The following is a 72,089-nucleotide window of genomic DNA, read 5'->3' as shown; positions in this document are numbered from 1 at the left end:
CTTAATGTTTTATTTCTTGTTTTAGCATCTTTAGACTTTAGTTTATTTATCTCCTATTCCGAACTAGCTAAATTGTCGATAACATTTGGTGGTGTTTACCGTTCTCTGTGGTTCAACCCCTATGCTTGCCTTATACTCGTATTAGGTTTGTTTAGGTTGTATAAATTGTATTTGATCTAGGGATAGATAATTGACGACGCGTTTATTCCCCTGTCACTCCCCAACTAGCAGCAATGGGGAGCCTACGAGGTGAGGGCCTTTCTGGTGAAAGAGATAGGAAGTACACGTAGAACCAGACCTATAAATGATAGTGAAGCATCAGTAAGTGCTAACACATGTCTAAAGTAAACTTTAGTAAGGAGAATCAAGGTATATCTCTACGATCCTCCAAAACTAGAAAGAGTGGCCTCCTCCTCAAAATTGCAATGGCGACAAGCCACAAGCAAGTCACAATCCAAGCAGAAGTCTGCATAGGCCAAGCTAGCCCAATCATATGTCTCGACCATGCGAAGGTCGCAAAGAGCAGGCAGGTAGTAGAGTAGCTCTCGGCTACCCTTGTCAGGAGAGAAAGTCCCTGACAAAAAATTCAAATCAAAGATGCGCATCCGCTGCTCCAGGGTGGTCGTACCATCTCGGAAAGCTTCCACAAGCATAGACCGACGAATACATCGGCTGCTAATCTGCATCGGCCGAGCCTCACCGCGGGCTCGAATAGCGATAAGAGCGAGTAGCTCCTCTACCTCGGGAGAGAAAACAGTAATATGATAAGTGGTTTATTTGACCACTTATTGTGTTAATTTAAACCCGGTTTTGCATTCATTTCCCCTCTTTCTAACCCGTTTTTGAATGAAAATGTTTTATCTCGGCCTTGCCCCCTCTTGGTTTGTGTTTGTCGATGTTTTAAATGTTTTATGATTCAATTTGGCAAGCATTCAATGCATGGATTATTTTTAAGGTAATACAATTAGATAAAGGAGAGCCCGCTCTAGTTGGAGCGAGCATGCACCTCTCAGGAGCGGGCGCTCCAAACTTCCTGTAAACTTTCTGCAAAGTGCACCCTGTGAGGAGCGGGCATGCACCTGTGAGGAGTGAGCGCTCCTCCCCAACCTTTCAAAACTACCTATAGGTGGAGAGGGCGTGCAGCAAGCTGGAGCGGGCGCTCCTGGCTGTGGAGCAAGCGCTCCTCATGTGGAGCGGGCACTCCTTTGCTGGGAATCCATTTTATTTTGACAGAATTCCCTATGCGTTTCGGGGAGTATAAATACTTCCCCTTTAGTTCATTTGTAACTTAGACAGAATTAGCCTAGTTTTTAGAAACTTCTCTTAGTTTAAAACATTAATTTAGCTTAGTTTTCATCAAATTAGTCATTTGTAATAGTTGGTTCCAAGATTCATCCCTAAGATTTGGCATTTTGTATTCAACATTTTTAAGCTTCAATTAATAACTTCCTTCAACTTCTCTCCATTCAATTTTTAATTTTATTTGTTCTTGCATGATATTTAAATCTTCTTAGTTCTTGATAATTTGTTATTGGATGATAGTTATTTCAATTGTTAATCACTTTTCCCCAACTATTGAAAAAGTTAGAACCCTAATACTTGTTTGTATGTTTATAAACATGAGTTCTGAGTAGTATTCTTGCTAGGGGTTGGGTGAAGCTCAACTTTTTGGGTTAATTATGCAAATGTGGGAGAAGCATTGATGTTTGTATTGCAATTAAATTGATTATATGAGATTGCTTGTTAGTTCTTCATGATAAGATTAGCTACCCTTGACTTAGGAGCTTGATAGCATGATATGCTTACTTTGACATGGGAATGTAAATTGAATATGTCATTACTTATTGTAATTTGATTATGTATCATCTATGGCTAGACTATTGAGGAATCTAAGTTTAGTAGTGTGAGTTGTTTCCTAATTGCATGAGGTCGATTTTACATATTGTCCTTGCTATACCTTGTCTATTTTACTCCCCGTTTGCCTAATTGCCTTGGTTGAGTGCATCCCATTCCCTAGTGTATTTAATCCATCGATTTAGAATCATAGTTTGTTTGTCTACTTGACAAACCCTATTGACCATAGACTTCGAATTATCTTAAGTGTTAAGATCTTTAGCAACCATATCCCGTTCCTTTTGGACCGAACTATTACTTATCATTATGCTTGGTTTGTAGGGTGTTTGTTAATAAATGTGTTTGATTGAGCGTGGAATGTGGGACCGTTCTAACGCCCATCAAAATGGCGCCGTTGCCGGGGAACGGTGTTGTTGATTTCTAATTGATTACTTGAGTCTAGTTCACCATAAAACAACAAAAATTCAAAAAGGGTGTGTTTCTTTTTAGCTACACTTGTAGCCTTGTTACTAATTGCAATTGTTGAGAGTGTATGTGCAAAACTCATAACAGGATTTTGGTGCCTTATGATCCCGAGATTGAGCAAACCTATAGGAGGAGAAGGAGAGCCGGTTCTAGGCCATTAACTACTTCCCCAACTAGGGAGGTCAATTTCGAGAAAACATAAGAGCAAATGGCTGACGGGGAACAACCGATCCAAACACCTTTGAAGGAGTTGGGAACTCCGGGAGCTTACAGAGCTTCAAGTGGCATTGCTTCGCCCATTACTCAAGCCAATGATTTTGAAATACGCCCCGCAATGATAAATTTGATCTAAAGGAGGCAATTTAGTGAAGCAAAACATGAGAGCCCTCTTGCACATTTGAACAAATTTGAAAAATATTGCAATACGATCAAGGTAAATGGGGTAACTTAAGAATTTGTGAGACTAAAGCTATTTCCTTTCTCCTTGATAGGAAGGGCTCTTATATTGCTTGAGAAAGAAGTAAGGCCAAACTCCATGAGAACTTAGGACGAGGTCACCACGGCTTTCTTAGGGAGATTCTACTCTCAAAAGAAGACGGCCGAGGCAAGGGCTTTGATACAAGGTTTCCGTCAACGGGCTAGTGAAACAATTTATGAGGCTTGGGAGAGGTATAAAGAAATATCAAAGGGAGTTTCCCCATCACGGAATTCTGACATACCAAGTGCTTCAAATTTTCTATGGAGGCTTGAGTCCACAAGGAAAGACTAGCCTAGATGCGGGAGTGGGTGGCCCGATTATGAACGAGACGGAGGAGCAAGTCATAGAGGTAATTGAGGATGTGGTGAGGCACCACATGGATTTGCAATAAGTAGAGAGATAGTATCTAAACAAAGGAGGAAATGTGGTTTACTCCGTCGATCACCTTAACGTCATCAACTATTTGACGTCCCAAATCGCCAACCTTGGCAAGGAGATGACATCCATCAAGGAAAAACTAGAGACCTCTAGTTCAATACAAGAGCATCCCTTTCAAGCTAAGGGGAGAGGTATGAATTCTAACACTTCTCCTTCTACTTCTAATAACATGCCACATGGGTGTTTGTTTTGTGAAAAATGTGGGTCATATGACCATGATACCTCTTCTTGTAATTATGATTCCCAAACTCAACCCCAATATGAATATGGTAATGATAATGAAAATGAACAAGTCAATTCCTTATCTTATGATAACAGACCTAGGAATGACAATCAAACATACTTACCACCTAATCGAAGAGAACAAGGGGGGAATTCCTATAACCAAAGAGGAAATGATTATGATTACCATAACCAAAACCAATGGGGAAATAGGAACCAAATGGACTAAAATCCCCAAGGTAACTATAACCAACAAGGTGGTTATGGTAACCATAACCATAATAATCCAGGGAACTATGGGAATCAAGGACAATATCACCAAGGGGGAAACTCTAATAATAGTAATAATTGGAACAACAATGATAATAGAGGTTATTCTAATCAAAATGCTTCTAATTCAAATGTGAGAGGTAATAGAGCTCCCCAAGATAACTACTATGCACAAGCACCACCTAGTAGGTCTAGCTTAGAGGAAATGATGGAAAGTCAAACCAAAATGTTCAATACTTTAATGGCCTCCAATGATAAGAAATTTAGTGAAGTCATGACCCATAATAAAATGCTTGAAACACAAATTTCTGAATTGGCTAATGCTTTGAAGGAAGGGACTGCACTTCCAAACTTCCACCCTAAGGACTAGATCCCAAGAGGCTCGTAAATTCTATATCAACTATAAGTGGTAAAATGTTAGAAGAGAGTGTTCCTAAGAGAAGCAATGAGAGAATGAACATGAGTGAGCCTCCTCTTAAGAGTGATTTTGAACAAGAGAGAGAGAGCAAAACCATGAGAATGAAAAAAAGAAAGGATGTGAGAAATAAAAAGAATTTGAGAAAGAAAAAGAATGTGAAAAAGAGAGATATTTTGAAAAAGAGAGTGAAGAGAAAAGAGAAAAAGAGAGAGAGAAAAAACAATTGCAAAAGCTACCATATCCCAACAAATTTGTTAGAAACAAATTAGATGTGCAATTTGGAAAGTTTCTTGAAACATTGAACAAATTCACCTTTCAATTCCTTTTACCGATGCTATCAAGCAAATTCCTCACTATGCTAGGTTTTTGAAATATATTTTCAATGGAAGGAGAAATTGTGAATTGGTGGAAACGGTGAATCTCACCGAGAATTGTAGTGCAATTATCATGAATAAAATGCCACCGAAATTGAAGGACCCCGGTAACTTTTCTATCCCTTGTTCTATATATAATATGCAAATTGATAATGCTTTATGTGATCTTGGGGCTAGTGTTAGCCTTATGCCATATTCAGTATATCAAAGACTTGAGATAGGGGAACTTCTACCCGCCAACATTACCTTACAATTGGCCGATCGTTCTATCAAATTTCCAAAAGGTAAGGTAGAGGATGTTCCTCTAAGTGTGGGAAAGTTTGTAATCTTCGTGGATTTTGTTGTGTTAGAGATGGATGAAGATGTGAACATTCCAATAATTCTAGGAAGACCTTTTTTTGCTACTTAGGGTGCATTAATAGATGTTAAAAGTGCTAAAATTTCACTAAAAGTAGGAGATGAGGTGATAGAATTTGATTTGAATGAGAGCATAAAATATCCAAGCTCTAGTCTAGATAATTGTATGATGATTGATACTATTGATTCTATTATAACTTCTATGCATATGCACTAGCTCATTACTAACGATGCCCTTGAGAATGTCCTTTTTAAAAAGGAAAAGATAGGTGAGCAAGGCAAGGAGATGGCATTGTACGAAGGAAGTACGGAAGAAAGCATTGAGCAAGTATGCATGGGAATCACAAGTGATGATGCTTTGGAAATAGCTACCTCAAGATAAGGTAAGGGTATTCTAATGGTAGAGTTGAAACCTCTACCATCACACCTAAGGTATGATTTTTTGGGTCCTAATTCAACTTTTCCAGTAATTGTGAATTCTTCTTTGAACGAGTGCCAAACTCAAATGTTATGTGGTGTTTTAAGAAACCACCAAGGTGCTTTAGGCTATACCATTGATAACCTCAAAGGTATTAGTCCCGCTTTATGTATGCACCACATAACACTTGAGGAGGGTGCTAAGCCTTCCATTGAGAGGTGGTGAAGAAAGAAATCACCAAACTCCTTGATTTCGGCATCATCTTCCCCATTTCGAGTTATAGATGGGTTTCCCCCATTCATGTGGTCCCTAAAAAGGGAGGAATGACCGTAGTTGAAAATGAGAATGGTGATCTCATTTTAACTAGAACGGTGACCGTTTAGAGGATGTGCGTAGACTATAGACGTCTAAATGCATCCACTAACAAGGATCATTTTCCTCTTCCTTTTATAGTCCAAATGCTTGAAAAACTAACCAAGCACAAGTATTATTGCTTTCTTGATGGTTATTCGGGTTTCTTTCAAATCCCCATAAACCTGGATGATCAAGAGAAGACAACTTTTACTTTTCCATATGGTACTTTTGCATATAGGAGGATGCCATTTGGACTTTGCAATGCACTGGCAACCTTTCAAAGGTGCATGATGAGTATCTTTGGGGACATGCTTGAGTCCGAATTGGAAGTGTTCATGGATGATTTCTCGATAGGGGGCCTTTCATTTGAAGATTGTTTGTTCAATTTGGGCAAATGTCTAGCAAGATGTGAGAATGTCAACTTGGTCCTAAATTGGGAAAAATGCTACTTCATAGTTGAAGAGGGAATCGTCCTTGGTCACAAGATATCAAGAAAGGGGATTGAGGTCGACAAGGCCAAAGTTGAAGTGATTGAAAAATTGCCACCTCCAATTAATGTGAGAGGAGTAAGATCCTTTTTGGGGCATGCCGGGTTCTATAAGAGATTTATCAATGATTTCTCACAAACTGCTAGACTCCGAAATGATCTTCTTTAAAAAGATGCCATCTTTATTTTTGATGAAAATTGTCTTCAAGATTTCAACAAATTAATTAAAGGAGGCTTTGATCTCTACTCCAATCGAGCAAGGGCCAAGATGGGATTTGCCGTTTGAACTTATGTGCGATGCTAGTGATGTTGCAATTGGAGGGGTGTTGGGACAAAGAATTGAGAATAAGCTTCACGTCGTTTACTACATGTCCAAGACCTTGAATGAAGCTCAACAGAACTACACCACAACGGAGAAAGAGTTTCTTGCCGTGGTACATGCTTTTGTGAAGTTTGGGAACTACCTCATTAGTTCTAAAACTTTTGTTTACACCAATCATGCGGCTATTAGGTACCTTATGTCAAAGAAAGATTCCAAACCTCGTATTCTTCGATGGGTCATATCTCTCCAACAATTTCATGTTGAAATCCATGACAAGAAAGGGGTCGAGAATGTGGTTGCGGACCATCTTTCCCAATTAGAGAATGTGAAAGCTAGTGATGATGAAATCCCCATGTGTGATGAATTGAGAGATGATGTGCTCTATATCTTGAATGAAAAGGAGCTTCCTTGGTTCGCCGACTTGGTGAACTATTTGGCTTGTGGAGAATAACCTCCCGATTTTTCCAAGAACAAAAGAAAGAATCTAAAGAGGGAAGCAAGACACTATGTATGGGATGACCCTATTCTCTACAAAAGAGGAGTAGATGGTTTGCTCCGTAGGTATGTTTTGGATGAACAATTGCAAAGTGTGCTCAAGATGTGCCCTTCCGATCCATGTGGAGGGCATATGGGAGACAACAAAACAGCGTTGAAGGTCTTTCATAGCGGTTTGTGGTGGCCTCACATCTTTAAAGATGCTTAGGGGTTTTTAAAGACTTGTGATCGGTGTCAATGAACCAGCAACATATCCAAGCGTAATGAGATGCCTCAACAACTAATTCTTGAGCTAGAGGTATTTGATGTATGGGGTATTGATTTCATGGGGCCATTCCCTACTTCTTATGGAAATCAATACATCCTTGTGGTGGTCGATTACGTATCAAAATGGGTTGAAGCCATTGCCTCCCCAACTAATGACCACAAGGTAGTCATGAAGATGTTCAAGAAAGTCATATTTCCAATATTCGGAATTCCTATAGCGGTGGTAAGTGACAACGGTTCACATTTTATTCATAGTGCTTTTCAAAAGATCCTAAGAAAGCACAGGGTTCACCAAAGATTCGGCCTTACCTATCACCCACAAACTAGTGGGCAAGCGAAAGTGTCTAACCGTCAAATTAAATTAATCCGTGAGAAGACGGTTACAAGGAATATGAAGGATTGGTCGGAAAATCTTGATGATTCTCTATGGGCATATAAAACAACATACAAAACCCCAATAGGCACAACTCCATATCGTCTAGTGTATGGAAAATCTTGTCATCTACTGGTGGAGCTTGAACACCGAACTCAATGGGCAATCAAGAAGATTAACTTCGACTTGGCTAGCGCTGGAGAGCAAATATGGCTTGATTTATATGAGCTTGAAGAGCTAATATTGGAGGCATATGAGTGTGCTAGCAACTACATGAATTGCACCAAGGATTGCCACGACCGCAATATTGAAAAGAAAGCATTTCTTAAAGGCGATAAGGTACTCTTATACAACTCTAGGATGAAATTGTTTCCCGAGAAACTTTTATCAAGGTGGAGTGGTCCTTTTGTTGTAAAGGAAGTGTTTCCTCATGGAGCCATGGAAGTTTGGGATTTGGACGAAAAGAGATCCTTTAAGGTGAATGGGTATCGCCTCAAGCTTTACTACGAGGGTGCTCATGTCGGTCTGGTAGAATCAATTCAATGTAATTTTACCTCCTAAGTGTGGAGGTCGTCAAGCTATTGACATTAAAGAAGCGATTTTGGGAGGCAACCCTAGTAAAAATGAAAAAAAAAAGAGAGACAAAATAAAGAAAATGAAGAATAAAACAATGAGTAAGTGAAAAAAAAAAAAGAAGAGTGTTGGTAATATCTTATTTTGGCTAACATTTGGTTGAATTATGTCCTTATGCTTTTGATGTATGAAAAAGAAGCAAAAAGGAAGAAAAGAAGGAAATTAATCTAGCCATAAGCAGTGAGGAACGGGCGCTCCTCAACATTGCACGCTCGCTCGTCACATGGGCTCTAATCAAAGCCAAAGTTAGAAGGTTGGAAGAAGATTAGGAGCGGGCGCTCCTCAGCGTGCACGCCCGCTCCTCCATCTGGATCGGGCGCTCCAATATTTGCACGCCCACTCCTCACAGGGTGAATTTTTGAAGAAAAAAAACAGTAGGTTCTCTCACGATTAGGAGCGGGCGCTCCTCACCCTGAACGCCCGCTCCTCCATCTGGAGCGGGCGCTCCAATATTTGCACGCCCGCTCCTCACAGGGTAAGATTTTTTGTAAAAAAAAGGCAGAAGGTTGGTAGAAGATTAGGAGCGGGCACTTCTCAGCATGCACGCCCGTTCCTCTATCTGGAGCGGGTGCTCCTTGAAGTTGCACGTCCACTCCTCACAGAAATCCAAACCAAAAAAATAAAATGATTTTCCTAGGTTTGGAGCAGGCGCTCCTCCTACCGGCCTGCACGCCCGCTCCCACCTATCCGGGTAAAAAAAAAGGAATCTTACCCTTACTCTTAATCTCCTTCATCCATATTCACCCATCATTCATACTCTCTTATTCTCTCTCCTCATTCCCTATCTACTTCTCACTCTAAAACCCTACTTTTCTCCAACTTCTCTCTTCAATTTCATCATCAAATCCCAATTTTTTTCAATCAAAATTCATAAATTCTTATTTTCCAACAAATTCTCTCTCTAAAAACCATAATTTTTTACAAATTTGGGCAAAAATTTTGAAGACCCACGAAATCAAATTGAAGAACAAGCAAGGAAAAGGGTAAAGATTGATAGAGGAGGAGTAATTTTGTGTAAATTTGAAGAATTTTAGAGTATTTTCATACTCTAATTGGTAAAATCTTCTTCCCTACTTCACTTTCCCTCTTAAACCTTAGGGTTTTTCTTCAATCTTTTATAATTTGTTTATTTCATGATTGTTGTGTGATTAGTTGCATGAATAGGTGAATTAAAAAAATTTACTTTCCATTGATAATTAAATTGTAGAATTTTGTGATTAGTTATGGAGTAAGAGAATTGTCATTAGTTTCTTGCTTAAGTTTGATGAACTTGTGCATGAAAATTGGCTAAATTTTGTTGGAATTGTGAATTTGTTGTGTTGGAATTATTGTGTTGGAATTGTTGGTTGTTTGTGTTGAAATATTATTGAATTGTAAGCAGGTACTTGAATTTTATCGGGGGTTTGAAGTTTCAGAGATTGTTTGTGTTGTGTTGTGAGTGTGTTTGTGGTGTTTTAAGTTAGCTTTCCAATCCAATCTTAAATTCCAAAATGGTTCTTCGTTTATTTGGAGGTGCGGGAGGGAAGAAGAGGAAGACTAATTCCGGCATCCAAATAAACGAAAATCGTCATTTTGAAAGCCCAACCGAAACCCAAACCAAACAATAAATCAATCCAATCCTCCCCCTTCAATAAAAATACCCAAAAAAATCCAAAGTTTACCACAAAAAACTATCCACACAAAAAATGTTTCCAACCCAATTCTATGACCTAGAGTCGTGCCAATTGCTAGGAATAGACGATGGAATTCGTTAAGTGGCTGCAAATTTCGGATGGTTAGACTTCCTTCGAAAAAGGGAGGAAACATTCGAATCGCTCACTCTCGAATTCCTATCCACCCTAACCGTGATAAAAACTAGTGGGAAGGAGAGCCCATTGAGTGCGAGATTAAGTTTAACATGTTCAATCGACCGCAAACCATAAGCTTTACTCGCCTCAATCAGATATTCGGGTGGCTCGTGAACAACCAAATAACCAAACCCGATAGTTACAACCTCACCAGTTACGACGAGTGTAATTGGTGGAACACTATCGCGGGGTACCACACATTCACGTCCCGGTCTAGCCACGCTAGCCATATCATCCACCCTGTACTCCGTATATTCATGAGAATTATGGGGTATGCTTAATTCACGAAGCAAGATCTCTGGAAGCTAACAAAAGAGGAAATTAAATGCCTCTTTATAGCTTCCCAATTTGAGGGGGATCTTGAGAAGAACGTGAATATGGGGTACATATTCATTAAGCGGTGCAACGATATCAAGATGAGTAAGGAGTTGATAGGTGAGATTAAGTGTGGTGGGATGATCACTATCATCACCAAGGCATTGGGTTTCACTGGTTGTGTCAACCAATTAACCCCGATGGAAGGCTCAAATGCTCTTGACCTTTCCGGTTTTGCCACAATGAATATGATTGTGGAAATATGGGGAATGTGACCACCTACTCTTGGTTGGTCAAGGGGAAACACCGTTGTATTCTCCCTAATGCGACGGTAATGAACAGCGTGGGACCACTTGGAAAGTGCCAAATGAGCCACTCCCCGAGAATGTTCCCGACCTTGATTAACCATCTCAACCCCGCCGTCATAGCATATCTACCAATCCTAGTTTTATGGGCGGCCAATCCTCCTCCTCTTATTCCTCCTTCAACCTTGAGTCGGCCTTCCACCACCTCAACTTAACTTACCAAAGAATTATTCAAGAAAATGAATATCAAAGCTATGTCACCTAAATGTCCTACCAAAAACCTCGTTGAAAGGGGAGACTTTCTCCCCTATGTACACTATCCTTACCGGCTCGTTCAAGAAAGGTCGGTTGCGGGTTGGAACAACAACCAACCCACCTATCCATATTGGCAAGGATCCCGTAGCTCCACTTCGGAGCTACGTTCCGTCCCTCCGTACGATTATACACAACCCGGAGGTTGTGATTTTAGGGGGACCCCTCTTACTACCACGTCCCCGAGACATGTGGTAGATTGACTCCTAAGGAGATCGCTAACCACCCCCAAAGGGGATACTTTGGGTTTCCACCCGGGTATGATGGTGGTTGGGGCACTAGTAATGCACCGGATTACGGTCATTACTGTAGTAGCCCCAACTATGATCTTCCTCCTTATGTGGATCAACCTTCCTACTACGGCGATGTAGATCCTAACTACAATTTCTTGCCATCGCCGAGTAGGGAAGATGATCGGGAGTAGGCTTAGACATTATTGGTTTTTACCGTTCCCTTGTCTTCTTTCCCGTCATTTGTAACACCGAGGGCAGTGTCACGTTCTAGCTTAGGGGGAGAGTTGTCCTCATTGTGTCTATCTTTCGTGGGAACGGTATTCAAATGTATAGCTTAGAGAAGGTCTAGGGGGTCTTTGTGTGTAAGAGAAGGTTTTGGTTTTGGTAGGATATGTGCTTTCTTTTTATGCTTTTGTGCTATGTATGAAGAAGTTTGAGTTTGTATGCCGAATGTTTGGCATGAAAGGCTTAGTCTAGCCTTTCGGACTTGTGGTAGGATTTATATGGTATTATGTTCTAAATCGCATGCCTATTTTAGGTTGGTTGTTGCTCTGTTCAGGATTATATGGCATGCCTAGGCTAGAACAATTGCATATTGATGTTTTTGTCTCACTTCTCCTTACATGTGTGCTATTGGAGCATCTTATCCTTATGAATGGATTTGATATGTTCATGTTTTGGTTGGTTTGTATGAGGTTTGGTATCATGGTTTGGTAGGTATTGCTCTTGGTCTTTCTTGATGATGATTAGTGTCGATTAATGATGATGGTTTTCCTTAACATCCAAATTTCTTTTTCTTATCCTCTAACCCCTCTAACATCCAAATTCCCTAATATCCAAAACCCTAATATCAAAATTCTTTAATTAGTTCTCCTTTCCCCTACCTTTTTCAGCTTTCTTAAAAAAAAAAAAAAAAAAAAAAAAAAAAAAAAAAAAATGGAAAAATGAGCTTTGAAAAAAAAAATGAGTTAGTTTGCCTTTGATCGGTTTGCAACGATGATATTGGATTGTATGTAATGTATGCTTTTTTTTGTAATAAAATTTCGAGCATGGTTTAGATGCCCTTGGTTGAGCATAAAATTTGCTAGTTTAGGCTAGTGTGAGAATAACTTTTCCAAATGTACGAGACTTAAAGTCTAGGTTTGTGGTAAGATCGTGTCACCTATCTCAAAGGAATTTGATCCTCGAAAGGTAGTATTTGATCCCACATTGTTCCGAAAAGTGAGGTTTTAATATTTTTCAAGCCTACTACATTTTGCATGAGTGGCAAAGATCCTCTTTGATTTAGTACCTAGATCGTGAACTTGAGTCTCAACTCCCAAGACCGTGGTCTAAACTACTCTTAGTATTGATGAAGGGTGTCATGTATTATTTATTCACAAAAGGTTAAGGCATTTTATTTTTCCTTATTTTTATTATTACCAATTCCATAGTTCAATTTTTAGTTCTTTGTATTTAGTAGTTAGTGATGTAAATACCCAAGTTTGTATTCTACTCCGAAAAAGATTAAAAACAAATGTGATGTAATGTCACCACCCTATCAACTAAACAAGCTTGGGGGTGTATTTTTAAAAGTTCATTCATGGTTGTAACTTGGGTCAAGGTTAGGAATCGCTTAAGGTTTTATCTTAATTATATACATCTTACTTTGGCTCAAATTGCAATGCACTTCTAGTTCTATTTGTGCCTTAACTTTAAGTTGTAGTCGTTGAGTTTTGTAATGATTAGGAGAGTACCGGAAGCCTTTGTCGGTGGAGGAGTTGATTCACAAGCATATGGAGAGGGTATTTGTTCATTGAGATGTCGAGTGTTTTGAAACCCGCTTTATCTATGTTTTTTCGGCTCCTTCGAGGAGTCACGAGACACTACCATTAGGGGGGATTTGAACTTTTTGATAGGGACGCGGTAAGATGTGTTGAATAGGCTTGAGTTGAGTATTTTCGGAAAGGTTAGCTAGGCCTTGGCTAGTCATGAACGTCGTTGATCTTAAGCATATACCTCATGCTCGAGTTTTATTGCTTAAGGATTCTTGTATTTATGTATGTGCTTTTCTTTGAGCAAATTGATCTTTGGGTTTGTATTTGGGAAATGTAAATTACTTGAGGACAAGAATTTGGCTAGCATGGGGGGATTTGATAAGTGGTTTATTTGACCACTTATTGTGTTAATTTAAAACTGGTTTTGCATCCATTTCCCCTCTTTCTAACCTGTTTTTGAATGAAAATGTTTTATCTCGGCCTTGCCCCCTCTTGGTTTGTTTTTGTCCACGTTTTTCAGGTTTATTGATTCAATTTTGCAAGCATTCGATGCATGGAGATTGTTTAAGGCAAGAAAATTAGAGAAAGGAAAGCCCGTTCCAGCTGGAGCGAGCGTGCACCTCTCAAGAGTGGGCGCTACCAACTTCCTGTAAACTTTCTGCCAAGTGCACCCTGTTAGGAGCGGGCGTGCACCTGTAAGGAGCGGGCGCTCCTCCCCAACATTTCAAAACTTCCTATATTATGAAGTCAATTGAAGCGGGCGCTCCTGGTCGTGGAACGGGAGCTCCTCATATGGAGCGGGCGCTCCTCATGTAGAGCGGGCGCTCCTTCGCTAGGAAATCCGTTTTCTTTTGACGGATTTCCCTATGTGTTTCGGGGAGTATAAATACTTTCCCTTTAGTTCAATTGTAACTTAGACAGAAATAGCCTAGTTTTTAGAAACTCTTCTTAGTTTGAAACAATAATTTAGCTTAGTTTTCATCAAATTAATCATTTGTAATAGTTGGTTTCAAGATTCATCCTCAAGATTTGGCACTTTATATTCAACATTTTCAAGCTTCAATTAGTAACTTCCTTCTACTTTTCTCCATTCAATTTCTGATTTTATTTGTTCTTGCATGATATTTAAATCTTCTTAGTTCTTGATAATTTGTTATTGGATGATAGTTATTTCAATTGTTAATCATTTTCCCCAATCATTGAAGAAGTTAGAACCCTAATACTAGTTTGCATGTTGATAAAAATGAGTTGTGAGTAGTCTTCTTGCTAGGGGTTGGGTGAAGGTCAACCTTTTGGGTTAATTATGCAAATGTGGGAGAAGCATTGATTTTTGTATTGCAATTAAATTGATTATATGAGATTGCTTGTTAGTTTTTCATGATAAGATTAGCTACCCTTGACTTAGGAGCTTGATAGCATGATACGCTTAGTTTGACATGGGAATGTAAATTGAATATGTCATTACTTATTGTAATTTGATTATGTATCATCTATGGCTAGACTATTGAGGAATCTAAGTTTAGTAGTGTGAGTTGTTTTCTAATTGCATGAGGTCGATGTTACATATTGTCCTTGCTATACCTTGTCTATTTTACTCCCCGTTTGCCTAATTGCCTTGGTTGAGTGGATCCCATTCTCCAGTGTCTTTAATCCATCGATTTAGAATCATAGTTTGTTTGTCTACTTGACGAACCCCAATTGACCATAGACTTTGAATTAGCTTAATTGTTAAGATCTTTAGCAACCATATCCCGTTTCTTGTGGACCGAACTCGTACTTATCATTATGCTTGGTTTGTAGGGTGTTTGTTAATAAATGTGTTTTATTGAGCGTGGAATGTGCGACCGTTCTAACGCCCATCATATTATCGCTTCCAAATGGAACTGCAACAGTCCGGAACTTGAGTCCGGTGATGAGACTGAAGTCGACAGGAGTGACGGTCATCTCACCCCATGGAAAGTTGAAAGTGTTGGTGGTGTCCCAAAAGAACTCCACTAAATTTCGAATCAGGAAGCAACTCGAGGACGAAGAATAGAGAGCCTGAGTGGCCTGCAATATTGGAGTCGGATCACAAAACTCCCACAGCACATGCAACTCCTCGTTTTTGCGAAAGTAAGACTCATACAGTTGCCCGATAGTGTCGCTGCCCGAGCCATGGCAACGAACTCGCTGAAGCGTGAGCCGAAACTGCGTCGTCAAGACATGCTAATTATGCAAGCAAAAAGTAAATCAAAAGTTCTATAGTATCTAAGTTTCACCTAGCCGAATGATACTATGTTCGTAAAAAACCAGAGTACGTAGTACTAAAACAGAGCATAATATTGATTCGAGCAAAAATAGCATTTTCAAGCAATCAAACATTTTCTTGCAATACTAAGACAAATATTATGACAAATTGAGCATGAATAGCTAGCAAAAACATGAAGAACAAGTCACATTGTTCTCACAAACTCAAGGAGTTCAACAATTGCCAATCACTCAATTCTTCACCAAATTGAGTCCAACAAGTCTCAAAACATTCCTAAGGTGATATACAAACATAAACAAGAAAATTCATGGCATAAATTTGACAAATAAAGCAAATTTAGCAATACAGGTCTCGGTTTTTTCAAAAAATCGCGAGAAAACAAGCATGAAATTTGCATAAAATAAAGTGAGATTGAGAAAAACTTACATAGATCGGCAAACTACAGATCACAAGCTTCGATTTGCAAAAAAAAAAACTTGAGCGAATTTCGTTGAGAAACAAAGGAGAATGATTCAAGTGAAAATTTCGAGCGAAATGAGCAAAAGAATAAAGCACGAACAACAAAATGAAGGAGAAGGGGTTTGAATCCGGAAAACCCGACTCCAGCGCAAAACAACAGGTATGTCGCGCTACGACAAGCTTGTCACGCCGCGACAATGCGTAAGGTGCGCGCTGGTTTCTTTTCCTTAGTGACACAATTTATGGCCCCCATATTGATTTATGCGGACCTCATGCAAAAATCTTGGGTTCCTTGGTACACCAGTTAGCCCCTATAAGCAAATTGACATGATTAGTACTCGGCTCGATTACAATCAAGATAAGTGATCGACCAGATAATGATCATCTCACTTAGCTTAAGCGCCTAAGAATTGGCTCATCGCAAGCACCAAGATATTGGTTCATGAAGCAAAAGCAAACAGAAACGCAAACATCAAAGCACAGCAAAATACAAGCAACAGCACATCAAGCATTACATCAAAACACCAGCAAACTGAGGATCAACAAGCAGTGATCTTCAATAGCTTTCCAAGGAAAGTTATCATGCCAAATAGGGGATTGCTACAAGCAAAGAAATCTTCGACGATGATCCCTAAGATGAGCAAAATTGTCATAAAGGTTAGAGATGGCTCAAGTGGATCTATCTTAGACAGTTTTTCCTAAGATGTGAGAAATTGTCAAAAATCTGAGGATGACTACAAGCAGAGTTATCTTCTACTATGTTCCCTAGCTTGCTGAAGATGGTCACAAAAAGGCAGAAGAGTGCTAAAAGTAGAGCAATCTTTGATGGTGTTCTCTAAGATGTGGAGGACTGTCACAGCGGAAATTGAAGGCAGCTACAAGCAGAGCGGTGTTCAGGCAATGTCCCCTAACTTGTGGAGATCATTACTACAGCATGCAGTAATAAGATTAGTTCCCCCAAAGACGTGTGCTCTACAATGCAAGATACACGTTTTTTAACTCTTTTATCTGTTTAACTAACGTTATTTTGCTGGTATCGGCGTTACAAGAATGATTTAGGATCGCAGGAAGTTTTGAATCATTCTTCATCCCTATCGCTACTGTGACTTTTGTTTTCAAAACATGTGTTTCTCTAAACTCAGTCAAAGTGGGGGCTTCTGTAGACACCTATTTGTGTCTCCAAAAACAAACCCAATGTTGAGTACCTTTCACGTCATATGATTATCAAACGAAGTGAAAGTGTGGAAAGTCTTGTGATGCAGTTGTTTTAATATAACTCTTCTTTCTGTTTTCGAAAATGTACTTTATTTGTGGAAAATTTCTAGTCCAATTTAGTTTGGTCCATGGTAAGGGTCTAATAACAGTGTAGTTGGATTGGGCTCGAAAGAGCTTTCCAACGATATATTATAAGCCCAATTCCAATGAATAATAAAGAAGTTATGGCTAAAATACTAAGTTGGGCCTGAAATGGTTTTATGGCCCAATGATCTAGTGGAGGGACCATTAATTATTATTCTTAAATTTATTAGGTTTAATTTTAATCTTCTAGAATAATCTAGAAGATTGTTTTGAGTTTTAATGAGATTAGGAATAATAATTATATTTTTTATGAAAATAAAGAATTCTATAAGGATTAAAACAAGTGTTTGGATCTGATTTTCAAAGATGACTACGGACGCTGTTAATCGAATTTAATTAGATAAGGATTTCGTACAAGTTTAGAAAACGCGTGACTCGGCGCAGAATGACAAAGTCGGCGCTGAACGACAAGCCTGTCGCACAGCGATAGGGCTTTGTCGTCGCGCTGGACCCTATCGTTCTGCGACAGAGGCAGTTTTATTCCTAGTAAGATTCGGTCTTTTCTGATTGTTTCCGGGCTATTTTCTCTATAAATAGGGTCGTATTTCCCCTTTTTAATGATCAACAATTCATAAATCATCTTTCTATTATCCTCTCTCTCAAGCTAATAGATTTTCTTTCTCTCTTTTTCTAAGCCTTCCCTTTTCAAATAAAATATCGTGTTCACGAGTTCTAGACACACTTAGCCAAGCTCGAAGTTGCCTTCGCCCTAGACGTGAAAGATTGAAAATTTCTGAGGGTTTAGTCTCAAATCCCTTTTTCAATTATTTAAATTAATTGTTTTATTTTCCTTGAAGTTACTAATGTCTTTATTTTGTTATTAGAAAGAGATACAAGGCAACAAAGTAAGTTGTTTTAATTTCTATAAAAAGCATGTTTATGTTTTATTAATTCCTAGTATCATGTTAGGATGTTATTTATTGCTTTATAGTATCATGTTTAGGTTGCTTTCTATTCTTCTATCGTGTTAGTATCATGTTAGATATAAAGCTTTGATCTTCTAGGATTTGTTATTAATCTTGTTAGTATCATGCCTAGGATTTTGCTAATGTTATTATGCTTTGATGACATTGAGACTATTATTATAATGATGATTGTTATTATTATGTTATTGTTATAGCTTGATCACGCCATCTCTTGTAGGATAAAAGGAAATTTGTATTTGTAATCACACTTAATAAGATAATTAATAATCTTGTTTAGACTAATATTATTTTAATTCAAGTGATCCCCAATAATAGTTTTGTTTGTGCATTAATATTCAACCAACATAGATTAAACAGATTTAGGATTAATATATTGATTATATGTTAGTCAAAAAGAGCAGATGAATATGAGAAGAATAAAGTAGAGGCATATTTATAAGGGCAGGTTCAATCTCTTTTAGGTTGGATTTGTACCTTCATCCCCGAATATCCAGTCTTAGTTCCATACCACTATGGAGTTAGCGATCTCATGGATCGTGAAAGGGTGTAACCTTCACCCTGTGAACGGTTTACAAGTTATCCGAAAACTTGTTGGCGACTCTTTTACTCTAGCTTCCTTCCCTTTGGACACCACCATACTTAAGTGTATGAACATAGTGGGGCTAAAGTGTGGGATGTTTGAAATATTCCCTACACCTACAATCAATATATTACTCCTAAACATGTTTAATCTATGTTGGTTGATTATTAATGCACAAATAAATCTTTTATCGATCACTTGAATTAAAATCATATTAGCCTTAAATAAAATCATTAATTATCTTATTAAGCGTGATTTCAAGTACAAATTCCCTTTAAACCTCCAAGAAAAGGCGTGATCAAGCAATAACAGTAATATATCTAGCAACATATAATAAATTATTGATACAACAATCATCATTGTCATAACAACCTCATCAAATCATAATAATATTAGCAAAATCCTACGCATGATACTAACAAGATTAATAAAAAATCCTAGCATGTCACTAAATATTAAAATAAAAGCTTTATTCCTAACATGATACTAACATGATAGAAGAAAATAGGAAGCACCCTAAACATGATACCAAAAACATACATAATATTAGAAATATTAGTTAACACCCTAAACATGATACTAGGAATTAATATAATCTAAGCATGCTTTCTAAAGATATAGAGAAATTAAACTACTTACTTTGTTGCCTCGTATCTCTTTCTATCAAAACAACACACACGTTAGTAACCTCAATGAAAATATTAAATTAAAAAAAATTAAACAATTAATTTAAATAATTGAAATAGGGGTTTAGGACCAAACCCTCATAAATTATCAACTTTTCACGTCTAGGGCGAAGGCAACTTTGAGCTTAGCTAGGTGTGTCTAAGTCTCGTGATGGAGGAATATTGTATTTAAAAAGGCAAGGCTTAGAAAAAGGGAAAAAGAATACGTTTCTAGCTTTAAGACAGAGAGAATTAATGATTGGTTGTTGATGATTGTCGTTGACTGTTGGTGAGTACAAACGGAGGAAAAAGACCCTATTTATAGAGAAAAACATCTGGAAACGATCAGAGAAGATCGAATTTTAATCGAAGTAAACCCGCATCCATTGTGGTGCAACAAGACCATCGTGATGCGATGGCTCCATCGCGGCGCGATGATACTGTTGGATAATTTTTAGCCGTACAAAATCCATTATCGAATATAATTTGGTAATTAGAATCCGTACTTTATCTCCAAAATCAGATTAAATCCTTTAAAAAACTTATTTTATTCCAACTAAAATTCTTTATCTTTTTTAAAGATATATTTATTAATCCTAATCTCCTTATAACTTAATATAACCTTCTAGATTATTCTAGAAAATTAAAGTAATTCCTAATGACTTTAGGAATGATAATTAAATGGACCCTCCACTTGATCATTAGCTCACCCATAAAACTCATTTAATATCCAATTTAATTTTTGAGCCATAACTTACTCACTATTCATCGGAATTGGGCTTATAATATATCGTCAGAAAGCTCTTTTCAAACCCTAACCAACTACAATATTATTGGACCCATATCATAGACCAACCTAAATTGGATTGAACATTTTCATAAATAAGGTACGAAAAGGAATATTTTCGATAACAGAAAGAAGTATTTTTTTTTATTAAAAACAGAGTAATCACGAGACTCTTTCACATTTCACCTTGTTCGATAATCAATGACGTGAAAAGTACTCATCACTGGGTTTGGTTTATTGGGGAGACACAATTTGGTGTCTACGGTGCGCTAAGAAAATCAAATCTAACGTGGCTCTCTAAAACCTTGTGAAAAAAAACTCCCCTTTATATATACATATTATATTCTCATCACTGTCCACGTAGCCATGCAGGATTTGGTGGTAGTGTTTATTTTATTATTTTGGTTAGTGAAGAACTGCTAACGCTAATAGCGGTTTCATATAATAAAACTGGTATCATTGTTAGCGGTTCTTCTAATTAAAGTATATCACACTTATAATCTTCTTTCCGCTTCCTTAATTAGAAAACCGCTAACGTTGATAGTGGATCTATACAATAAAACCGCTATCACCATTAGCGATTCTTCTAATTAAAATATATCTCACTTATAATCTTCTTTATACTTCCTAAATAAGAAGAATCGCTAACGGTGATAGTAGTTTTATTGCATATACAGTTTTATACAATAAAACTGCTATCACCGTTAGTGGTTTTTCACTGAAAACAGAATAAAAAAAAATAATGAAGCTACCACCAATCATACGTTGACAATATGGTAGGAATTAGTTTTTAAACCGACGCAAATAGAGAATTATTCTATCTTTAAGCAATTTTGAGGGAATTCGTTCGTAAAACGTTTTAATTTTTTTGGTATTTAATTAATCTTACTAATATTAGTGATTAATGTATAATAAAATAATTTTTAAAAAAAAACATTCATGTGAATAATTGTTGAAATATTTTTAATGAATAAAATACTAATATTCAATAATTACAATTTTTTCATTGGCATACCACATATAAAGATATTGTTGATCAAAGTTTTTCATTGGAATACAGACACATAAGAAATGTTTTACTATTAAGGGAGTAAGTTAAGGGGACGGTTTCCTGTTGTATCCATCTAATAAGACTTTAATAGCCCTCCTCATTTATAAGTAATTTCAAAAAAAAAATCAATCGGGATAAAAAAGAAGGAAATTTTGTAAAAAAAACCACCTTTCAAATCTTAATTTATGTGGAAAAAAAAACTACTTTTTAAAAAATGTTGTAAAAGCACTCGATTTATAATTTTTATTGTAATTTAGCACTTACGGTAGGAAAAAAGATCTTTGACTACTAACGATTTAAAGTATGGCAAAAAATTATAATTTGGTGTTTTTTAGGACATTTTTTTAAAAGGTGGAATTAACAAAAATAAGATTTAATATGAAGTTTCTAACAAAATTTTCAAAAAATGAAAGAACGATTGATTAGCACACAAAAAATTCACATCAAAAAATATGGCAAGTATAGATCGAGATACAAGAATATTAATACACTATTAGAGGTGATCATTGGACGAGCCGGACCGAAACTAAAAAAGTATGTCTCGGGCCGGGCCAGGTCGGGCAAGTATCGTACCGGAATTTTTGTGCCTAAACCCGCCCAAAATGGTCGGATCGTGTGGGCTTTTTTGGCCATTTTCGGGCCGGGCCTAAAAATCAACTAACTATGCGTAAAAACGTATTCCTAAACCCGCTAAAAAAATAAATTTTGGGCCAAACCGGAAAATTCTGCCCAAATCCAGGCTAGGCTAACCTTGATCACCTCTAACCATCAACTAATTAATCAATCAAATAAATTAGTTAATACACAAATATAAATTTTCATACCACCAATTTATTTGAAATTGTTTATATTAAATCAAGCATAATTTAAGTCATAATTACCAACTAGAAACAAAATAGATAGTTTCAATCATTTTAATTAGTTTTGTAATAATAATTAATAATTAATCAAGCTAAATTTAAGGATAATATTTATAAACCTACCTCCTCAATCACCTCCCCATAAGTAAAAAATAAGTGGAGTAATAATCTATACGTACTACACCCTACTTTTCATAATGTTAGTTTCATATAAAATCAATTACATAAAATAAGAAAAGAAGAATATTTGGAATATAACATTAAAGTACAAAATAATTTATAATTAGTTTACCTTATTTAAGTTATTTGATTTATTTTATGGGAAAGCATAATTAATAATGCATAATTCAACTTGGAGATTTTCTTACTTAGAGCTATGCCATTAATCCACAATCAATTAATTCCAAAAAAATCAAGTTAAAAATGAAACATATTTAATAAGGGTAGTTTTTTTGAAACGCCAAAAATAGTATTTGGGACTAAAATTATGAAACGGAGGGGTAATATATTAAAAGGCGTTCCTAAGAACGTCGATGTGCACCTCTTATAACACATATGACTATTTAACCATTTAAACCAAATATAAACTATGTTATTTGTATGGAAAAAAATTCGTATAAGTGCAAACCACAAGGTTCAATTAAAAAATAAAAAATAATATGTTTAAAAAATAAATAAAATCTTATTTGACAATGAGAATTGCAGTTTTGAAAAGCCTTTTAAAAAAATTATCGATTTTATGTGTATAATAGTATCAACCCGAGACAACGCCCGGGGTCACTCACTGGTTTCTACCATATAAATGCAACATCCTTCCCATTTTAATCACTCAAAATATCATCTCCATTTTTTCTATTTTTCTAATGCTTGATGATGTTACACGTTTACTTTATCGAATATTGAGATTTGGTTTTCTTTTACAATTAAGATTTTATAGAACATTCATTATTGTGTATGTTTTTTTTATTGATTAATCAAGTTCTTTGAATTTTAACTTTGATAGCAACGAAAAAGTCAACAGAAGGTTTTGCGTAGAACGGACTCACGTGAGTCCGATTTACCCAATGCCACTATCTATCACCCTGTCGGCGGCCGGCGATCCTCCCTCACCTATCCCCCGACGCCGGTGACCCTCCCCCACACATCTTTCTGTCAACATTTAAAGAGCGTTGCCGATCAACTTGCTAATGTCGATCATCTGATTACCGATCAAAATTTGGTTCTCAAACTTGTTGCGGGACTTTGCAAGACAGAATTTGACACCTTAGCATCCATGCTCGCTCAAACAGAGCCTCTACCATCGTTTCAGATGGCTCGGTATTGACTCCTTGAAGAAACTCGCCTCAATAATGACTCTAGCAAAAGCATCTCTTCGTTTGTTGCTCAACAAGAATGTCCTGATTCCACAACACAGCCTCGACAATCATCCGGTGGCAGGGGTAAAGTGTAGGGAAACAATGAAATATATATCAGTCAGGAATTATTCTTTCAATCTGGAATTAGAATATTTCAGTCAGGATTAAGATTAATTTAGTCAGAAATTAAATTATATTTGGTTAGGAAGTAGAATATTTAAGTCAGGAAATACATTATTTTTGCGAGGAATTATAACATTTTACTCAAGAATAAGATTATTTCAGTTAGAAGTTAAATTTTTTTTTGTTCGGAATAAGCATATTTCTGTCAGGAATTATAATTTTTCAATCAAGAATTTTATTATTTTTGTCAGGAATTACAAAATAAAATTCCTAATAAAAATAGTCTAATTCTTGATAAAAAAATTGTCTTATTCATGATAAAAATAGTCTTGTTCCTGATGAAAATAGTCTAATCCCTGACTATAATATAGTAATTCTTGACTATAATATATTAATTCCTGACTATAATATCTTAATTTCTGACAATTGAACGGACTCACGTGAGTCCGTTCTACGCAATATTTTTCCAAAAGTCAAACTTGATGTTCATATGTTCTTTGCTATGGCGATCTATATAACAATTTCGCACTAAAATTAACATTACTAAAACAATTTTTTGATATTCTATGTATCATAAGTTGTTATTTAATCAATCATTGATGTAATAAAATTCTATCATTCTCATATATATATATATATATATATATATATATATATATATATATATATATATATATATATATATATATATATATATATATATATAAAATATATATTACAATACATGAAAATATTTAAATGCAATTTGAAATTACGTAGTTACAATTCATAATGTAAAATTATTTACAAATTATTACTAAAATAAATATCATGTTAAAAAAAATTTAACAATCTAGCATTTGTGTTATAATAACAAAACATATAACCATTATAAAATAAGATTTTTCATAAATTATTTTCATTGCTTATTGATTACTAGGATGGCTAACGCATACAATGCGCGCACCATAGCTAGCCATGTTTGAGAGCTTTTTCAATTGTTGATGACATTGATGAGGGAAAATATGTAAACAAATATTTTATGAGTATAAATTTTCGCACACTATTCTAAATAGTTTTTTATTTAAAAAAAAAAAAGGCAATTAACATAATGAAGGCAAAAAGAAACAATTAACATGAAGGCAAAATAAAAACTTAAAGGGTATTATTGACATCACACTATTCATAAGAATAATCTTGTAATTTTTATAAGATTTTTAACTTTAATCATGAGTAATTTTTAAAGAGTAATTATTGTTGACCACTCTCTTGGTCATTCTTTTCTCTTTTGTGTTGTCTATGCTCATCACACTATTGATTCCAGGAAAGCTCTATGGGCTAGGTTGGGGAGTATATATGCATCTGTTGGTAATCAAGCATGGCTTATTGCTGGGGAGTTTAACACTATGTTAAATCTCTCTAATCGTGTTAATAGGGCTCTTGGTAGTTGTTACTATGCATTAGATTCATGATTTTTCTGAATTTTTTACATCTTATAATTTTACTGCTATCAAGAGTATAGGTCACTATTACTCTTGGCATAAGGGTGGTATGAATACTAATACTGCTAGTAGGATTGACTTGTGTCTTGGGAATAATGAATGGATGAAGAATAAGGGAGATATAGTTGGTAAGTACTTGAAGAGCTTTTCTTGGTCTCTACCTACTTTAGACCACTTTGGTCTCTACCAAGTGGGGTCCACTTGTACTATAACCGACACTTTTGTCGTTGGTGGTTTGCTACTGATTTTATTGTCGATAATATACCAACAACAACCAAGTTAAGCTTAGATGGTACTCTTCTTTGATACCAACGAACTCTTAGATGGTATTTCTTTTGATACTATCGAACACCTTTTTGATACCAACAAACCTATTTATATACTAATATCAATTGTTGTTTACTTGTTTCTTGATTAATGACTTTTAACGGTACTAGTTATCACAACTCTACTACTTATACATCAAAATAAATTATTTTAACAGTTTAACAGCCCACCATGCTCCGCAATAATAATTTTTTAACTAGAGAGTTTTGACCAATACTTGAACTTAGTCGACAATGGAACCTCTGGCGTTCTGAGCTTCCGGCTTTACCAAGGTAGCTAACCCCAACCTTGTCTTCCTTAGATCAGGCTCAGCACAGATCTAATTCGTTTCCTACCTTAGATCGTAATCTCTAATTAAACAATCCTTACTTTGTTTATGATAAAACTTTTTAAACTAAAAGATAACTCATTTGATATATAAGGTTCAAGTGGATAACGTTCCCTTCTTGAACGAGACTTTAATTAAATTTAAACAGATTACAACACTCATATATTACAACACACACACAAACTGAAAGCTTAAACAAACATAAGCTGAACTAGAGTTTTCTCTACTTTAAGAGAGCTGGAGAAACCTCTACTTTAAGAGAGATGGAGAACCAATATTTCTCTTAAAGTGAGTATTTTTCTCTAGAGCACTCTCTAAATATTTCAGTGTAATTCTCTAGCTAACTCTTCCAAGTCTGCCTTCACTTCTTGGCCTAAGTCCCTCTATATAGGGAAGCAAAGTTACATAGAATCCTTATCCCGACTCAGCAAAAAATTCTACACCATTGCTTTTTACAAAGATACTTTAAGACATAAACAATTAGTAAAACGTGGCTACAATGAAGATTCCTTGAATTTTTGGCTGGTGTGGGCTCAAGCATTCATAATTTCATCCATCATCATTTCTTGTAGGCTCCCCTCATTATCTTTGTTGTCTTCATACATAGGATTCTCTTCTTCTATGCCAAAGTCTACAACACATTTGGCTGCGTATGATTCATCCCAACTCATGAATGCTTCAAACCGATACTCATGGCCTTCAAATGACAGAAACTTCCTACTTTCAATATCTTCTAAATATTTGTAGATTGACTCGGTGTTGTTTATGCCATCTACTAAATATTCTTTCATCTTGTTAGGCTCCACAATTGTTGTGTTACAAACATGAAATATGACAGGAGGATTTTCTTTTCTTGTTATAAATCGTTAAGATATTGTGAAATGTAGAAAAATCCCAGTGCTCTGGCTTCAGATGGATTCCTAACTGTTCTCTGACGAATTAGTATGGGATCTTTGCAACACCTCACTTTCCCAAACATTATCAAGTAATTCGGTGGACTAACTTTTCCTTCTTAACTTCGATATTAGCACATTGCACCCTTGCTCCTAGCTGAAAGTCTTCTTTTTTGTCATCACAATATTTCCGAACCTTGTTGAATGCGTACTGTTGGAACTTTGTAAGTCTTGGAAAGAAAGAGTCATTAGGAGTAGGAAATTCATAAAAATCATGTACCATTCCATAATCCCAAACCTTTTAATGTATACTAATGAATGGAGCATTCTGATTAAGAGGATATAGGTAGATTCATAATGATACAACTTTAGAGTTTTTGGAAACTCTATTCTTTCTCCACATGGATCTCGAAGATCAAAGAATTTACTAGACCTTGTTGCCACCAACTCTTACCATGTTCTAAAACCATTATCTCTTATTTTGTTCAATATTATATTTCTTAAATCAGGAATGAGCTGAAATAACATAATTGTTACTTCGAACATCAATAAACTTTGGACTTCCCGATGGCAACCCTTAATTAAACCATCTCGTGAACGTTGTTTTGCTGATATGATCAAGCCTTGCATTAAGGCCCAACTAGAGGGTGATACCCGCTCCATTGCCTTTTCAGTCTCATCAATGAGAGTTTTCCTCTCTACATCAGGAATGAGCTGAAATAACATAATTGTTACTTCGAACATCAATAAACTTTGGACTTCCCGATGGCAACCCTTAATTAAACCATCTCGTGAACGTTGTTTTGCTGATATGATCAAGCCTTGCATTAAGGCCCAACTAGAGGGTGATACCCGCTCCATTGCCTTTTCAGTCTCATCAATGAGAGTTTTCCTCTCTACATCCATCTTTTGAAGTTGGTATGCAGGAGATTTTTATGTAGTCTTGAGCTTCTTAAACGACATTAGCTAATTCTCTAGTCAAGCTGTCTTCTAAAGAATTCTTGGTTCCCTGTATATGTTCAATACTAAAAGAGAATTTGTTAAGCCGTAACTACCAACGCAGGAGTCTCCCTTGCGCTTGCATATTAGACAAATTCTTTTTAACAAAACCGAGTATGCCTTTGCAATCTGTTCTTATTAAGAACTGTTTAGGGGCTAAGAAGATTAAGAACTTCTCGATCTCTCTAATTACTGCAAGAACTTCCTTTTGCATTGTGGGATAATTTAACTCAACTCTATTAAAACTTCCACTGATATATCTGCAAAGTCTTTCTCGTTCTTTGATTTTTAACACAGCACTCCAGTGCTCATTACTAGCATCTGTTTCAAGGATTAAATCATTTTCACTAGTAGGTAGTGTTAGTACACGAAGATCTTTACACATAGCTTTTAAATCTTGAACATTTTTGGAATCACTTTCCTTCCAGTTCCAAGTTATTTCTTTCTTGGGTTCTTGTTATAATGGCTTTCTTAATAGAGCAAGATTTTCTATGAAATCAGAAGCATAGGTTAAACATCCTAGAAACCCTTCTAGTTGTTTTCTATCTTCAATTTTGTCTGGAAATTTTTCAATCTTTTCTAGAATATGTTTTTGCAGTATTATTTGTCTTGCTTTATTTCTAATCCGAGAAACGCAATTTCTTGTTTAGCATAAACACATTTATCTTTTCCAAGATTATACCATGTTCTGCACATTTTTGAGTTACTGATTTATGATCATTCTTATGTTGTTCTAAATCATTTGAGAATATTAGAATATCATCTATATATACCAAACAACAATGATTAAGTTCTCTAAAAATATTATCCATTATTCTCTAAAATATTTTAGGAGCATTTTTTTAATCCAAAAGGCATTACTAGCCATTCATAATGCCCTTGAGGAGCACAAAATGCAGTTAATGGAATGCTTTCTTCTTCCATTTTAATTTTCCAGTAGCCACTCTTACAATCCATTTTAGAAAACCATGTGGCTCCTTGTATTCTATTAAATAACACAGTTTTATTAGGAATGTAATAGCCATCAAAAACAGTATTATCATTTAGTTGTTTAGAATTAATGATTATTCTAGCTTTACCTCTTTTTTCTTCTACATGATTTCTCACCATGAATGCTGGACTATTATGAGGACTTTTGCTATTCCAAATCAACTTTTTATAAAGCAATTCTTTTATTTGTTCATCAAACTCCTGAATATCTTGGTAGGTATAAACCATTTGTCTTACTCTAATAATCTTATTAGGATTTGTTAGAGTTATCTTAGCAAATGCCTTATCCTTTTTCCCAATGTTATAAAGGATTTGTTGAACATCATTTTTCACATAACTTTTCTTGTTGCTTATTTATTTGATTTATTAATGATGAATCACACTCAGAAATTCTAAGTGCAACCTCTCGTTGTGTAGGAGTAACCCTATCACCACGCTGGCTGCTCGTAAATTCCATTGTCTGATGAGTATAAGCCTTTATTTTTGTTTTGTATAGGAACAGAATGAGCATTAATAGTAAAGATTATTTGATCAATAGTTTGAGTGCATAGAGAGTATAATCTTTAAAAATTATTTCCCATTATCATATCATGACTAGGCTGATCAGTTGCCCATAAAATAGGAATAACACATTGAACAACTCCAATTTCTATTGTTAAATCTTCAATTATCTCCGTATGCATCATGACACTATTATTAGCAATTCTAACTTGCATAATATTTTTAGCCTTTTTCCAGAAGAATTCTAGAAATAATGACCTCTTTCCAAAACATGTAGAACAACCACTATCAATATATGCGCATAATTTATATTTATTATAATCCTCAATGCATATATCAATTAGAATATAAATGCTATTAGGATTAGTACTGGATATTTCATTACAAGCTTCCATTTGCATATTAACTTCATCCTCATATACTGGTTCACTCACAGTTTTGGTTTTATATCCAATTACCTTCCTTTTATCAATAGGATTATTTGGATCTTCATTTAACTCTAAATAAGAATATGATCCCATATCAATGCTATGCCTTGCCAGTTGTTTTAAGGCTTTTTTACTTTCATAATTTTCATTTAGTTTCTTTAGTAGAACTAATATTTCGTCTTCATCCTCTTCTGGCTTTTCATCACCTTGTTTTTTCATTCTTATTATCGTTGAATTTTCTCTACTTAGACTTGGTGTTCTAAGACTCAGATTTCTCTGTATTTTAGGTTTTGTAGTCATTCCAATATGAAGTAATCATGATTCATCAATTAACATTTTACTTAATCTATTACAAACTACAGGGTTCATAAAGAATTCCTCCCAAATTTTTTCAATTTCAATTTCATTAGGATTTACTTTTATAGGTGTAATTTTCTTCTTAGGACCTCCTCCTTGCTCATATTTCTGAGTATCTACTATTTGTTTCTTAAAAGATGAGTCAATAGTGTTTACTAACTTATAAACAACCTTCCATCTTAATTGTATGGGTCGTTTTCCTTTATGAATTTTCACTCCTTCTGTTAATAGCTTGATAGCTAAAAATTGATGCAAAGGAATCCTCTATTTCATTATCAGAAGCAATCCCTTTTTTGGAAATTAAGTTCATGATTTTGTTAAGCTTATTAGGGTCTTTTTCTTTATCGAATAGATTTTGTAAATCATTTAGCGTTTTCTTCTAAAGATGAGGGCTCATTTTTAGTTTCTATTCTTTTCTTGGTTACTAGTAGGTCTTTTAGGGAGTGATAAAGTAAAATTTTTATTTTTATCTATATTTTGAAAAGGATATTTACATTTATATGGGACGATTTTCTCTTTATTAGGCAATACTTCTTTTCCAAATTGATGTCTAACTTCGCTTGTTAAAGCAAGTTGAACTTGTTTAACCTGTTCGTTTAGATCGCTTACTTTTTTATTAATATTAGTGGTGGTTATTGATATCTTATTTTTGATATTAATACAACGAGCATGTATGTTATCAACTTTCAATCTTAATTCGCCAATTTGATCTACTATATAATTAAGGACTGGGCCAAAATTACTAGTATTTTCAGGAATATGATAATAATGCTTAAAATCAGGTTTCTTACACTCAGTAGAGGGCCTAGTATTCTCCAGTTTTACTTAATTATTAATTAAATTAACAACTTAGTTTAGCTTTTAACCGTATAGCTCTGATACCAATCGAACGCAACTAAATACCAACAAAGTCGTAGTTAGGATACCAACTATAATATTACTTATACCAACAACAATACTTGTTTATCTATGATACCAACCACAACACTATGATGATACCAACGTGTTGTAGGATGGTATTTCGTTACTATTAAGGATGGTATTGTCTATCTATCTCGTTGGTACTTACAGTTAAGATATTTTTTTAATTTTTTTTTTTTTGAAATTACGAAAACGACCTTACTAGAGACCAACTTGGACTCCACCTACTTGAGGCCAAGAAATTCTGATACTTGAATCCCTCAACTTCTTATCATAGTCCAGTTTTGGTGGAATGTATTGATAAGGCTCATGGGGTAGAAGACCTTTTAAGTTCTTTAACTATTTAGCATAGCATAAAGATTTTATTCATATAGTCAAAGAATGCTAGTTGTAATCCCCTGTATTTTTAAATATTTTATAAATGAAAATTTATTTTATTTATAATATATAATTGTACTTTTCCGGAATTTAATTTCAAAATTTTCAAATTATTAATATAGGTCGAAAATTATTTTAGCACAAACTATTTTATGAACCTATATTCTACAATTCATGATCATACAAACAAAGCCTAGTCAATTTCATTTACCTAATTGGCCCAATAATTTTATGAGGCTCAATCTTCTTACTTACCCTACAACATTCTCTCCTATAAATACCCCATTAATCCCCAAAATTGTCCCCACACAAAAGGTTAGTTGATTTCTTTTCCCTTTATTTTATTTTTTTCTTTTTTTTTCCTTACTTTTTTTTCCTTTCTTTCTTTTTTTTTCTTATTTTTCTTTCTTTTCCTCCTCCTTACGTGAGGAAGATTGGCTTCCCCCACCTGCCACCTATTGCTGGCAAAACCCACCTACCGCCGTCGCAAGCGACCACCACCCGCGCCTGCCGTTGCAACCACCGCCAACCCACCTTGCTTTCTCCCCTTTTTATTTTCTTATCTTGCTTAAAATTATTAGTTTTGTTTATGTTTGATTTTGTAGCATAAAGATTATATTTTTAGTATCAAATTTATGTTTTTGATAGTCTAAAATTATAATTTCATATTATAACTGTATTGTAAATTTTCAGATTTTGTAATTATAAAACCTAGGGTTTTAATTTATTGAAATTGGGGTTTTAGGGTTCTTATGACTAATTAAATTGGGGCTTTTGTTCTAATGTATTTCTAATGATTAATTAAGCATAAAAAATGTTTTAAAGGAAGTTTTGAGGAGCCTTAATCAAATTTATATTGCTGAAATTTTATTTAAAGTAGTGTTGTGATTTTAATGACAGGGGTTTGATTGCCCGTTAAAAGAGAGATTAATTAATGGTTTTTAAATAATTTTATGATTTTTATAAAGTTTTAAACTTGCTGTAATTCCATGAAAAAAGGTTTTTTTTTTTTTTTTTTTTTTTTTACGGTTTTCATGAAGGAAATTTAAATAACTATATATAAACATTTTATTTTAATTAAAGGGAAGGTTTAATGTTGTTTATTAATTGAATTTTAAAGGTCTTAAAGTAAGTTAATATTGCTGTAAATTTGATTTTTTGGGTATTGATTGAAATTTTATTGTTTGGTTTGTGAGAGGATTTTATTGAAGGTGATTTCTAGTTAGTAAAGTGGCATACCAACTTGCTTACTCAAGGTACGTACAGGCTATGAAACCTTGCCTTTAGAAGCAAGTTTATTAGGGATGTATCGAGAACTTAATATCATGTATAAAGAATACTGGCTAAATTGTTTGGTTATACATTGTGATTTCCGTATATTGTGCATGAGGCATGTTTGAGATATAAGTATATGACTACAGTTGTGGGTGATGTATACATTATTGTCTTATCAATTGGATATGTTATAATTAATTAAAGGTTATGGATTCTTGGTTGTCTATAAGTGGAATTAATTTTGATAATGGTTCCATGAGGTTAATTTAATACTCTTTCATGAATTAATTATGATTTGAGTAGAGGGAGTTTATTAAAGTTTTTTAAGACGAGGTTAAGGATTTGAAGTGCCCTATGCACTTAAGGTGTTTATATACTGAGGTAGTTAACAGATTCAATACTAAATATTGTTTGCCACTAATAAATCAAGAATTGAATTGGAAATTTGGATTGCTTGGAATGATGTGATATTTGATTGATTATAATGTTTAGCATATGAGTCATCACCAATTCTAAACTTGTAAATCACGTAAAGTGCAAGATGGATGAGCAATAAAACTCTGGATTTGTGCACATCTAGAGTATTGACAATCAAGGGTTGGGTTACATGGGGTATTAGCTGTGCACTTTTCTAGAGGTCGTCTGATCTACGAGTCTCTTATTTCAAATACTTTTCAAAAACTAGGAGTTAGATGAGATCTCATACTAGCTACGGTCACGGAGTCGCGCCCGTGGTCGTTAGATTTTTTATTGATGTTTCCAAAATGAGGCATGTGGTTTTTCTTTTATTGATGTTCCAAATGGAGCATGGGATGGACAACTGTAGACACCCATTTGTGTCTCCCCAAAACCAAACCCAGTGATGAGTACCTTTCGCGTCAAATCATAATAGAATGAAGTGAAAGTGTGGAAAGTTTAGTGTTGCGGATAGTTTTAATTTCTTTTCTCTTCTCTCTGTTTTTGAAAACTTATTTTAAGAAAACAGCCAATCCAGTTTGGTTGGTCCATGATATGGGTCCAATAGTAGTGTAGTTGGATGGGGCTTTACAAGAGCTTTCCAACGATATATTATAAGCCCAATTCCGATGAATATTGAGGAAGTTATGGCCAATTTACTGAACTGGGCCCGGTTTGAGCCTCATATGCGGCCCAATGATCTAGGGGATGGCCTAATATAGATTTATCATTCCTAATGCAATTAGGAATGGTTTTAGTTTTCTAGATTCTTCTAGAAGGTTCTTTTCATTCCTAATTCAATTAGCATTGATAAATTGACTTTTGTTGACTTTTCAGAGTTATAATTAGAATCAAAGAACATATTTTGAGGAAAATACGATTTTATCCTCCTGTACGACAATTTTTATCTGATTTTAAGAAAACGCGTGAATTTCTGAATCAGCTCCAAACGCCAGCTATAGCGCCTGGCGCTACGCTTGGCGCCTGGCGCTGATGTTGGCGTCTGGCGCCAATATCCAGCGTTGGCGCTAATTAATTTTTATTTGCGTCAGAACTCTGTTTTGATATTTTATCTTTTTGGCTGATTTTCTTTATAAATAACGTCGTAAAAACTCCGTTTTGATTCATCAACAATCATTAGTTTTCATCTACATTCACCAATTTCTCACCAACTCTCATCAAGATTCTCTTGATTACTCTCTCTTTCTCTTTTTCTAAACTAGCTTCTCTCAAATACAAAATTCCGCATTCATTAGATCTAGAAACACCTAGCCATATTCAAAGTTGCCTTCGCCCTAGACGTGAAAGGTTTTAATTTCTGAGGGTTTGGTCCCAAATCTCTCTTTCAATTACTTAATTTAATTGTTTTAATTATTATTTTCCTTGAAGTTACTAACGTGTGTATTTTGTTATTAGAAAGAGGTACGAGGCATCAAAGTAAGTATTTTAATGGTTGTTATGATGTAGAAATTATGTTTAGGTTGTTATTATGGTATTCCTAGTATCATGTGTAGGGTAACTTTAATATCAAATATGATTGATATGATGCTTCCTACGTTCTTCCTAATATTTATGATTGTTAGCATCATGTTAGGGTTAAAGGTTTGATTTTTATTTCTTAGTGACATGGTAGGGTTTGTTATTAATCTTGTTATTATCATGCCTAGGATCTTGCTATTATTATTATTATTATAATTATTATTATGATTATTATGTTGCTTGATGATATTTATTGTTATTGCTTGATCACACCTTTTTATGCATGTTTAAAGGGAATTTGTATTTGTAATCACGCTTAATAAGATAATTAATAATCTTGTTTAGGGTTAATATGATTATAGTTCAAGTGATCGCCAATAATAGATTTATTTGTGCATTAATATTCAACCAACATAGAAAAACAGGTTTAGGGTAATCCTATTGCTTGTATGTTAGTCAGAAAGCGCACATGAATACGATCAGAATAAAGTAGAGGCCTATTATTAGGGCAGGTTTAATCTCTTTTAGGTTGGATTTGTACCTTCATCCCCGAACCCTATTTGGTTCAAGACCTTGTTGGAGTTGACGATCTCTTGGATCGTTAAAGGGTGTAACCTTCACCCTGTGAACTACAAGTTCCTAAAACTTGTTGGCGACTCTTTTGCTCTATCTTATTCCCTTTTGGACGCCACCGTACTTTAGTGTATGATCATAGTGGGGTTCAAGCTAGGGGTTAACGCTTGAAATTTATTCCCCACAGTTTTTGGCGACTCCACTGGGGAGGATTTCTATTTTAATTCCTGAATTTGTTTCAGCAATGATTTAGAATGAGTGGATGAGACTCGAAACGTTCTAAGTATTTCATGTGCGTAATTTTGATTAACATTATTGTCATATGCATAAAAAAGATCTCATTGGAAAGACCATCTGTAATGAGTTAAAACATAGGATTTATACACGTAGGAAATTTGTGGAATATCTTTCACAACTAGGATCGAAATCACACTGCGCGAAACTGGGAAATTTTATCGAGCACAGAAAGCTGCTGAGGCATGTAGGAATTAGCGTCAGCGAACAGAAGATTAGCGCAAGGAATTTGACTATAGCGCCAGACGACAGCTCTGTCGCCAGGCGCTACAGCCAAAATACGGCGCCAACTTCTGTTTGCTGGCGCCAAATTCTTCCAATACCGAGCCAGAAATATGCGTTCTAATTTCGACCAGTTTTTCATATTGCTTGCTCGATCCTACTTCCTGATTGAGTTTTTCTCACTTTTCTGAAACCCATATGTGTTCTACATATGGACATAAACCTCTGCGAATTCATGCTCCATCTACCTGATTGAACGCTCTGAGCAAAAAAGGGTACATCCGAGAATGTTGAATTCACCAAACCATGCAAGCGAGTTTTTCTAAAACTCGCGGTGTCCCATCCACTCGCGCCAACCCTTCACGGTTAGGCTTCCGTGCGGTGCATCCGGATACTTAACCATGGACCCTCTATTGACCAAACCATATCCCGGACTATAGAGAACTAGAGCCATGGTTAGGTTGCGAACTCATTGCATCATATTGTGCCTACTTGACTAAATGTGCATTATTTGTTGTGCATTGTAGACACCCGAATGTGTCTCCCCAAAACCAAACCCAGTGATGAATACCTTTCATGTCATTTGATTATCAAACAATGCGAAAGTGTGAAAAGTCTAGTGATGAGGATGTTTTTATTAAAATATCTCTTCTTTCTGTTTTTGAAAATATTTCTTTTCTTACCCTATTTTTAAACAACGTGCATTCCAGTTTAATTTGATCCATGATATGGGTCCAATAATGGTGTAGTTGGATGGGGCTTGAAAAGACCTTTCCAACGATATATTATAAGCCCAATTCTGATGAATAATGAGGAAGTTATGGCCAAAATACTAAACTGGGCCTAAACCGGATTTTACCTACGACCCAATGATCATGTGGAGGGTCCAAAGGTTTAATCCTATTACTAAACTAATTAGGATTGATTATAAGCTTCTATAAGTTTCTAAAAGATCTTAATTATCCTTTTTGAAAAGATAAAATCAAAGAATTTAAGTTAAATAAAAAACTTTCCTTTTTTATAAAACTTTCCTTTTCTTAAATCCTAATTCTATTCGAATTTAAAGATGTTCAAAGACAGTCAGATTTTATTTTCGTGCCTCATAGTCTTTATCCAAATTTTATATGTTTGGATAGATCTTGAAATTATCTTTCCAATGATATATTATAATATTAAATCCGAGTTATAACGAAAAAGATATGAATGAGACATGAAACTCTATCCAAAACTGACACCCTTCCACTATTTTAGCCATATCTTTTTATCTACAAAATATTTAATCTGATTCTAATTGGGTTGGAAAGTAGACTTTAAGATCTTTCCAACGACATATTATATGCCTTATTTGGACTTCCGGATCAAAAGATATGATAAAAACAAAAAAGCGTGAATTTCTGAAATCAGCGCCAAACGCCAGCTGTAGCGCCTGGCGCCAGCATTGGCGCCTGGCGCTAGTGTTGGCGCTTAGCCTAATTTTGGCGCCAGCTCTGTTTCAGTTGCGCCAATGCTCTGTTTTGTTAATTTTATCTTTTTGGCTGATTTTCTCTATAAATAACGTCGTAAAAACTCCGTTTTCATTCACCAACTCTCATCAAGATTTTCTTGATTATTCTCTCTCTCTCTCTTTTCTAAACTAGCCTTTTCTCAAATACAAAATTCCGCATTCGCAAGACTTAGATACACCTAGCCATATTCGAAGTTGCCTTCGCCCTAAACGTGAAAGGTTTAATTTCTGAGGGTTTGGTCCCAAATCTCTGTTTCAATTATTTAATTTAATTGTTTGTTTTATTATTTTCCTTGAAGTTACTAACGTGTGTATTTTGTTATTAGAAAGAGGTACGAGGCATCAAAGTAAGTGCTTTAATGGTTTTAATTGATACTATGATGTAGAAATCATGTTTATATTGTTATTATGATATTCCTAGTATCATGTTTAGGGAAAAAGTTATAATATCAAATATGCTTATTATGATTCTTGCGATGTTTCCTATGCTCTTCCTAATATTTATGATTGTTAGTATCATGTTAGGGTTAAAGATTTGATTTTTATTGCTTAGTGACATGCTAGGATTTGTTATTAATCTCGTTAGTATCATGCCTAGGATCTTGCTATTATTATGCTTTAATATTAACATGAACATGATAATTATTATAATTGTTATAATTTATGATGATTATGAATATTATTATTATTATTATTTTGATGATGATTATTTTATTTATGATTATTATTATGATTATTATAATGATTTATTATGATTATTATTATGTTGCTTGATATCTATTGTTATTGCTTGATCACGCCTTTTTATGCATGTTAAAGGGAATTGGTATTTGAAATCACGTTTATATAAGATAATTAATAATCTTGTTAGGTTTAATTTGATTATAATTCAAGTGATCGCCAATAATAGTTTATTTGTGCATTAATATTCAACCAACATAGATAAACAGGTTTAGGTTAATCCTATTGATTGCATGTTAATTAGAAAGCGCACATGAATACGATCAGAATAAAGTAGAGGCCTATTATTAGGGCAGGTTCAATCTCTTTTAGGTTGGATTTGTAACTTCATCCCCGAACCCTTATTTGGTTCTAGACCTTATGGAGTTGACGATCTCTTGGATCGTTAAGGGGTGTAACCTTCATCCTATGAACGGTTTACAAGCTCCTAAAACTTGTTGGCGACTCTTTTGCTCTATCTTTTTCCCTTTTGGACGCCACCGTACTTTAGTGTATGATCACAGTGGGGTTCAAGCTAGGGGTTAACGCTTGAAATTTATTCCCCACAGTTTTTGGCGACTCCACTGGGGAGGATTTCTATTTTAATTCCTGAATTTGTTTCGGCAATGATTTAGAATGAGTGGATGAGACTCGAAACGTTTTAAGTATTTCATGTGCGTAATTTTGATTAACATTATTGTCATATGCATAAAAAAGATCACATTGGAAAGACCATCCGTAATGAGTTAAAAACATAGGATTTTACACGTAGGAAATTTAAGAAATATCTTTCACAACTAGGACCGAAATAACACCGCGCGAAACTGGAAAATTTTATCGAGCACAGAAAGCTGCTGAGGCATGTGGGAAGTATCGCCAATGACCAGAGCATTGGCACCAGCATTTTAGCCGTAGCGCCAGACGCCAGAATTAGCGCCAGGCGCTACAGTTAAAAGCTGGCGCCAGTCTCTGATTGCTGGCGCCAATTTCCCCCAATACCGAGCCAGAAATATGCGTTCTAATTTCGACCGGTTTTTCGTATTGTTTGCTCGATCCTACTTCCTGATTGAATTTTTTTTTCTCACTTTTCTGAAACCCATATGTGTTCTACATATGGACATAACCCTCTGGGAATTCATGCTCCATCTACTGGATTGAACGCTCCGTGCAACAAAGGGTACATCCGAGATTGTTGAATTCACCAAACCATGGAAGCGAGTTTTTTCTAAAACTCGCGGTGTCCCAGCCACTAGCGCCAGCCCTTCACGATTAGGCTTCCGCGCGGTGCATTCGGACAATTAACCATGGACCCTCTATTGACAAAACCATATCCCGAACTTTAGAGAATTAGAGCCATGGTTAGGTTGCAAACGCATTGCATCATATTGTGCTTACTTGACTAATTATGCATTATTTGTTGTGCATACTCTATGTGATTTTGCCTAACCGTTTGTTTAACTTGTGTTAAGACTAAATAAACTGATTAATGACTAAAGGACTTTGTTTAATTAATAAATTAATTAATTTGAGCTGATAAATAAACATAAAATCGAGTCATAGTTCCTTTAAGTCAACCCGGATTTTTATTCCCGTATACTGCACAAGCGTCAACTTGTTTTGGTTATAGCTGGAGTTCTAGGAAGAACTACGAGTCTTATAACCTATGGATCTGTAGCCCCGAGTTTTATCTTTAATTTGGCGTTGGTTTCATCCAAATCAGAGTCACAGATAAAAAGTTATGACTAAAATACCACAATCTTTCAAGTTTAATGCATATACGTGAAGTCTTAACTTAGTCTTTGCTTGAGTCTAGTAACATAGTCTAGCCACATGGTCATGACACGAGTCTTAACGTACCATCTACACTCACTAGTCTTAGCACACACTTTGAGTATACATCACCATGACCATATCTTAGGTTCATGCATGAGTCGGTCTTTCCGTCATTCGAGTGGGGGGTACATCCTATTCCTAATTCTTCATATCCTTCCATCTACATCATTTTTCTTCACATTCTATTCCATCTTTCTTCACTTCTTCCATCCATTGCATGTTGAATAAAGTTTGAGTCGAATAATTAACAATGAATATCCCCAAATTCCTTTTCCACAGTACTTGGTCGAGGAGAGAAGGGCGATTAATTAAGGACAACTTCTTTGTTCAAGTCTCACTTTTTGATAAACCGATTCGTCAAAAGAGGAAGGCTAAGAAGATAATGGCAACTCAAGAGGAAGTTAATGAACTTAGGAGTCAATTGACTAACGTGACTGAGACACTGAAGCTACTCACACTCAAGATCGATGATCCCGTGAAGCAACAACAAATGAACCTCATGCAAGAAAGTTTGCGCAAGCTATCTAGTGACTATAAATTTCAGGGCATGAGTTCACAAGGGGTCTCGCTGGACAAGGAACTTCTTCCACATAAGTTCAACGCCACTGACATCCCTAAATTCAAGGCAACAGATAACCCTTATTTTCATCTAAGAGCTTTCGAAACTATAATGAACATTAAGGGTATCGATAAGAAGGTTTTCCCCTCTCTATTCCCACTATCTCTCGAAACCGTTTGTCAACAATGGTTCTTTTCTCTCGAGAAAGAAAAAACCTCTTCTTGGGATTCCATGACAAATGCTTTCATAGATAGATATAAGTGCAACATCCAAGACGAAACAGACCACAGACAACTTGAGATGTTAAAACAAAAAGAAAACGAAGGGTTCACTTCTTTCTTCAACAAATGGAAGGAAACTTCTGCTAACATGGTTAAGGTTCCAACCAAAAAAGAATCTGTGAGGATGTTTATCAAGAATCTCAAAGGGAAGTATTCAAAGCACTTAAAATAAAAACACAACTTGAATACTTTCAAGGTTGTGTATAATATAGGCATTGACATTGAAGATGACCTTCTGAAAGATAATAGTGCGAGAGGAAAGAAGAACGACCATCCTTCTTCTTCCTCTCCCATTAATGAGGTACATGCTACGAACGCCTCTAAATCACGAATCCAAAGGTCAAAAAGAGTGTTCACTCCACTCGGTATGAGTTATGAAACAGCTTTCGAGAAGCTACATCACAAAGGACTAGTCATGCCCATAGGGCCCATCAAAGGTCCAGTTCCAGAAGCCAGGCCACCTAAGTGGGACCCTAATAAGCACTGCAAATATCACCAAGGAAAGGTTCACAACACCGAGGAGTGTTGGAAACTCAAAGAAGCTATCCAAGATCTAATCGATAACAATGAAACTTTCGAAGTTCTAGCCATCGAAGAGGATCAAACATCCTTCGATCCATCACTTCTTATCACACCTGTAGGAGAGCCCATTATCGAGACAGCTTATATAACCTCTCTTGATGAAGTGGCCATAATTGAAGAGGATGAAAGTCTTTTCTTAGATAATACCAGGGAAGACTCGTCAAGTCTAAAACAGGACGTTCGAAAACTGCAAGATATCATTGCCATGCTTTTGAATGTGGTAGAAGGACTAGAAAATCGGGTGATTGCCATCGAACAAAATTCTCGCCAAGGGTTTAATGAAGAACTCAATGCTCCTAAGCCAAAGGCAAAACGGACCATTGAAGAATACACACCAATAGGAATGACTTACAATGAAGCTTTTGACTGTCTTCACGATCAAGGTCAAGACCATCCACCTGAAAGACGTTTTCCCAATGGGGATCCAAATTCCTATTGTCGATACCATAAAGGTCGCGGTCACACTACTGAAAAGTGTCTCGCCCTCAAGGATCGTGTTCAAGACTTCATTGATTCAAATCTCCTTCATGTTCCTCCGCGCGACAAGAAGACCAAGATTGGTAACAATATTAACAGTGGCTGTAAAGGGAAGAAGAACGATTATCCTTCTTCTTCCGAAAACACCTACTCTAGTAATAGTGTTGGTACTTTCGACCTTAGTGAGATCCTAGCCATGGGTAATCGAAAGCAACCGAAAAGGGAATTTACCCCTATTTGAATTAGCTACGATGAGGCTTTCGATCAACTCCATGCCAAGGGAATCATTACTCCCATTGGACCTATTCAAGATCCCCCACTTAAGAAAAAATTGCCTAGTTGGAATCCAGACGAACACTGCAAGTACCATCAAGGTAGGGGTCATGCTACTAAGAGCTGTTGGAAGCTAAAGGAGGCCATCCAAAATTTGATTGATAATAACAAGCTTCCCATACCTCCAGTTAACAAGAAAAGCGAGTGATAATAAAGGAAACAACACAAGACAAGAGGCGAGCTTCAACGACAAGATTTCGTGACCTCTTTTTTTTCTATTTATTTCCTATTTACCCTTTCCCCAATAAGTCTAGCATAGGCACCTTTTTATTCTCCTTAGATTTATTTTGTAGGATCATTATATATTTTCTTTTAATAAAAATGAGCATTTATTTCCTTATATATGATCATTTCATTATATTGCATTAATAAATAAAATAAAAAATCCATTTTGAATTAAGCACAAGGTATACTAATGATTTGAGGCACCCCTTATAGCCACATCATATCAACTTTCACCCTTCAAATTTACAATCCTCTTTTGATAAACCACTTTGAGCCTCGTCTAACGATAGACCATTCATTTTTCAACCCATATCTACCTAACTTTGGGATGGGATAGTGTGTAACTTATGCAATTACAAAAAGCTTGAGTGATTTCAAAAAAATCAAAAGCAATAGAAATAAGATAAAAAAATAAATAAAAGTGTACAAAAGGGCAAGTGTTCCAATGTCTTTGATATGAACATGTCTTTGATATGAACACATCTCAAATTGCGTTTCTTATCGAGTGCTCGGTACCGTGCCTGAGAAACATGAATGCCAAGTGAATGATAGACCGCATGATCGGGATTGCCCACACTTATAAAAATTAAAAAAAGTGCAAAAGCAAAATTAAGAGAGCAAAAAAAAATAATAAAAAAGAAAAGAGCTCAAAAGTGAGAAACCTCAAGCATGAAAATATGAAGATTCAAAAGCAAGGTTGCACACCTTGGGGGCTTATCTAGGGTCTTGAGCATTTTATCCCCTTCTTCTTCAACCTTTAGCCTAACCACGTTACAACCCTTAAAAAGACCTTTTTGAGGTATACACACTTGTGCGAGGTTCGGTTAGAGCTACGTTCGGCCTAATTCCTAACGGATACGTAGACAACCTCACATCGAGGCGCGGCCGTAATAAAAATGCATTCATATTCACATTCACACACTCACATCATGATCATATCAAGGGATCCCCTATGCTCATCCCTATTCATTTAGAGCTAGACTTTGGGGCTTGATCCTTACATCATTAGCTTACCTAGCTTGAGAGTCACCATTATTTAACTCTTCTAAAAATAATATTTTCTCCACACACTTAGCCTTTGCGGCCTAACCTTAGTGTCACTTTCACACACCGCACAGATACATGACCAAATATACTTCCCTTAGGAACCCTTTGTCATGATATCTTAACATAACGCTGAAGCATGTCTTGTCATGTCAAAATCACCCATCAATCATAATCATCATTGCATCAAAGTATGAAGTGCTTTGCCTCCGCGCCTAAGTTACCTAAATACTTTCATTATCGAGTCAACTAGGATAGTCTAAGATGTTACAATCCTTGTACTATGAGAAACAACATTTGACTTAGCTCATTCAACATGCACCTTCAAAAACATCACTTAGATTCTTTTTCGTGTCTTTCTTTTTCGGGAGAAAGTCGGTACCCTCCACAAAAATGACGGAAAAATTTTTCTTTTTTGCATTTTCGAGTCTCACGATCACATTACAATGCATACACGAGTCATGTACACATTGAGTCATGTCGTGTTATCACATCAAGCAACACTAAGTCTTAGGTCAACCCTAAATAAAGATAAGCAAATTCCTATAGTCAAAGATATAGATGCAGGTGCATCCCAGCAAGCGAGGACATTCCTGGATTTTTTTCGAAAAAACCGCGAATATGACACAGGAGATTCCTCCAAGATAAGAGGAGTTACATGGGTTAGTAAATTAGAGATGAAGAGCTTTAATTTACAAAAGATTTGAGCGGATTTAATTAAAAGGAAACGACCAAGCTCAAAGTTCGGAGCAAAACCAAGCAACAGCGGCAGAAAGAGCAGAGTAGGGAAGACCCGACTCCAGCACCAGATGACAAGGCTGTCTTCTGGCAACAACATCTGGCGTTTGGCAACAGATTTCAGCGCCTGGCGCTACATCCCAGCGTCTGGCGACAGAGCCAATTCTTGACGCCAGAGATATTTCAGTAGCGATAGAGCTCGAAGCCTCTCATAATAGTTATTTCGACCTCATACAACAATTTCGGGTTCCTTGGTATGCCAGTTAGCCCCTATAAGCAAATTGACATGATTATTAGTCGGCTCGATTACAATCGTAGTAAGTGATTGACTTGACAAAAAATCGTCTCACTTAGCCTAAGCGCCTAAAACACTGGCTCATTACAAGCACTAACGTATTGGTTTAAAAGCAAGCACTTAAATGACAATATTTTCAAATATGGATTGTCCCGCATTCTTCTTAAACGACAATATTTCCAAATATGGATTGTCGCGCATTCTTCTTAAACGACAATTTTTCCAAAAATTGGATTGTCATCCCCAACTGACAATATTTCCAAAAATGGATTGTCGCGCATATTCTTCAACGACAATTTTTCCAAGATTGGATTGTCATCTCTGGCAAAGTTTCCAAGCGTGGATTGTCGTGCCCCTTCTCTGTTTGGCAATTTTTTCCAAGTTCGGATTGTCATCGCTGGCAAGTTTCCAAGATTGGATTGTCATACACCCAGTTCCCTATGGAAAACTTTCCCAAAGGATTGTTGTAGGTCTCTATTCATTATAAATTTCAGCAAAGGTTCCTCAACATGGATTGTCATTCATTTCAGCAAGTGGCAAATTTTCCCGAAGTGGATTGTCGATCGACTCTTTTTTGGCAAATGTTCCAAGACGCGGATTGTCAATAGTGGCAATAATTTCCTAAAAGGATTGCCGCATAGCGTTGGCAAATTTCCAAGGTGGATTGCTTTCAAGAGTTATATTCCAAGATGTGGATTGTCGATCGTAGCAAAATTCTTATGACAGATTGTTACAAAGCATTGGCAACTTTTCCCAAAAATTTGATTTTGGCAAATTTTCCAAGATACGGATTGTCGCTTCATCGTGGCAACATTTCCAAGGATGGATTGTTACGAAGAATTGACAAATTTTCCTAAATCGGATTGTCACACATCATACAAGAGTTGTGTTGGAAACTATTCCCAAAGAAAAGAGGATTGTCATCACAGCAAAAGCACCGACATACTGGTTCACAAGCAGCAAAGCGCCGACGTACTAGCATAGCAGCATTAAGGATCAACAAGCAGTAATCCTTTCGAAGACTATCACAGCGGAAATTGGAGGCAATTACAGGTGTAGCAGTCTTCAGGTGGTATTCTCTAGCTTGCGGAAGATCGTCACAACAAATTAGTTACTTTCAGAGACGTGTGCTCGACGAAGCAAGATACGCGTTTCTTAACTCTCTTATCTGTTTTAACTAACGCTAGTTTGCTGGTATCGGCGTTACAAGAATGATTTAGGATCACAGAACGTTCTGAATCATTCTCCGTCCTTATCGATACTTTGACTTTTGTTTTCGAAACTTGCGTTTCTCCAAACTCAGTCAAAGTGGGGGCTTCTGTAGACACCCGAATGTGTCTCCCCAAAACCAAACCCAGTGATGAATACCTTTCATGTCATTTGATTATCAAATAATGCAAAAGTGTGAAAAGTCTAGTGATGAGGATGTTTTTATTAAAATATCTCTTCTTTCTGTTTTTGAAAATATTTCTTTTCTTACCCTATTTTTAAAAAACGTGCATTCCAGTTTATTTTGATCCATGATATGGGTCCAATAAAGGTGTAGTTGGATGGGGCTTGAAAAGACCTTTCCAACGATATATTATAAGCCCAATTCCGATGAATAATGAGGAAGTTATGGCCAAAATACTAAATTGGGCCTAAACCGGATTTTACCTACGACCCAATGATCATGTGGAGGGTCCAAAGGTTTAATCCTATTACTAAACTAATTAGGATTGATTAGAAGATTCTATAAGTTTCTAAAAGATCTTAATTATCCTTTTTGAAAAGATAAAATCAAAGAATTTAAGTTAAATAAAAACTTTCCTTTTTTAAAAAATTTCCTTTTCTTAAATCCTAATTCTATTCGAATTTAAAGATGTTCAAACACAGTCAGATTTTATTTTTGTGCCTCATAATCTTTATCCAAATTTTATATGTTTGGATAGATCTAGAAATTATCTTTCCAATGATATATTATAATATTAAATCCGAGTTATAACGAAAAATATATGAATGAGACATGAAACTCTATCCAAAATTGACACCCTTCCACTATTTTAGCCATATCTTTTTATCTAAAAAATATTTTTATCTGATTCTAATTGGGTTGGAAAGTAGACTTTAAGATCTTTCCAACGACATATTATATGCCTTATTTAGACTTCCGGATCAAAAGATATGATAAAAACAAGAATGCGTGAATTTCTGAAATCAGCGCCTGGCGCCAGCATTGGCGCCTGGCGCTAGTGTTGGCGCCTGGCGCTAGTGTTGGCGCCTGGCGCTAGTGTTGGCGCTTGGCGCTAGTAGCCTAATGTTGGCGCCAGCTCTGTTTCAGTTGCGCCAATGCTCTGTTTTGTTAATTTTATCTTTTTGGCTGATTTTCTCTATAAATAACGTCGTAAAAACTCCGTTTTCATTTACCAACTCTCATCAAGATTTTCTTGATTATTCTCTCTCTCTCTCTTTTCTAAACTAGCCTTTTCTCAAATACAAAATTCCGCATTCGCAAGACTTAGATACAGCTAGCCATATTCGAAGTTGCCTTCGCCCTAGACGTGAAAGGTTTAATTTCTGAGGGTTTGGTCCCAGATCTCTATTTCAATTATTTAATTTAATTGTTTGTTTTATTATTTTCCTTGAAGTTACTAACGTGTGTATTTTGTTATTAGAAAGAGGTACGAGGCATCAAAGTAAGTGCTTTAATGGTTTTAATTGATATTATGATGTAGAAATCATGTTTATATTGTTATTATGATATTCTTAGTATCATGTTTAGGGAAAAAGTTATAATATCAAATATGCTTATTATGATTCCTGCGATGTTTCCTATGTTCTTCCTAATATTTATGATTGTTAGTATCATGTTAGGGTTAAAGATTTGATTTTTATTGCTTAGTGACATGCTAGGATTTGTTATTAATCTCGTTAGTATCATGCCTAGGATCTTGCTATTATTATGCTTTAATATTAACATGAACATGATAATTATTATAATTGTTATAATTTATGATGATTATGAATATTATTATTATTATTTTGATGATGATTATTTTATTTATGATTATTATTATGATTATTATAATGATTTATTATGATTATTATTATGTTGCTTGATATCTATTGTTATTGCTTGATCACGCCTTTTTATGCATGTTAAAGGGAATTGGTATTTGAAATCACGTTTATATAAGATAATTAATAATCTTGTTAGGTTTAATTTGATTATAATTCAAGTGATCGCCAATAATAGTTTATTTGTGCATTAATATTCAACCAACATAGATAAACAGGTTTAGGTTAATCCTATTGATTGCATGTTAATTAGAAAGCGCACATGAATACGACTAGAATAAAGTAGAGGCCTATATTAGGGAAGGTTCAATCTCTTTTAGGCTGGATTTGTACCTTCATCCCCGAACCCTTATTTGGTTCTAGACCTTATGGAGTTGACGATCTCTTGGATCGTTAAGGGGTGTAACCTTCATCCTATGAACGGTTTACAAGTTCCTAAAACTTGTTGGCGACTCTTTTGCTCTATCTTCTTACCTTTTGGACGCCACCGTACTTTAGTGTATGATCACAGTAGGGTTCAAGCTAGGGGTTAACGCTTGAAATTTATTCCCCACATGCATATATATGTTTTCTTAACCGTTTGTTTGACTTGTGTCAAAATTTAATAAATTAATGACTTAAAGAACTTTGCCTAATTAATTAATTGATTAATTAATTTGAGTAAATAAAGTCTAATATTTTAATCAGAATTGACCTAGTACGACTTTAGGCATACCCCCGTTGATTAATAACACCGAAAACAGTCTCAGATTGAAGCTCCAGCATTGGCGCCAAAGTCTGAACTGTAGCGCCACTCTGTGGAGTGTGGCGCCTGGCAACAGCTCTGTCGTCTGGCGCTACACTGCAAAGAGAGGCGCCAGTCCTGTCGTTTTGACGACAGTTCGGATTATTGATTGAGTCATCACCTAGTGTCTAATTAACCAGTTTGCTAAATAATTCGGCTAAATATTACTGTCAATCATACCTTGTTAAGTCATTAATTGTGTCTAGACACTAAGTCACATAGTCTAGCCACATGTTCATGATACGAGTCTTAACGTATATGTCACCATGACCATGTCTTAGGTTCATGCATGAGTCGGTTTTTCCGTCATTTGAGTTGGGGGTACATTCTATTCCTAATTCTTCATATCCTTCCATCTACACCATTTTTCTTCACATTCTATTCCAATCTTTCTTCACTTCCTCCATCCATTGCATGTTGAATAAAGTTTGAGTCAAATAATTAACAATGAATATCCCCAAATTCCTTTTCCACAGTACTTGGTCGAGGAGAGAAGGACGATTAATCAAGGACAACACCTTTGTTCAGGTCTCGCTTTTTGATAAACTGATTCGTCAAAAAAGGAAGGCTAAAAAGATAATGGCAAGTTAAAAAGAGGTCAATGAACATAGGAATCAATTGAATGACGTGACTGAGGTGTTAAAGGATTTAACCCTCAAAATTGATGACCCTGTGAAGCAACAACAAATGAACCTCATGCAAGAAAGTTTGAGAAAGCTATCTAGTGACTATAAATTTCAGGCATGAGTTCACAAGGGGTCTCGCTGGACAAGGAACTTCTTCTGCATAAGTTCAACGCCACTGACATCCCTAAATTCAAGGCAACAGATAACCCTTACTTCAATCTAAGAGCTTTCGAAATTATAATGAACATTAAGGGTATCGATAAGAAGGTTTTCCCCTCTCTGTTCTCACTATCTCTTGAGACCGTTTGCCAGCAATGGTTCTTTTCTCTCGAGAAAGAGAAAACCTCTTCTTGGGAGTCGATAACAAACGCTTTCATAGATAGATATAAGTGCAACATCCAAGACGAAACAGACCATAGACAACTTGAGATATTAAAACAAAAAGAAAACGAAGGGTTCACTTCTTTCTTCAACAAATGGAGGGAAACTTCTGCTAATATGGTTAAAACTCCCACTGAAAAAGAATATGTGAGGATGTTTATCAAGAATCTCCAAGGGAAGTATTCAAAGCACTTAAAATACCAACACAACTTGAATACTTTCAAGGTTGTGTATAATATAGGCATTGACATTGAAGATGACCTTCTGAAAGATAATAGTGCGAGAGGAAAGAAGAACGACCATCCTTCTTCTTCCTCTCCCATTAATGAGGTACATACCACGAACACCTCTAAATCACGAATCCAAAGGCCAAAAAGGGTGTTCACTCTACTTGGTATGAGTTATGAAACAGCTTTCGAGAAGCTACATCACAAAGGACTAGTCATGCCCATAGGGCCCATCAAAGATCCAGTTCCAGAAACCAGGCCACCCAAGTGGAACCCTAATAAACACTGCAAATATCACCAAGGAAAGGGTCACGACACTGAGGAGTGTTGGAAACTCAAAGAAGTTGTTCAAGATCTGATCAATAATAATGAAACTTCCAAAATTCTAGCCATCGAAGAAGATCAAACATCCTTCGATCTATCAATTCTTATCACACCTGTAGGAGAGCCCATGATCGAGACAACTTATATAACCTCTCTCGATGAAGTGTCCATGATTGAGGAGGATGAAAGTCTTTTCTTAGAGAATACCAAGGAAGACTCGTCAAGTCTAAAACAGGACGTCCGAAAACTGCAAGATGTCGTTGCCATGCTCTTGAATGTGGTAGACGGACTAGCAAATCGGGTGATGGTCATCGAACAAAATTCTCGCCAAGGGTTTAATGAAGAACTCAATGCTCCTAAGCCACTGGCAAAATGGACCATTGAAGAATACACACCAATAGGAATGACTTACAATGAAGCTTTTGACTGTCTTCACAATCAAGGTCATATTCACTCCATTGGTCCCACTCAAGACTCTCCACCTGAAAAACGTTTTCCCAATTGGGATCCAAATTCCTATTGTCGATACCATAGAGGCCGCGGTCACACTACCGAAAAGTGTCTCGCCCTCAAGGATCGTGTTCAAGACTTCATTGATTCAAATGTCCTTCATGTTCCTCCGCGCAACAAGAAGGCCAAGATTAGTAACGATAGTAGCAGTGGTTGTAAAGGGAATAAGAACGACTATCCTTCTTCTTCCGAAAACACCTACTCTAGTAACAGTGTTGGTACTTTTTACCTTAATGAGATCTTAGCCATGGATAATCGAGTATTTAGAAAGCAACAAAAAAGGGATTTTACCCCTATTGGAATTAGCTATGATGATGCTTTCGATCGACTCCATGCCAAAGGACTCATTACTCCTATTGGACCTCTTCAAGATCCCCCACTTGAGAAGAGAGTTCCTAGTTGGAATCCAAATGTGCGCTGCAAGTACCATCAAGGTAGGGGTCATGCTACTGAGAGCTGTTGCAAGCTAAAGGAGGCTATCCAACATTTGATTGATAATAACAAGCTTCCCATACCTCCAGTTAACAAGAAGAGCGAGTGATGATAAAGCAAATAACACAAGACAAGAGGCGAGCTTCAAACGACGAGATTTCATGACATCTTTTTTCTTTTTCTTTATTTATCCTTTCCCCAATAAGTCTAGCATAGGCACCTTTCTTTTCTCTTAGATTATTTTTTTATATTCTTTCTTTTCCCCTTTTTAATAAAATGAGCATTTATTTTTTTGCATATGATCATTACATTGCATCAAAAAAAAAAAAAAAAAAAAAAAGAAATTCGTGTCAAACTAAGCCCAAGGTATACCAATGATTTGAGGCACCCCTTGTAGCCACATCATATTACCTTTCACCCTTCAAATATACAATCTTTTTTTTTTATAAACCACTTTGAGCCTAATCTAACGATAGACCTTTCATTTTTCAACCCATATCTACCTAACCTTGGGATGGGATAGTGTGAAACTTATGCAATTTCCAATTTCATAAAAAGCTTGAGTGACTTCAAAAGATTAAAATAGCAAAAAAATAAATATAAGCAAAAAATAAATAAAAGTGTACAAAAGGGTAAGTGTTCCAATGTCTTTGACATGAAAATGTCTTCGATATGAACACGTCTCGGATTGCGTCTCTTATCGAGTGCTCGGTACCGTGCCTGAGAAACATGAATGCCAAGTGAGTGATAGACCGCATGATCGGGATTGCCCACACTTATAAAAATATAAAGTGCAAAAGCAAAAAAAAAGAGAGCAGAAATAAATAAAGCAAAAAAAAGAGAGCTAAAAAAGAATAGAAACTCGAGCATAAAAATAATAAAGATTTCAAAGGCAAGATTGCACACCTTGGGGGCTTATCTAGGGTCTTGAGCCTTTATCCCCTTCTTCTTCAAGCCTTTAGCCTAACCACGTTACAACCTTTAAAAAGACCTTTTTAAGGTATACACATACTTGTGCGAGGTTCAGCTAGAGCTACGTTCGGCCTGATTCCTAACGGATACGTAGGCAACCTCACACCGAGGTACGGCCGTAATAAAATGCATTCACATGTCATGGTCATATCAAAGGATCTCCAATGCTCATCCCTATTTACGTAGAGCTAGACTTGGGATCTTGATCCCTACATCATTAGCTTACCTAGCCTAAGAGTCACCATCATTTGACTCTTCTAAAAATAATATTTTTCCCACACACTTATCCCTTGCGGCCTAACTTTAGTGTCACTATCACACACATCACACATACATGACCAAATATACTTCCCTTAGGAAACCTTTGTCATGGAATCTTAACATAAAGTTGAAGCATGCCTTGTCATATCAACATCACTCATCAATCATAATCATCATTGCATCACGAAGTATGAAGTGCTTAGCCTCCGTGCCTAAGTTACCCAAATACTTTCATCATTGAGTCAACCGTTGAGATAGCCTAGGATGAATTAATCCTTGCACCTTGAGAGATAGTATCAAACAACATTTGACTAAGTTCATTCAACAAACCTTCGAAAACTTCAATTCTTTTTTTCGCGTCTTTCTTTTTCGGGAGAAAGTCGGTACCCTCCACAAAAATGACGGAAAATTTTTGCTTTTTTGCATTTTTGAGTCGCACGATCACATTACAATGCACACACGGGTCATGAGTCACACGTGTCATTTCACAGCGAGTCAAGTTTATACCTTGAGTCGTATCAAGTCAATGAGTCAAGCGACATTAAGCCTTAGGTCAACCCTAAGATAATTAAAGAGATTAGCAAAGTTCTATTGTCAAAAATAAATACAGGTGCAGCAGAATAGGGAAGACCCTACCCCAGCACCAGACGAAAACATCTAGCGCCTGGCGCTAGATCCCAGTGTCTGGCGACAGAGTCAATTCTTGGCGCCAAAGATATTTCAGCAGCGACAGAGCTCGAAGCCTCTCAGAAAGGTGATTTCGACCTCATACAGCAATTTCGGGTTCCTTGGTACGCCAGTTAGCCCCTATAAGCAATTTGACATGATTAAGTAGTCGGTTTGATTACAGTCGCAATAAGTGATCGACCTGACGAAAGATCATCTCACTTAGCTTAAAGCGCCTAAGCGTTGGCTTATCACGGACATAATGGTTCACAAGCAGCAAACCGCCGACGTATTGGCATAGCGGAAGCAAAGTTCAAGCGAGCTTTAGAGATCGGCAAGCGTTGGTCTTCAGAAATCTTCTTCAGAATATTATCACAACAAACATTCAAGTATCGAAGCTCTTTTGTTCAAAGATGCGTGGACATATCATCAAAGCTCTTTTGTTCAGAGCCCCGTGGACATTTCTTTCAAGCTCTTTTGTTTAGAGACGCGTGGACATTTCTTTCAAGCTCCTTTGCTCCAGAGACGCGTGGGCATATCAATCAAAGCTCTTTTAATCAGAGACGCGTGGACATATCATCAATCTCTTTTGCTCCAGAGACGCGTGGGCATATCAATCAAAGCTCTTTTGTTCATAGACGCGCGGACATATCATCAAGCTCATTTGCTCCAGAGACGCGTGGGCATATCATCAAGCTCTTTTGCTCCAGAGACGCGTGGGCATATCATTCAAAAGCTCTTTGTTCAGAGACGCGTGGACATATCATCAAGCTCTTTGGCTCAGAGACGCGTGGGCATCCTATTATCAAAGCTCTTTTGTTCAGAGACGCGTGGGCATATCATTCAAGCTCTATTGTTCAGAGGCGCGTGAACATATCCAAAAGAAGCTCTTTGTTCAGAGACGAGTGAACATCGAAACAACAAGATGGCGTTCCATAGATCGTGGAATATTATCAAAACAACTGAGGATTGTTTCAAGCGAAGCAATCTTCGATAGTATTCCCTTGGACGTGGAATATTATCAAAGCGGAAGAGGATCGTTTCAAGCGAAGCAATCTTATAATTTGCAAGCAGTTACAAGTGTAGCGGTTTTCAAGCGGGATGGCGTTCTCTTGGTAGAAGGTCATCATTAAAGCGGCAGCAAATCGGTTACTTTCAGAGACGTGTGCTCGATGGTGCAAGATACGCGTTTCTTAACTCTTTTATCTGTTTAACTAACGCTAGTTTGCAGGTATCGGCGTTACAAGAGTGATTTAGGATCGCAGAACGTTCTGAATCATTCTCCGTCCCTATCGATACTTTGACTTTTGTTTTTGAAACTTGCGTTCCTCCAAACTCAGTCAAAGTGGGGGCTTCTGTAGACACCCATTTGTGTCTCCCCAAAACCAAACCCAGTGATGAGTACCTTTCGCGTCAAATCATAATAGAATGAAGTGAAAGTGTGGAAAGTTTAGTGTTGCGGATAGTTTTAATTTCTTTTCTCTTCTCTCTGTTTTTGAAAACTTATTTTAAGAAAACAGCCAATCCAGTTTGGTTGGTCCATGATATGGGTCCAATAGTAGTGTAGTTGGATGGGGCTTGACAAGAGCTTTCCAACGATATATTATAAGCCCAATTCCGATGAATATTGAGGAAGTTATGGCCAATTTACTGAACTGGGCCCGGTTTGAGCCTCATATGCGGCCCAATGATCTAGGGGATGGCCTAATATAGATTTATCATTCCTAATGCAATTAGGAATGGTTTTAGTTTTCTAGATTCTTCTAGAAGGTTCTTTTCATTCCTAATTCAATTAGCATTGATAAATTGACTTTTGTTGACTTTTCAGAGTTATAATTAGAATCAAAGAACATATTTTGAGGAAAATACAATTTTATCCTCCTGTACGGCAATTTTTATCTGATTTTAAGAAAACGCGTGAATTTCTGAATCAGCGCCAAACGCCAGCTATAGCGCCTGGCGCTGATGTTGGCGTTTGGCGCCAATATCCAGCGTTGGCGCTAATTAATTTTTATTTGCGTCAGAACTCTGTTTTGACATTTTATCTTTTTGGCTGATTTTCTTTATAAATAACGTCGTAAAAACTCCGTTTTGATTCATCAACAATCATCAGTTTTCATCTACATTCACCCATTTCTCACCAACTCTCATCAAGATTCTCTTGATTATTCTCTCTCTCTCTTTTTCTAAACTAGCTTCTCTCAAATACAAAATTTCGCATTCATTAGATCTAGAAACACCTAACCATATTCGAAGTTGCCTTCGCCTTAGACGTGAAAGGTTTTAATTTCTGAGGGTTTGGTCCCAAATCTCTCTTTCAATTATTTAATTTAATTGTTTTAATTATTATTTTCCTTAAAGGTACTAACGTGTGTATTTTGTTATTAGAAAGAGGTACGAGGCATCAAAGTAAGTATTTTAATGGTTGTTATGATGTAGAAATCATGTTTAGGTTGTTATTATGGTATTCCTAGTATCATGTCTAGGGTAACTTTAATATCAAATATGATTGTTATGATGCTTCCTATGTTCTTCCTAATATTTATGATTGTTAGTATCATGTTAGGGTTAAAGGTTTGATTTTTATTGCTTAGTGACATGCTAGGGTTTGTTATTAATCTTGTTAGTATCATGCCTAGGATCTTGCTATTATTATTTTTATAATTATTATTATGATTATTATGTTGCTTGATGATATTTATTGTTATTGCTTGATCACACCTTTTTATGCATGTTTAAAGGGAATTTGTATTTGTAATCACGCTTAATAAGATAATTAATAATATTGTTTAGGGTTAATATGATTATAGTTCAAGTGATCGCCAATAATAGATTTATTTGTGCATTAATATTCAACCAACATAGATAAACATGTTTAGGGTAATCCTATTGCTTGTATGTTAGTCAGAAAGCGCACATGAATACGATCAGAATAAAGTAGAGGCCTATTATTAGGGCAGGTTTAATCTCTATTAGGTTGGATTTGTACCTTCATCCCTGAACCCTATTTGGTTCAAGACCTTATTGGAGTTGACGATCTCTTAGATCGTTAAAGGGTGTAACCTTCACCCTGTGAACGGTTTACAAGTTCCTAAAAACTTGTTGGCGACTCTTTTGCTCTATTTTCTTTCCCTTTGGACGCCACCGTACTTTAGTGTATGATCACAGTGGGGTTCAAGCTAGGGGTTAACGCTTGAAATATTCCCTACAACAACCTTGTCTATTACTTAACCCAATTATTATAATGAAATTAATAAATTGTCATTAAATATAGGAGTCTTAGTACGTAGTGTTTGAGTGGTTAATTAAATTGTATGTAATGATTGATTATTAGTAGCATGTTAGGGATTTCTTATTATATTTAGCAGCTTGTATGTACTCAGCTTTGCTGATTGCGTGCTCTTGTGTGCTTTTCTTTGGTCATGGCCTTCGCCTTTCAATGACCCTGTAATGATCCAATTTTTACACTTGTAATATTGAGGAGCAGATTAATCACAAGTATTTGCATAAAGTGGGACTTGCATCAAGTGGTGGGTAATTGAGTGGAGAGTTGGTTTTACTTATGATTTATTTCTCACAAAACATTAAACTTTCTTAAATTCTGCTTTGATTTAAATGCTACTTTGTTAATTGGATTTTGATTAAGGCCTTAATGGTTCCAACTTGTAAGATTTAGTTTGGTTTTTTTAGTTATTGGTTTGAAACTTTAATTTAATTGAACTCGTTTTCCGCTGCTAAATTCTAAAATAGCCTTAACGGTTGAACACGTGACGATAACACGTCAGTAATTTTCTTGGATTTTGTTCAGGGTATTCACAGGTTTAAAGATAGAATTATTGGGGTATTACAAAGTGGTATAAAATCTTAGGTCTATTTTAATTAACACTAAATATAATTTAAAGTTTTTAGGTGCCTAATGTTTTAAGTCTTGTGATTTTGGATTTAATTACTTGATTTAAAGTTAAACTTTATTTTTGAAAATTATTTTATTTTAAATAAATTAATTCAGCATTTTAAAATAAAAATATTTTTTTATTAACGATTATGTTATTAATTTTTTTATTAAAATAAAATAAATTTGGGTATTTATTTTATTCTTTAAACTTGAGTATTTATTTTATTTTATCAATGAGTTTTGGGTAGTTTAGGATGGGCATATAAGATAGATGATTTCTTTCTATGTGCATTGTATGTAATTCTTTTTGTGTTGTTTATTTTTGAATGAATTGTTTATGCATGGTATTTAAATTTTGTATGTGTTATACAATTGTGTACATTTGGTTGTAGTTATCACCTAGTATTATGTTTAAGGATTAAAAAATGTAATATAGAATAATATTTAATGATGGATTGTGCAATTTGGTAAGTTTTAGTGATCATTATCTGATATGTGAATCATATAATTATGTGACTTTTGAATTATGGTTATTTAATGATGGTATTTATTATTTTTGGGTTGTGGTGTGATATTTCTTTCTTTTATTTGATATGTCCTCCAAACTTTGCATCCATTGAGTGTCTATTTGAAAAACCTTATAATTCTATTTTGGATTATACTTGGAGAAGTGATGAAACATTTGGTTATGATGGACTATGGAGTTGACAATCAAGGAGAGCTAGAGAGATTATTAAGTGCCTTCTTAATTGAACCGTCCACATATTTGAGGAAATTGGAGAAAAGCAAGTTGAGGATAAATTATTGAAGAAATATGAGATGGTAAGAAAGTGCCTAATGAGTTGTTTATTAATTGAGGTGAGTTACGGGGGCGTAACTCTTTTCTTTAAGAGGGGTAAAATGCGATATAATTTCGCTCTTTTTACAGCAATTCATGCTATTTATTGCTTAATTTTGCATGATTTTTCTTGTTATTGCTAAATAGTATTGTGTTTACATGTAATTAAATTATGTAAACTTTGGCCAAGTACGAGTATATAAAGTATAACGTTCAGTTTGTTGAGTATACATGTTGAGGATCAAGCATTTTACAGCAATATAAAACACAAAAGTTAGAATAGTTTTGGAGAAATTATTGTTTTTGGTTAAGTTTTGGGGACGAAACTTCTTTTAAGAGGAATAGATTGTAAACCCCCGTATTTTTAAATATTTTATAAATGAAAATTTATTTTATTTATAACATTTAATTGTACTTTTCCGGAATTTAATTTCAAAAATTTTAAATTATTAATATAGGTCAAAAATTATTTTAGCATAAACTATTTTATGAACCTATATTATACAATTTATGATCATACAAGCAAAGCCTAGTCCATTTCATTTACCTAATTGACCCATTAATTTTATGAGGCCTAATCTTCTTACTTACCTTACAGAATTCTCTCCAATAAATACCCCATTATTCCCCAAAATTTTCCCCACATAAAAGGTTAGTTGATTTTTTTCCCTTTATTTTATTTTTTTTCTTTTTTTTCCTTTCTTTCTTTTTTTCTTTTTTTTTCTTTCTTTTTTCTCCTCCTTACGTGAGGAAGCTTGGCTGTTCCCACCTGCCACCTACTGCCGGCGGAACCCACCTGCTGTCGTCACCAGCAAGTGACCGGCGACCACCACCCGCGCCTGCCGCTGCAACCATTGCCAACCACCTTGCTTTCTCCCCTTTTTATTTTCTTATGTTGCTTAAAATTATTAGTTTTGTTTATGTTTGATTTTGTAGTATAAAGATTATATTTTTAGTATCAAATTCAAGTTTTTAATAGTCTAAAATTATAATTTTAGATTATAATTGTGTTGTAAATTTTCAGATTTTGTAATTATAAAACCTAGGGTTTTAATTTATTGAAATTGGGGTTTTAGGGTTCTTATGACTAATTAAATTGGGTATTTTGTTCCAATTGTATTACTAATGATTAATTTAGCATAAAAACATGTTTTAAAGGAAGTTTTAATCAAATTTATAATGCTGGAATTTTATTTAAAGAAGTAGTATTGTGATTTTAATAAAAGGGGTTTGATTACCCATTAAAAGAGAGATTAATTAAGGGTTTTAAAATAATTTTCTGATTTTTATAAAGTTTTAAACTTGCTGTAATTCCATGAAAAAAGGTGTATTTTAAGGTTTTCATGAAAGAAATTTAAAGAACTGTATATAAACTTTTGATTTTAATTAAAGGGAAGGTTTAATGTTGTTTATTAATTGGATTTTAAAGGTCTTAAAGTAAGTTAATATTGCTGTAAATTTGATTGTTTGAGAATTGATTGAAGTTTTATTGTTTGGTTTAGGAGAGGAGTTTATTGAAGGTGATTTCTAGTTAGTAAAGTGGCATACCAACTTGCTTACTCAAGGTAGGTACGAGCTACGAAACCTTGGCTTTAGATCACTACTACAAATCCCTTGGTTTTTGGATGCTATTGGTTCGACGCTATGTATGGGGTGTTCACTTATAAAAAAATTCCTGCTTATTTTCGACGCTTTTACATGTTGAATCAGTTCTTGACAAGAAAAAGCGTCGACAAATTCGTATGATTTGCACGTGACTCAAGGCAACCTAAGGAAAATTAAAAAGAAAACAAAAAAGAAATGTTAAAAACTGGCTTATACCCAGGCCACGAATATACCCAAAGTACTCTCTCTCTCTCTAACTCTTAGATCCCAGCACCTCAACACAAACTCCTTCGTCACTGAAATCCTCTTCGATCTCTCAATTTCTGGATTTTCTCTCCTCTTCTCAATCATGGTGCTCGAGGTTTTTCCTTCTACTCAATCTCATATTAAATTGCTTCCTACAACAATTTCAAAATTAGGGTTTTCAATTTTACTGACATTTTATTATTCCCCCTTTTTTATTAGAATTTTCAGGCAACTATAATCTGCATCATCAATTCGGAGTGGATGCGTAATGGTGATTACTCGCCCACCAGATTTCAAGCTCTTTCTGATGCTGTTAATCTCATCTACGGCGCTAAAACTCAGGTTTTCTTTCTCTCTCATCACTTTTTTTAAGCCCTAATTTACAATTTGGGGGTTGAATTTTTTATCAATAGTGTTTTTTTATGAATTTGGTAGTTAATTGTGGATATTACTTGATTGGTTTTGATGTTATTGATTGATTTCGTGTAGTCTAATCCGGAGAACACTGTCGAAATTCTGACTATGGATGGAAAAGGTGTTCGTGTTTTGGTCACTCCCACCAGTGATCTTGGAACGAATGATATTGGCTTGTATGCACGGTTAGTTTTCGTTTGATATATCGTGAATTGATTAACATAAATCTTGATTATGCATGTTATTGAATCTGTTGTTGTGAATGCATGATTAGAAAGCATGGATTTTTTAAAAACTTTTGTAGCATGTAACTTAGCTGACTTGAGGATTATCACATTACATCTAGTTAGGTTCACTACTACAAAAAAGGCCTTAGAGAACTGTTATTATATTATAGGCTTTATAGATCGCCTTAGGGGCGTTCTTCTGCTAAGCGATGTATAAAGTATAGAGAACGGGTCGTTTAGGCGTTTTATATATGGACAAATAGAGAACAGTTGTTAGTCACAACCGTTCTCTTTTCCCTTCTTAAAATCGTACACTAAGGAAGGAAAATAGAACGGTTTAGGCCACTTAACCGTTCTATATTGCATTACAATAGAGAACGGTTAAGTTAGAAAACAGTTCTTTAATGTTTTTTTTTTAAAAAAAAAAATCCAACCATTTATATATTTGATAATTCAAATTCCCCTGTACGTATTTTATCTTGTATTATTCCTGTATTTTGATAATTTGTATTATTTTTGTATTACATTTTTAGACCTGTATATGTTGTATTCCTGTATTTTATCTTGTAAATTTATCCTGTGAGAAAAATTCCACATTTCCTATGTAAAATAAACTCATGCTCTTGTATGCGTGCAATATAAACTTCAGTATAATAAAATTAACAAAAATATTTCCAAATACAACGAAAGACATTAAAATATGCTTCATATATATAATTTAAAACATCCAACCACAATTAAATTGAACCATTCATCCAGAATTTGTTCTATACAAATAAATACGTGAGTTAAATATCAAAACACATTTCTAATTAATGTTGATTTAAAAAAATTATGCTTAGATATACCAATACCATATTGATCTAAAATTCAGATATATCATTGTCGTCGTCATTTGGTTGATAATATCGGTAACATATGAAATCCACCCTTCCCTAAGCTCGTCGATCATTTGTTGAGAATATGTAGGAAGAACTTGCTTTAAATACTACAAAACATTGTAAAATACATACATATTAGTAGTTAATAATATACACAATAAATTCATCTAATTAAATATAAATAAGTATATCTTTTTTGATCTAATTTAAGAAGAATAGCTGATACCCAAAAGGCTGCTCTCAATCTTATCAAAAAAAAAAAAAAAGGGCTGCTCTCAAGACACATAACAGCCATGTGCATAATAGTTTCTGTCAATGCCACATCTAGACATCTAGTACATATCTGATCTAAGTTCATACCCATGCTCACAAGGTTGGGACGGGTCTACAGCAGAATTTTCTAGCCCAAAACAAGAACCCAAACCACAATTAGTGAAAGAATATAATAGTATATATACATCTTACAAACAGCCTAAACAGACATTTAAGGGAAATCATGATGATCTTAAGAAATAAGCAGTTACTGATAGAAAAGTTATAAGCCTAGAAGCATGGACTATAGAGCATCCACTTGCAGATCAAGACAGAAGGATACACAATATATAACTTAAAATCTATTGTGACAGTAAAATTATATAACCCACCAAATGCAAGTAAACAAAATAAAACATGTAGCTGCATGCTAATGATTCAAATGTGAAAATAAATAATCTATCAATCTAATTTCAAATCAAAATTGCACAGGAGAAAAAAAAACTCACATAGCGATATATAACCACCTCTTGGCATCTTCCCATGAGATAATGGCGACAGAAGCAATAATTTTTGGTTTAATGATAGTAGTAAGTTTTAATCACTTGACACCAAGTTTCTTGTCCATTTCTCCTGGTTTCTTCCTTTTATTCTACTGCAAAATTAAATTAGCAAAAAGAATGTGTTACCTCAAAAGTTTAATTACTATATCAAAACAAAAATTTTAAAATGAAGCAACCGGCACAAAGTTTTCTGTTTATTACTTTCAAACAAGAAACATAAACTTACTGATAAAGAGAAATTAGTAAATTTGACAGAGACATGATCATTAATTACTAAGTTCCATAACAGATATAGAAGTAAATACTACGGGATGCAAGATAGAAGTTCAGTACTTCATTGTATTAAAGATGCTAATGCGAAAACTCAATTAACAGCATCTAGAATCTGAAATAGATGTAATAATTCTCAGTAGTATCCAGTCACTACAGGAAAGTGTACTATAATAAGGAAGAATTTGGAGACTCGGAAAGCAAATGAAGAAAGCTCCAGTCATTAATTACGTCAGAATAGGGAAATCTAGAGAAACACAACTCTTGAGATGAGCCCCTAGAAGAGCTAGGAACAATGCCTCTAACAGATATCCAACTACAGACCATACCTCAGAAAGAACCACCGTGATGCAAGCAGACAAGTTAAAGCCCCATAAATACAAAGGCTTTTCTTGACTACTTCATCCAATGTTAGAAAAAAATAAAAGACAATATATAAAATAAAACAATATAAGTAAAACCTTTTTCTTTTCCTTCTTTGCCTCTGAAGAAGAGCTTTGTTTTTTATTCTTCGGGATGCTTGAGCCCTGAATAGATGGTAATACTAAGATGAAAAATGTTGGAAACACAACACTCAAAAGTTATAATTCCGAAATCACGGACTATAGAACATCTACTTGCAGATCAAGACGAGGAGGGACTGATGCATACAGAGAAAGAAGTTTTTGACATAAAGGAGGTCTTAAAAAAATGAAAAAAGAGGGCATGATACTGAAAATGAAACCTGAGGTGATGTAAGAGTTGCATAAGCATGCAAATGCAGGACATAAGCCTCCTTTACATAAATAGATAAAGGAGAACTTGCCAAAGTTAGTGCACAAATAAGGTGATCAGTAAGAAAGACTCTAGCATCATAAGCCATTAAGCATTATCACTCTAGCAGGGGAAACATTGGAGCAATCATTCACCTTAGCTCTGAGTCTATAAACATAGAGAAGTCAATTCACATTCATAGGGGATAAAAGTTCAATTAACCACTGAAGGTGAGGGAAGCTTCAAAAAGAGGAAATCTGGAGACACAAACCTCCAAGGTGATTTAGCAACAAAGTCATACGTCAACAACAATGTACAAAGAATAAAAAAAACTCACTCGTCTTTAACATTACCACAGTCCACATGTTATGATTCCCTTCTCTTCTCTCTTCACAATCAGCTACACCAATTCCACAAAAACACACTCCTTACTCATCATTGTAAGCATAGTAAAAACCATGACTAGTCTTATACATTTCTAGAATCAGATTTTATCATCGCATAGTTTCAATCACAAGATCTCATAACCAACCCTTTTATGAAAGAAAAGCAAAGAGAATCAATATTTTCTAAAATATATTACAAATTATTTACAATTAATATAGCACAATAATCCAGTGCTAATCAATTTTCCCTACCCCTCTTTCTTTATCTGATTAGGGTTCTAAATTAAACTTAGGTTAGATTATTTCGCTAAAATTATCTTTATTGCTATTGAAATAAATGTAAATTCGACAAAATTAAGGGTAATTTGATTCAACATACTGCAATTCGGCTGAAATATTAACATACAAACAATCGATTGAATTTATCCTTAAAACTAGAACTTTGATGTTTTTTTCAATCACCTAAATTCGAATTGCAAATTAATTTAATAGATGAAAACTATAAATTTAATTCCGTTTCCTTCATATTTTGAATGGTTCATGTGGTTAGATTGACAAATTATCAAAATTCAATTACTCTATGACAAATAAAATTCGAACCTACCTCAATGTAATGGTGGCTCAGCGAAGTGGTGGTGCTGCAGACATTGTGCGGCGGTGGAGCGGCGGCACGACAAACAGTAAGTGGCGGTGCATGCAATTGGAGGTTTTCGGTCAACTTGAAGCAATTAACAAGAAGTAGGGAGTATTTCTTTAAGAATTTTAACCAAAGGTATTTTTTAGTGGAATGGAAGTGAAAGTGAAATGAAAGTGAAAAACCTTATAGCCGCCTTTGATTAATTTGGGTAAATTTTTTTTTTTATATAACACTTTGTATATAATTTCCTCCTAAAATTAAAAAAATAATTAAAAAATACAAAACGGTTATCAAGATGACCGTTCTATATCCTCTATAATAATTAATTATTATTTTTAATTATTAGGGTGAAAGAAATAGAGAACGGTTAACTTAGCTAACCGTTCCATATGAATTAACTTACAGAACGCCTCTTATACAAATACGTTCTATATTCTTCTGGAGAACGCCTATGTTTGGTAACCGTTCTATATTTTGCAATCTCTAATCTAGTTTTTGGTGTAGTGGTTGATTTTAGGGGTAGAAGAAATTGATAGGTTGGATGGCATTTGGTTTCCGATCGTAATAGAATATGAAAATGCCTGGTTGTTATGTTAAGTTAGTGGCTATTGAACATAATTAGTCAATGGCTAATATATGTTGATCGATGAAATTGGTACAAGGTGAATGACTATTTTCATAATTTCGTGCTAAAATACCGTAGAATTAGTTTGTTACATTTAATTGTTGTGAAATAGCATTGAATTTGTAGTTATTATATAATAGTAGAAAGCCATTGTATTAGAATCTAGGGATTTTTTGTATGTCGTGTTTGGTTGTTGATTTTGGCCTGTCTTAGAAATTCATGTTTTTTTCCCAATTTTGGGTCTAATTGCAATTCTATGAGAAATACTTTGTGGGTTTTTCGCTTTAATTTAGGGTTCTAATTGCTTAGCATTCATACACCTTTATCTCTGATTGTTCTTCTTCATCCCTTAATCTCTCGTTTCTGTCCTTCAATATTTGTGTTTGGTTATTTTTTTTTTATTTTTGAGGAAAAATCTATGTTTGGTTACTAATCTAAGCTAATTCATATCATTTTGATATTCGCAGGCAGGGGAAAAGAATATTGGGAGTGAAAAGGGTAGCAAATAGCACCAGATTGTTTTAGAAATGGTTCTTTGTTGCCTGAGGTCAAAGATCCAAGGCAGATTTAATTTAGTTGGTTGTTTGTAGGAGCTAATGTTGTACTCTGTGCTACCCTCTGTTGGAGGGCTTTGTAATTGGAGTGCTCTTTTACGCTGGACCATTGTTTAAGATGGACTTTTCGAATCATCCAAGTTCGTGGCCGGCTTGCTATCAATGATGATTTAGTCTGCCACATGGTCCAAACAAAAAGAAGATGCCACCTCCCGATGTGGCTTGCATCTTGCAAGCATTCGCTACCTACATATGAGGATGGTGATTCTTCTTGCATGATCCTCTATAACTCATAATAGCTTAACTTAAGAACTTTTTAGCTCTTTTACTCAGCACTCTTGTGGTTTTTTGCTTTTACAGGTACACCAGACTGTATTTTCTGCTCCTACACCTATTCAAGCACAGTCATGGCCAATTTCAATGCAAGGTCGAGATATTGTGGCAACTGCTAAGATGGGTTCTGGAAAGACCTTAGGCTATCTTCTTCCAGGTTTTATGCATCTCAAGCAGTGCCGCAACAATACACAAATGGGACCAACCGTGTTAGTACTGTCACCGACAAGAGAATTGGCAACACAGATTCAAGATGAGGCTGTGAAATTTCGGAGGTCCTCCAGAATATCTTGCACGGTATGACATGATCTTTGTTTCTGTATTTACGTTGTCTTGCTTGATTATTTTTGGTGAGGGCACATCTACTTAATTGGATGTTGAACATGAATTTTGTTTGTTCCTTTTGAATCTGTTCTTAAATTAGGAATCTCTTTAGTATGTATTTTAATCTATATAGCAATATTCTTTTTTTCAGTTTTTGTTTTCAAAACTTGATATTCGAGTTATATGAATTACTACAATTTCGAGTAGAATTTTTTGGATGAATTTGATAAAATGGTCTGGGTCATTGTGGTAAGTTTTGGCTGGAGTCGTATGCCATTTTATATTGTTAATTTTTCATGAGTATCTTTTTAGAAGTACTGACTGGTAACCATATCAATCCCACTCCCATACATATACCTTGTGCTTGCTTATTTGTGCTGTTGTAATCGAGTATATATGGAATTGTTTCATCTCATAAAGTTATACCCTTATTTAATCATGCAGTGTTTGTATGGAGGGGAACCTAAAGGCCCACAATTGAAGGAGTTAGATACAGGATTAGATATTGTGGTAGCTACACCTGGTCGTTTGAATGATATACTAGAGACAAAGAGAATTAGCTTGAATCAGGTCTCATATTTGGTGCTTGATGAGGCAGATCGGATGCTGGACATGGGTTTTGAGCCACAAATTAGAAAAATTGTGAAGGAGGTACCCACTCGTCGCCAGACATTGATGTATACTGCAACATGGCCTAAAGAGGTCTGAAAGATTGCAACTAATCTATTATCAAATGTTGTCCAAGTTAATATTGGTAACACAGATGAACTTGTTGCAAACAAGTCTATCACTCAGGTAAATGCCAATCTTTTTTTTTTTCTTATTAAAGCAATTTAAATAGGTAACTTGCTATTGGCATTTAATTACTAGTTTCCATTGTGTGCTTATTTGTTTTCCAACAATGCATAATTCTCTTTATTGAGGGGCTTTGGACTCTACTTTTTCCCTGGAACAAATGGAACAAAAAATTTTTAAGGTCAAAGAAGAAGTTTATAGCCGCATTTTATCAGTGTTTTGCTGGTATAACAGACAATTTTTGTAAAAAGATTTGATTGTTTTTAACGCTATGCAGGGATTTGGAGGCTTTGACTACAAAATGTGAGCTTAGGGAGGAAGAGAGAGGTTCCTGTATAGTGGTATACTACTATAGGTATATATTCTCCAAAGTCTAAAAGGTTAATGGCTTTTTTTTCCTCTTTGGATTGCAAGTCTGAGCATTTTGTCAAAATTTGAACTTTGTTTTTCTCCCTCTTGGAAGCAGATTAAGAAACCATACTTGTGGCTTTCGACGACTAGACGTGTAACGTGAATAGTCAAGAAGAAAAAAGGTACATTACCATCCTCTCTTTTTTATCTTAGCTCTGCATATTTACCTATTATTTATATTCATTGTAGAAATTATAACTTAAGAATTTTGATAATACTGGCAAATGATGTCTTGTCTTCTAAGTGTATGGGTGTCTGGATACTTTTGGTAAGTTTGTAACTCCATAATTAGCTATGAACGTTGGTTGTGATTTTAATTTGCTTAAATTATTAGGTGGAAAGTGTAGACACCTACTTTAGGCCTCTTGTCCCGAAAGGAAGTGCGATGATGTTACAAAAATCCGTTCTTCATGTTAGATCAAAGTTGAAGTGTTTATGGACCATGAAAAGCATTATGAAGTAGGTTAAAACCCATATTTGAGACCAAGTTATCATAGAGCCTTGTTAGATTACTAATTAGGTCTAAAACGTGTTCATACATGTTTAAACTTGATTAATAACGGACCCAAATGCGTCAAATGCAATGATCGGATCCAATGGAACCTACATTGTTTAAAAAACGTGCCAAACAGAAGAACCAACTATCAAATTCCCATACAAGGCCTATAAAAATGGATAGGCCTTTCAAAGAGCTTTCTAACGGTATATTATAAGCCCAATTTCGAGCTAAAACGAAGAATTTATGATCAAAACACTAAACCGAGCCCTAAAACCGACACCCTTGCACTATAACGGCCATAAATTTTGATCCATAACATATTTAAACCTAATTACAATGGAATTGGAAATTAGACATTCATAGCTTTCCAATGATATCTCACACGCCTTAATACGACTTTGCAATCAAAAGTTATGGAAGTTTAAACAACGCGTTTTCGTATAAGGAAAATCGCAAACCAGCGCAACTCAATTAGTTGCACGCGCCTGGCGCGCGCGACTCATTGAGATGCGCGCGGCACCCAGCGCGACTCAGAGAGTTGCGCGCGCCACGTGACGGCGTGGCTCTAAAACCCTAAACCTAGATCCCTACACCTATAAATAGGGGTCTTCGTTCATCATTACGAAGACCGGAAAAATCAGAATTAAAACCCTATTATTCTCAAAACCCTAATCTCTCTACTTCTCTTACCATCATACTACTTTTCCCTCTTTCTTCCCAACTACTCTTCAACCCTAATCCATCCATTGAATCTCTGGAAGGTACGAAGAAGAAAGAAAGTCCATAAACACATTAAACGGAGATTTAACATAAAAGAAGAATGGTTAGTTTCCTGAGCACTTAGATAAATCACTTTTCTTTTATTGTTTAAATAACTTTAATTGAATAAATAGTGTTGTTTGATCACTTTAAACAATCTTTTAATTAATTCACATAGTATTCTTTTTTTAAGCAAGAATAAAATTTGATAATTAATTGTTGTTTTATCGCTTAAGACAAGGCGAATATTGTTTATTTTGTTATTTTCACGAATATTGATTAAACAAAGAATAACGACTTTTGCAATGTAATTCCTACGTGATTAATGCTTGTAAATAAAATCAACTAACTTAGTCTTTAGGTATCACGTTGCATATATTGTTTGGTAATGAAATTGTGAAAAAGGAAGAGCTAGTAGAGGTCTTTTAGGGCTAAGATAGCGATTCCCCTCTAAAGGGAACGTTATCTTAGTACCCTCGCTCCCGAACTCATTTCTGGTTTATGTAGACCAATTTGGGCATGGGTAAACTTATGATTAGTGCTAATTATTCCATTAACTCCACATGGAAGAAAGGCATGAACGAGGTTTATGAGTTTTCCAAAAACTCATTGCCGACTCCTACTTGTTTCTTTTAAAAAAAAGCGTGATGAGAGTATCATTTCTAATTCAAGGTCTCCCAAACAGTCAGGAATTCAAATCCTAATACAACCTAACAAGTGTAAAGTCCTAGGCTTTTAAAGGGCCAATGGGCATTTAAGGAAGGACCCCCTTTACGATGGGATCACCCTCCTTACAGTGGCGACTCCACTGGGGACTTAGAGGTTACAAGATTAGTTCATAGTTATGGTTCAAGGTTTCCAACACTAGGTTGCCTATGGATTGTAACGAGAACTAACTTGGATAATCTCTAGTTAGAGAGCGATATTCGAACGCATAATATCTTCCTTTTTCACAAAAGTAAAAATCAAACAAGCAACATTGCATCATGCATAATCATAGCACAGTTTAACCATTGGGGATTGGCTCATTGACTAGGGGTTACCAACACTAGACTTCTATCCCAAAATCAATAACAATCAACCCACCCATATCGCCAACAAAATGTTGGAAGGGCTATGTCGTGGGTCAACACGTTGAGTGATTGATTCGTGCATCGTCCCATAAGATATGGTACCTTTGGATACCCAAGCCTTGACCTTAGAATGACATTTTATGCTTTGACGGTTCCTTTTGTGTGCTTATGTGACTACATGAATATGTGCTTCGTTTCTAATCTAACTAATTTCAACTTGTTACCTAGAGATATAATAAAAAAAAATTCGCAAAAATTATGGTTCGACAAAAAAAAATTATCGTTCTTTTTGCGTTTTCGCAAAAAAAAAAAAAAAAAAAAACGCATGTGGTAGATGCTACTCTTGAAGATGCACTTTCCACTTTAGCGCAAGACGGAAAATTGCGAGCGATACTATTTTTTATTATAATGATTCGTTTACTTTCTTTATAATCGAACTAATGGCATTACTTCTTATGAGGTTCGTCGTTAGAAGTTCGCATCCCTTAATAGGACGTCATCAATATATTTATTCTTAAATGTGCCTATTTTCGTGTTCATCATGTTTTAGTTGTAATTGATCAACCTTGATTTAAGAGTATAATTTATTTACCTCTTCTATTGTTTAAAAAGAAAATCCCGAGAAATTTAGTTGGGATGATTGCCTCACACACAAAAAAAGAGAAATAGAACGGAAAAAAAAAAAGAAAAAAAAGAAATGTCGTTCTTAAAATAAAAAAATTAAAAATTAAAAAAAAAAGAGAGAGAGAGTATGATACAAAAAAAAATATTATTCTAAAAAAAAAAAGAGATAACGAATGATAAAACCGAGAAAATGATTTAATTATTTCCTGAATTTTACATTCGGAGGCCATCAATCTTTTAAAACAAATAGTAATATATTATCCTTTAAAGATAAGCAATATGAGAATCATAATTAAAAAAAAAACGATATTGATCTCTATTGTAATCTAAATGATCAACAAATACTATAGTATATTTGATCATTTTAAGGAGTGTGTTCGGGTCGATTAATATTTCTAAAAATTTGATGCGCACTTTCATTCCAACTTTCTTCTCTTTCTCTTCTACCTTTTTCGAAAACAATTCATTTGAAGTAAAATCCTTAGATGATTACCTTGTTGAAGTCAACAGAAATCATGACATTCCATTAATGATTGTTCGTGAATTTTTTTTGACATTCTTCATCAACAAACTTGCTTAAAGTGAATTCGTATTACAAGGATTAAGAAAAAAGAAATAAAACAATCATTTTGACTTAGGTTCATTGTTTGAATGCTTGGCAGAAAAGGTTTAAGTGAACGCGCTCAATTTCTCGTGATACACATTACTAGATCATCTTCCACATTCGCATACTAGTCCAATCATGGGTGACAAAGAAGCATTGGAGAAACTTAGAGAGGAACACCAAAACCTAAAGGCCCTACGAGAAGAAGAAGCCCAAATGAAGACTCATAAAAAAGCAGAAAAGGCTAAAATAAAAGCAAAAAAAAGAAAAAGAAAACATTCTGCAAGAAAAAGCAAGAGCCGAAAGAGTTGAGGCCTTGGAGAAATTTGTCCTTCGAGCTAACTGAAGGAATAAGTACTTCAATTATGAGCTTGCACCACAACCTAGTGGCAAGACTCTCCCAGAAAAGTTCTTGACTACGGATTTGCCAACCTTTAAGGTTATAGACAATCCTAGGACTCACTTAATGAGCTTTATTGGAATTATGGCATTGAAAGGGGTTGAGCCAAGCCTATATGCATGTACCTTTCCTCTTTCATTGGACCCAACTGCTAGATCATGGTTTTATAACCTTGATGCAAAACAAATTTCCACTTGGAGTGACGTTGTAAAAGCGTTTTTAACCCAATATGGAGATAACATCGAGCTCACAACTACCTTGTGCGATCTCGAATTGCTTAAGCAAGGGGAAAAATAAAGCTTCATTGACTTCTTTTCTAGGTGGCGATCAAAGGTTGCTCTTATTACACAAAGACCTCCGGATCATGAACTTGTCACAAAGTTCAAAGACAATATGTCTCCACCATACAAGTGCCATCTACAATACCTTGGTTTAGACACATTTCAAAAAGCCTATACTGTGGGAATATTAATTGAAAGGGACTTGATAAATGAAACCATGAATCATATAGATGGACTTGATTTTTAGAGAGTATTTCACCTACGTCGGAAACGGACAAAGCTCGAAGACGCGATCTCAAGAAGTTGTCAACAATTCAAGATGTAGCACCCTAGGTCTTGTTTTGTTTCTTTCCTTTGTTTTTTATGATAGACTAAGAGATTCATGCTGTCAAATCTACTTATTTTGTACTCTCATTAATTAGTGAATAAAAAATATATTTTCAAGTACGTCTATCTTGTTCCCTTTTCAATCTCTTTATTGTTATTGGCTCACATTAATTAAAACGTAAACATACAAACATGCAATATCAAAAGGCATACATACTCAACACTTTAAAGAATCTTGATGAGCTTTGGCTTACAAGATGTATTGAATGAAAAGAGGCCCATCTTAGGCCCACAAAGAAAGGATATGATGATTTCACTAACACAGGAGGCAACTTGAAACTCCACAAATATAATCCCATGTTTATAACCTTAGAGAAAATCCATGTTTTTGGCAGCCCTTTTGAGCCTCGTCAATTGAGCCTTAGTTATTCAACCTACATTATTCCATACCTTGGGATGGGAATGGTGCAAAGATACTAATACGAAATTGGGGGAACGAAGCATAAGAGGGGGACACAAAGTTAGTCTAAACCCAAAAGAAAAGATCAAAAAATCATTCTAAACCCTAAAACAAAAGTTGTCGAAAAAAAAAGAGAAAGAAAGAAAAAAAAAACAGAGAGGACAAGGAAAAGGCACCTAATGTAGGACGTTGCCACACAAAGAAAAAATGTTTTAATTTAAAAAGCACCAAAAGTTGAGATTTTGGGAGTATACTTGAGCCCATCCATTCTTCATAACCCCAAACCTAGCCACTTTACAACCTTGGAAAGGCCTTCCTTGAGGTAGACCATAACCATGTACCAAAATCATCATTCCATGAAAATATGGTCAACCTTAGGCCTTTGCACATATGGACCTACTATTGAGTAGTCATGCCCATATATAAAATGCATGAAGTGTTGAATTATGATTACAAAATCATAAAAAAAAAATCAAATGATTTGGATGATTTGATATCCATTGGCTTGATGACATCATGTTAGTAAAGCAATCGAATCAAACTAAATTCGATGTTTTCCATATCTTTTGCCAAAGAAAAATGAGATGATTATCACTTTTAAAAAAACAAACAATCATCTTATTTTCTTTTAATAATAGGGCTATTTATTACCAAGGTAATTCAGGTTCTATATACATTGCCTAGAAAGAAAAAGAGTTAATACAATAAATTGATTTGATATATCGACAGCCTCGACGTCAACTTTAGATGTCTTTTACAACTCTTGAGAATTGGTCTTTTCACTTGTCATGAGCAACTAAAATGTCCGCCTACGTGGGATATCTCCATCTTCTCTAAGCGAGGAATATTGATTGAACATGATCGCTACATCAAAAAAATGATCGTTATCTCTATCACATGTATACCTCACTGC

The 72,089-nt window shown here is 35.4% G+C and overlaps 1 protein-coding gene and 1 long non-coding RNA gene across 4 annotated transcripts; one reads left to right on the top strand and one right to left on the bottom strand.

Annotated features, from left to right (window-relative positions):
- Positions 1–59,211: 59,211 nt before the first annotated feature.
- LOC145592516 (DEAD-box ATP-dependent RNA helicase 14-like) lies at positions 59,212–69,963 on the top strand. Of its 2 annotated transcripts, none has more exons than XM_081649041.1 (7): positions 59,212–59,323; positions 64,200–64,547; positions 64,647–64,916; positions 65,388–65,738; positions 66,016–66,093; positions 66,205–66,271; positions 69,767–69,963. In XM_081649041.1, exons 2-4 carry the CDS (start codon positions 64,539–64,541, stop codon positions 65,649–65,651), a joined length of 543 nt encoding a protein of 180 aa, XP_081505167.1. In that variant the 5' UTR covers positions 59,212–59,323; positions 64,200–64,538; the 3' UTR covers positions 65,652–65,738; positions 66,016–66,093; positions 66,205–66,271; positions 69,767–69,963. The 2 variants fall into 2 exon arrangements, with proteins under 2 accessions (XP_081505167.1, XP_081505236.1); XM_081649110.1 differs by having other exon boundaries at positions 66,202–66,271.
- On the bottom strand, positions 60,085–63,272 carry LOC145592442 (uncharacterized). Of its 2 annotated transcripts, XR_014102424.1 has the most exons (5): positions 63,075–63,272; positions 62,422–62,484; positions 61,793–61,858; positions 61,008–61,153; positions 60,085–60,353 (listed from the first exon to the last, which is right to left on the bottom strand). It is a non-coding gene; the product is annotated as an uncharacterized LOC145592442 (long non-coding RNA). The 2 variants fall into 2 exon arrangements; XR_014102428.1 differs by lacking the exon at positions 62,422–62,484 and having other exon boundaries at positions 63,075–63,271.
- Positions 69,964–72,089: the final 2,126 nt, after the last annotated feature.

This window comes from Chenopodium album, chromosome 1 (assembly GCF_948465745.1).
Source record: "Chenopodium album chromosome 1, dcCheAlbu1.1, whole genome shotgun sequence".
NCBI classification, from domain to species: domain Eukaryota; kingdom Viridiplantae; phylum Streptophyta; class Magnoliopsida; order Caryophyllales; family Amaranthaceae; genus Chenopodium; species Chenopodium album.
The sequence above is the reverse complement of the archived record's forward strand: the minus strand, read 5'-3'. Positions and strand labels throughout refer to the sequence as shown.

What these genes read in the sequence shown, in the direction of transcription:
- LOC145592516 (XM_081649041.1), top strand. An exon ending in CCTCCAGAATATCTTGCACG is followed by an intron (nt 64,917 to 65,387) that starts GTATGACATGAT and finishes TTAATCATGCAG; the next exon opens with TGTTTGTATGGAGGGGAACC.